The sequence below is a fragment of the Fundulus heteroclitus genome, unplaced genomic scaffold, assembly GCF_011125445.2.
Source record: "Fundulus heteroclitus isolate FHET01 unplaced genomic scaffold, MU-UCD_Fhet_4.1 scaffold_80, whole genome shotgun sequence".
NCBI lineage: Eukaryota > Metazoa > Chordata > Actinopteri > Cyprinodontiformes > Fundulidae > Fundulus > Fundulus heteroclitus.
Genome location: NW_023397252.1, coordinates 1,252,933 through 1,325,021, shown reverse-complemented (window position 1 = coordinate 1,325,021; position 72,089 = coordinate 1,252,933). Strand labels below are relative to the sequence as shown.

The 72,089-nt window shown below is 40.6% G+C and overlaps 1 protein-coding gene across 3 annotated transcripts; it reads right to left on the bottom strand.

Annotated features, from left to right (window-relative positions):
• Positions 1-12,708: 12,708 nt before the first annotated feature.
• LOC105922945 (major histocompatibility complex class I-related gene protein) lies at positions 12,709-71,248 on the bottom strand. Of its 3 annotated transcripts, none has more exons than XM_036134369.1 (6): positions 71,039-71,248; positions 70,613-70,882; positions 61,857-62,135; positions 60,924-61,220; positions 13,262-13,366; positions 12,709-13,151 (listed from the first exon to the last, which is right to left on the bottom strand). In XM_036134369.1, the coding sequence occupies exons 1-6, from the start codon at positions 71,085-71,087 to the stop codon at positions 13,114-13,116; spliced, it is 1,038 nt and encodes a 345-aa protein (XP_035990262.1). In that variant the 5' UTR covers positions 71,088-71,248; the 3' UTR covers positions 12,709-13,113. The 3 variants fall into 3 exon arrangements, with proteins under 3 accessions (XP_035990262.1, XP_012714324.2, XP_035990263.1); XM_012858870.3 differs by lacking the exons at positions 12,709-13,151; positions 13,262-13,366 and adding exons at positions 56,932-57,204; positions 57,315-57,419; XM_036134370.1 differs by lacking the exons at positions 12,709-13,151; positions 13,262-13,366 and adding exons at positions 56,932-57,204; positions 57,315-57,419 and having other exon boundaries at positions 62,079-62,135.
• Positions 71,249-72,089: the final 841 nt, after the last annotated feature.

The window sequence follows — 72,089 nt, the reverse complement described above, 5'->3', positions numbered from 1 at the left end:
AACTTCCGTTTGTGTGTGCCGTTTCAGCGCTTCCCTCGGCCAAATAACATTAGTTTGACTGAAATGATCAACTGTCGCGGCAACACTGTCAAATATTGCAGGGCAATCGAAGTGGTAGGTTAGGGCCACAGCTTCAAACTATTCATGACTGAGAGGATGACATGAAGAAGTGCCTCATATAACGTACGAAGACATTTTAACCTGTTTTGTGTCACTTGGTGCGGACGGCTCTGCTGTGCGACTTTACCGAAGTGAACCTCCGCAGTGGAAAAGTTGGATTGGTGTAAATAAATATCAACAATGATGACCTGGTATTCATGGAGGCTGATGTCCGTTCAAGCCAAAGCTAGTCCGACGTTCACGCTGCTGGATCCTGACTACATCAACCAGCACTACCGAGACGACCGGAGTTGTGAAAACTGAGATATGGAAAGTTTTTTTTTGTTGTTCGAGCACTGTGGGACACTGCAGTAGCAGTTTCTCTGTGATTGAGCCATGCTTGGTGAGAGATGGACACAAGGTGGACAAGGGGAGAAAAAATTTATTAATTATAATACTTTTTAAACCTTTATTTAACCAGATAAACTCCCATTGAGATTAAGATCTCTTTTTCAAAGGTTGATCTGACTAAGAGGTCTGCAGCATATGTCATTACTAATACAGTATAATAAAACAATTTCAGGCTTCTACTTAAAATACACAGTATTTTGCACAAAAACTAATAAAAAAGTGCATTAATATAAAGTTCAAATATTATGAAGAAAATTCATAATAATACACAGAAAATTCACAATTCAGAAACAGAAGTACTTTCCAATAGACCCACGGTCGTTATTTTTTAGGAATGAACAAAAAGATTCAAATGTAATAAGATATTTTGGATTCAGTGACTGCAATTATATACAACACGTCACCATAATCAAGTAAGGGGAACAATGTAGCAGGTAAATGTTTATTTTCACTCACTGAAAAACAATAATATAATAACAAACGAGCTACAGTAATAATTTTATAACATCTACATCAGATTAATAATAGGTACAGTAAGCTAACCAGCTGCTGCATGTTAGCTTTGATCTTCATGTTACTGTCCTGATCAAAGCATCTATATAAGAGCAATGATCGCTACAAATACTAAGGAAAATAAAGATAGTCAATATGACACGTTTAATGTTGTGGTCTCAGTCTTGCCTTATGAAATCGGGCTGATTATCAGTGAAACACGTCTTGACCTCCCGAATTTTCTATATAAAAGCATGAAGCCGGATGTAGCGATAACTTCCGTTTTGAAACTTCCGCTTCAAAACGGAAGTTGAGTGACGTCATGTGAAAAGGGTCTATGAGTCACCATCTAACCAGCCTTTCAGTTGGTGGCACTCACCTCTCCTCTCACATTCCTTCAGTCTATAACCAGATTCTTTCTAGCAGGCCAGATCAGATCCATCTCCATTACCCCTTCCATCTTTTGTAATAAAATAAATCCATGAAAAAATGACGCTGTTCAAAATAGTATTTGTAAAAATGTAATTGTTCATATTTTACAGCAACAAATATTTCAATGGAATGTGTTAGTAAATTGGATATTACAATAGTTCAATTTCAAATGGAATGCAGTTATAATTATCTAAAGTTAGAGTTAAAGCTATGCAGCTTTTTGTTTTTTTAAAGGGTAGTCAAGAGAAATTGAGAAAGAGCCAAGAGGAAGAGCCGCACATTTTGAAAATGGCTTATAGCAACCTGAAGTACAAAAACCACTAAGTTACCAAGCCGGTTGAACAACTCAGAAATAAAGATTGTGTTACATGATGTACTAATGTAAGAAAATCAGACAAACAAAATACAGAACCTACAATCAATTCTCAATGCATTAACAAGAAGTCTAATATCTGGTTGCCCTTTTTACTTGTTTTGCTGTATTATGTAAAATCTATGTTTGTTTTCTGGGAAAAAAAAAACATACACACAACTATACATCCATCCATCCATCCATTTTCTATCACTCTTATCCCTGTTGGGGCCGTGAGGGGTACTTGTGCCTGTCTCCAGCTGTAAATGGACGAGATGCAGGGTACACCCTGGACAGGTCGCCAGTCTATCGCAGTTTACACACAGCTATTTCTATCTATTTTTTTTTTCAATCTTTCCCCTGGTGTGTAAGTCATATTACATATAAGACTAAAACTATAACTGAAATTAATAAAACAAACTGTAGTTGTGTTGACTTGGTGATAACACTAATGTTACCTGGGAAGCCAATAGCGCTATACTAGTTGACATTGCAATTTAAAAAGACCTTAAGTTCTATTTAGTCGTAATGAGCGGATCGGAAAACAAACAATATTCCATTTTTGTACAAAACCCTTATGGAATTAAAGTTTGTTAGAACCGGAAATCAGCCAGCTTGGTTTCCAGAATGCTGGCAGAAGTGTTGTGCTATGGAGCCAGAAGGGTCTCAATATTCACAAATGCACAGGACAAATGCACAGCTCGATTCACACAAGCACAAAAAATCCACTACGCACAGGACAAGAGTATTTCTGGTTCATAAACAATTATAAATTAAATTACAAAGTACCAGTGGTCTTTAAACTTCAATGTATTTGTGTGTGGATTTTTGAGACTCCCCTGCAATGCCTCGATTCACAAATGCATTTTTTTAAAGAGGGAACAGTTTGCAACCAATCATAAAGCTCCCTTGTATAAACCAATCACAGGAAATTACTCTACGTGGGGTGACTTATTCTTAAGCCAATCACCTTCAACCAGTTCAGAAAGCGCGTTTTACAGCACAAGGGCAGATTTCAGACCTTCTCATGGATTCTGGCAACATCAGTGGTGCGGTAAGTAAAACATATAACTTGATATGCTTAACTTGTTGTCTGCTTGATATGATACTTTGTTTTATTATTCATTTAAATTGGTTTATTAGTGCAACTGCAGCATAGTTCCTAAGGGATACAGAGAAAGCGATTCATTTAATGTCTGGGTTCTGCGGGCTGCAGCCGTTTTTCTCCCTCTTTCTCTGCAGGTGGTTGCTGCTAACCCACATTTCTTGTGCTGCAGGTACAAGACGCTCCGGATCCAGCTCTGCAGTGCTCCTTGGTCTCTGAGCTCCCAACGTCTAACTCTGCTGGGCTTCCTCTGTGTGAACTCCAGCCGGCAGCCGGCCAGCAGTGATTCCCCCCCCCCCCTCCAAGCTCTCATTGGCCTCACCGTTACCTTCTTCCCCTGTGCCCTGACGATTTGCCTCTGGTGCTCCTGTCCCGCAAGCCTCCATCCCTCTGGCGGATACCGCGGTGAAGCTGGATATTGGATATTCAAGCTCCGCGGAATCAGCAGGATCTAGCTCACGGTTGATCCGGCTGAGGGACTCTGATTTCGGCCAACGTCTCTCAGCTGCTCCCTCCTCCCACACGCAGTGGTGCAGTTAGGGACCATCAAAAAAACTGGGGCAGCACACATTGCTCAACATGTCTAGCCATCAAACACTAAACAAAGGAAAACAAACAAATATTAACAATGATTATATATATATATATATATATATATATATATATATATATATATATATATATATATATATATATATATATATCATTAGACTATTAACGGCAATATTTTCTTTAACGCTCGTTAACGCATGTTGCTCACATGCTTTTATTTTGTGAAGGTCTGTTGCTGCGGTGTAGGGATTTGAATCAGAACAGTAGGTGGCGATAATGCGCCAATAACCTCGCTGTCAGCCAAACCTCGGATTCAGAGGAAAAAAGGTGCTGGCCGGAAAAAAACTAAGCCGACATGCGGAAGGCGGTGTTTCCCGCAGGAATTTGCTTAGGCGAGGCGGTGAGTTGGCGAACGGAACAAGTTTTGTGCGGAGCGGAGCGGGGGGGGGGTCTGCATCGACGCCGTCGGTGAAGTTGCTTCTCGCTTCAAAGTATCCATGTGTTTTTGCCTGTTTTTCCCCTGCCATTCACTATATGCACGCGAGAAAGCAACAACAAAAAACCGTGTGTCAACGTCAAATAAACGCAAGCAACGCAAGCATATCGAGTTAGCAAGCATTTCAGTTTAAAGTTCTTCCAGCAACAAATATGACAGAAACAAGTTAGTTGTAACCACTGCCAAGTTAAACTTTGGTATTGAACATAAAATGGTAATGCTGCTCCCTGCTGTTACCTCATGGTTTTTGGTAGATTTTTTCCCCATAAAGAGAATTCCCTGTCAGTGGCAATAAGCTTTAATTTATTATTATTGCTATTTTTTGTTTTACATGTTTAAGTTGAGCTTTACACTAAATATGTGTTACTGATAAGTGCTACAAATGTTACAACACTTTTGTTCATATGGCAGCAGAACATTAAAATAAAAGTGCTCTTTACACTACTTTTGAATTCATTCTTGGAGTTTGTAAATACAATGCGATTAATCGCGATTAATCAGGCAAATTATGCGATTAATCGCGATTAAATATTTTAATCGTTGCCCAGCCCTAATATATATATATATATATATATATATATATATATATATATATATATATATATATATATGAGAGAGAGAGAGAGAGAGAGCAGTGACGTGCAGTCACTGGAGGCAAGTGAGGCCAGGCCATCATAGAAAAAAAGAAAATATATAATAATGATAACATAATATAATTTGTGATTCGCTCAGTCATTTGTAATAAGTTCTTTTTTTAATCTAATTACCTCATTTTTTATCATATTCTCTATAAAATCGCAGACTTTTCACTATTTTTCATGTAAATCCTTGGTGGCGCTTGATAGTGAAGCCGGTGAGGCCGCAGCCAGCTTGGCCTCCCCTGGGATTGCGCAATCCCATGTTAACTGTGCTGGCTTCCATTCCGTGAATGCATCTTCCTTTCTCTAGGTCATAAATTCAATTGTTCAAACACTTATGAACTGATTTTCCACAATTTAATCTATGTGGATTACGAATTGTGTTTTGGTCATCAAACTGTGTGCAGGTAACATGTTTTTCGTGCTGCTGGGCGATCATCAACGGCAAAGAACGAGTTGTAGGTGAAGCCGGCAGTTCCTTGGCCTCTAGGCAGGGGGCGCTCAAGGGGCACTGCTCATGATGCCAAAACTGTAGAGTCACAGCAAGTTATGAATGTATTATTAGTGAATTTTGCTAAACAAGTAAAGCACTAAAAAGACTTGAAACATACAGCTGGAACAGGACTGATCAAGGAAGGCTTTCCACCCTGGCAGTGAGCTCCACTGAGAGTGAGAGAGTGAGATAAAGAGAACTTTTACCAGGAAGTGACCGATATTTTTGTGCAGGAAGAGCTACTGTGGCCTGCACAGTGGCGCAGTGGGTAGCACTGTTGCCTTGCAGCAAGAACGTCCTGGGTTCAAATACAACCCTTGGTCTTTCTGCATGGAGTTTGCATGTTCTCCCTGTGCATGCGTGGGTTCTCTCTGGGTACTCCGGCTTCCTCCCACAGTCCAAAAACATGACTGTTTTTAATTGGCTTCTCTAAATTGTCCCTGGGGTGTGAGTGTGTGCGTGAGTGGTGGTTTGTCCTGTCTGTCTATGCGTTGCCCTGCGACAGACCAGCAACCTGTCCAGGGTGTACCCAGCCTCTTGCCCAATGAATGCTGGAGATAGGCACCAGCAACCCCTGTGACCCAATGAGGGATTAAGCGGGTCAGAAAATGGATGGATGGTAAGACAGTGATAATTATTCATGTTTTGTTTTCGTAATGCAATGTGCATAATGTGGGTTATATTTTTAGAATGTGTTATAAATGCTGAAATCCATCATAACTGATAAACTGTTACTAATGAAATGACAAATATATTAGTATTATTTTTTTTCATCAAAGAATCAATATTTTTTCCATGTCTCTTGGTGAATTTATTTGGCTCAATCAGTCTCTATCAAGACTTTGCAATGTGTCTACTCTGTAAAGTATATATATTTGTAAATCTGACTCTGATGACGTCAGTGCCTCACCAGCTATGAACCCTACCGCACGTCACTGATAGAGAGTGAGAGAGGAGCATGTACTGTATTACTATAAATCTGAACTGGTATATTTTCATCTGGTGCCATCAAAGCCATGTGGAAAAATCAGGATGGGAATTCCAGACTCTTACAGGCACCAGGACTGTTGCTCACAGCAGGGTGCCTTGCTATAAAACCAAACTTCCCACAGGCAGTCGTCCTCATTTCCCGTCACTTCAGAGGAGTGACAAATGGGAGAATTCTCGTCGTCCCCTGCTGAGCGGAGGATCTGACTGGGCTCGGAAAACTGCTGGCTGGATCGAAGCTAAGTCTGCAGTCTCACTTCTGACCCCATTTGCCATTACTGATGTAATTCAAGTATGTTTTATGGTTATAACAAACATTATCTCCACAACAGTTTTATGTGTTTGTGTTTATTGTGTCCGCTCATTACGACCAGAATAAAGCCAAAGCTTTTTACAATTAGTGCCGAATGTCCACTTGCCTAAATGCAATAAGCTTCCGGTAACTTCCGCTCTCCCCGGATACGCAACTACAGTTTGTTTCAAACATAAAGTTTGTTTTGTTTAGTCCACCATTGTTAGATAGTGCTATGAGCATTATTAGCACATTAATATGGAGTATTAATGTTCATTTAATGGTGTTCTAACTCAAGCTGATCAGAGGAAGGGAAGTTGCTAGAGGTGGAACTGAACTGATTGAATAACTGGCATGTGACAACAGGTTAAACTAAAACAGTTCAAGAACCAATCTGGAACACAAAATTAATGACAAGACCCAACCTATAATGGAACTCAAACTAAGACTGAAACAGGACACAAGCTAAAATAGAAATCAAACAAGAACCCAAAACAGAAACTAAACTAAGGCAGGAACTCAAACTATGACAATAATGTATTGTTTAACTTAGGATTTGCATTGTGAATGATTTGAAACACATACCAAATGTTGTTATAAATTAGCTAAGCTAATTTAAGGTCATTGCATAATTTTTAAAATGAACTTTGGTTCTTTAACTCAGATCTGCATATTTTTAAGAGAAAATAAATCCACAAAACAATGATGCAGTTTAAAATAATATTTGTAAAAATGTAATTGTTCATATTTTATAGCAACAAATATTTCAATGGAATGTGTTAAGAAATTGGTTATTACAATTTCAAATGGAAAGTAATTACAATGATCTAAAGCTAGAGTTAAAGCTATGCAGCTTTTGTTTTTTTAAAAGGCCATTCAAGAGAAACTGAGATTGAAGCCAAAAGGAAGAGCAACACATTTTTAAAATGAAATACAAAAACAACTAAAGTTACCAAGCCAGTTGGACAACTATGATAAAAGGTCGTGTTACATGATGTAGTTTAGAGAATCAACCAAAAAAAAAAAAATACAGAGCCTACAATCCTCAGTTTTTGTAACACCATGACAGAAAACTGTTACATATGCTCATAATAGTGACAAATATTTTTGCTCTTAACAAGGTTGTTAACTAAACCTACCGAAATTATAAAAACTGGAACAAAATACATTTTAGTTAACTAAAATAAAAATAAAAACCTTGTCAAAAACCTGAATCTACACACACTGCACACAGTGCACACATATTGAATACATTCACAGAAACTAATGCACATCCAGGGAACACAGTTATAGAATGTGGTTAGTCAGAGTTGACGCTATATTTCAATCAGCAAATCCTCTCTACTAGCTTTAACTAAAACTACTTAACAAAATTAAGATTAAAGCAACTAAGGAACTATGTACACATAAAAGAACATAGTTGAAAACCATCATCATAAGAATGATTCAGTGAATCTTGGGTTCACTGCAGATCTAAGATAGAAAACCAAAGTTCATCTGAAGGAATATAGAATAAGGTTAAATTCGGTTGACTACTTTAGACCAACATTTGGTATATGTTCAACCCATTCACAATGCCAGGCCAGGTTAGTTAAAAAAATATTTAAAGAAATAAGATTTTGAAGGATTAATTCCTCAAAAATATCAAGTTCAGCATTTCCATTTGTCAAAATCACATTGGCACCTGTCCTCCACCAGCAATTATGAAAGTCTAACTTTATTATTCATTAAAACATTTTATTATAATTGTATTTGTGTAAACATTTTTGTAAATATTACTTCAACTTGTAATTTACTTCAATTTATAACATGGTCTGGGTGAATACTCGAGTCTGATTGGCTGTTGGGTGTCTGTTATAAAGTGATATAGGACACCTATTAAATAAATTCCGGTGAAATAGCCTGATTGTTCTAAATTATTGTGCTGGCTCAAACAGCAATACATTTGACAGTTGAAATTATAATTTCAAGTTTCTGTGTTTCATAAGTGACCAAGGTATAAGTGGGAAGTCCAGTAATTTCTGATAATGGACACCTTGTCGGACATTATCCCTTACATATATTAAATGCAAAAATAATATAATTTTATTAATCCTGATAATTATATTGTTATCCACCTCAATATTGGGAGAGACGATGTACATACAATTATGCACAGAACTTCTGGCTGAACAATGGTTTGTGGCAGAAGTTCCCGCCATAATTCGCACAAGGCATTATGTGGGTTAGGAATGAAAAGCTGTCGGATCTTGTGGCGTTTGTGAAAAAGTCAGAATTTGCGGCGTTCAGCTCTGTCTCCATAATAACCGGCACGTGAGCTGTTGGTGGGTTAGTTGTTCGTGCTGGACTGAATTCATAAGTATTTCACATTTTGTTCTTTTATTGTTTCATGTATTATATATTAAAATCTTTATAGTTGATATAGCTGTGTTTTTAGTGAGGACCTGGAAGTCGTAAACTTTTATAGTTATAAATTTACATCTAATGAAAACCTTTTACAATGACGTCCATTACTTAGCACTGAAAAAAATGGTGTCCCATGGCTGTATCTGCTTTGGCGTAGCTGGCTGCCAGCAAAGCCCATTGGCTCATTCCTGTGGCTCCCAGGGGCTTCGGCTTTGTGGCTGTTAGGGGATTTCTCGGGACCCGTCTCTCCTCTTCCCTGGGATGGGGGAGTTTCCCTGTGTTGGTCCCTCTTGGGCACCCTCTGAGGGTCCCTTCGGACATCTGGGGTTCTGGTTCCCCTTGCGTCTGGTTCGGTGCTCTGGGGGTCGTGTATTTGGCTTTTCACAACCAATAGTGAGCATTTTTCTCCTTGATAAACCTTACACACAGAAGTGCACTCTCACAAACACCTACAGGTGCTTGGATCCAGGTACTTATAGATTCACTTCAGTATAGAAAACTCCTATTATTATCTTCAACTGTCACGTTATACACTTTGTATTAAATAATACTCTATATTCCTCAATGATGGTATCAGGGTGTTGCTTTTTTGTACCTGTACTTTATCAGCTGTTTTTGCTGTTCTTTTTATATCTCTCTTTGTGAAGAACCAGACTCAGAGTATGCTGCATTGCTCTCTCGCTTTTCTCTCCTCTTTCTCTTTCACCTTTTCTACCTTTTGGCATTTTGTCTCATCTGTTATTCTCCTTTTTTCCCCCTTTTCTACCTTCCTGTTTCAGTGTCCATTAAACATGGACTAGTCCAAGCATAAATTCTATCAAAGCTTCTTGCAAATAAAAATAAAGCATAGCACTATGGCAAATGCGGTACGGCTCCACTTGTGAAAGAAAAATCTGTTAAGCTCTTTATGGCATTAAGACAACAATTCCATTTGCCACATTGCCAGAGAGGATAAACAAAAAAGAAGCTTGCTGTTCTCAAAGTACTGTATCCACATATGTTAATGGAAAGTTGAGTGGAAGGAAAAACAATGGTAAGCAACATGGAAAACTGCAACCTAGGCAAGATTGTGAATCAAAGCCCAAAGATGAATTTTAATATGTTTTACATGATATGGATTGCAGCGGCATGCTTCCCTCTGCTGACATGTTTTATAGTATTACTGATATCAGGATGTTTTAGGTGCCCACACTGTCAAAGTTCCAATACATGCTTTAATGACCATGTTCCTGAAGCAGGTATCATTGTGATTGATTGGTCAGCACCTGGCGTGACCTAAACCCCACAGAGAGTATTGTCAAGAAGAAGATCAGAGACAGAACAGGTTCAGTGAAGGCAAGCCAGCAATCTGGGCTTCCTTGAAACCATTGTTTGCAATATATTACATTGTCTTAATTTCCTAATTCACAGGATCAATACTGAAGGCAGCTTCTGCATGTCTTGTTCTGATTCCTGGAACAGTGAGTAGGTTTGATTCATATGAGCAAGGGTCACATGGTTTAACATTGCAGAAGATCCGAGATGTAGTTAGGGTTCTGACCAGAAAGTGCTTAGACCATTAATGAGATTTTAACTCTACTTTCAGAACTTGAGTAATATTATGATGTACCTTTGTAAGGACTTTAGGATCTAAAGGAGATACAACTGCCATTACACCCTTACTTTTCTCTTACACAAAACATACTTCTGGATCAGTGCTTCTGTGTTCTTTTTGTCTCTGCTCCTTCTTCTAAAAACCCATTCGGTTTAGGCAGATGGCTGTCCACACTGGTTCTGGTTCTGCTGGAGGCTTTTCTCCCTGTTAAAGGGGAGTTTTCCTCTCCACTGTCGCTTCATGCATGCTCAGTATGAGGGATTGCTGCAAAGCCATCAACAATGCAGACGACTGTCCACTGTGGTTCTACGCTTGAATGCTGCTTGTATATAATACATAATTGTATAAAATAAACCTGTAATATTTGTGCTTAAATTACTTTTGTCTGCAGACAAACAGCAGTTTCCTATTAGGCTTGCATCAAGAAATGAGTACACACACCAAAGTAAAAAGCCATTGTAATACAAACTCTTTGTCTTCTTATTATGCACGGCTTAATTTTGATACTGTTGGGTCACCACATAAAAGGTGTGTTTAGCTTATGAGAGCACATCTGGGTCCTGTTTCAGGAAGAATAGCCGGTCTACCCTGAGTAGAAAGCAGCTACTCTGAGTAGTTCTACTACTCGCTGCCATAATCAGCATTTTCCGTTTGTAGAACAGTTGATATCAATCAGGTAACTAAACTCAAAGTCCAATCAACCGAGTTAGGTGTGAGCACGACCATGAAAGAAGCCAGATGGAATGCAGATAATGTGATTCACCAATGCAATAGCAGGAAATAAGACTAAACTCATGGTTAGCCCAACAACTCTACTTGGTAGCAGCACTCTTTGGATTGTTTCACAGTGTAATTTGTTGTCATAATTTGACTCAGATTAATGGCTTCTGAGGTTTCTGAAACAGAAAAGGCAGGGTATGCAGTAATTTACCACAGAAATTACTCTAAATATCTACTAACCCAGCTTTGTGAAACGGTAACCTGACTCTTGCCAGATGGATTTTATTCCACCACCTGTCCGTCCTCTTTTCTGATATGCTTCTTCAACCACTCACATCGAATCCCACATCAAAACTGAAACCATCTTTTCACTAACAAGGGCCTCCAAAGCCATTCTCTGCTGTTTTTTACAGAATTAATATTTTGTAGTTTGGGCAACACTGATTAATTATTAGCATCAATGTGACAAGATTGCTCTAAAAAAAAACGGGGAACATCTCTGTTGGAGGGTTTGTTTTGTTTTGCCCTAACTGCAACGGCGACAGGGCAGGGAAGACGCATTCGGCTGAGCAATTCTACTACGGGACAGTGTCATGAATAGGTAAATACCATTAAACTTTTTCACTCCATCATGATACAGTGAAAATGGGGACATTTCCAGGATAGCTTTTGCCAGGGTCAGGTCATCCACAACAGGCACTCGGGGGCGTCTGATCACCCCTGCTTCCTCGCTGCGAGCCTCCATTGTTGTTTGAATCCAAACAGTTTCTTCTCTGATTCATATGTATGAAAATTTTGCCAGGCGATCCTGATTGGTTCGCCCATTTTATGTGGTATTGAAATCCTTCTCAATGGCAGTGATTCCTGATGGATCTGTGGAGCTCTGTGGAACTAAATCCATCTGACGAGTCAGTTTAGTGAAACGGGCCCCTGAGAAGCTGATAATGATGGGGAAAAATAAAAGCAGCCCTGAGGAAACCTACTAAAACATCAAAGAAATCTATGTTACTCTGAATAGGGTAAAAAATTATAATATATGAAGCAAACAACTCTTAGGAAGAAAATATTTATTTCAACAAATGATAATATTATGTATAAAAAATAAGAACAAAACCTTTGACAGACCAAAAGATCAGCTCAACTTTAGCTGCTAAAAAAGATTCCAGGTACTAAATGAGAAAAGCTAACGGTATATCTGTCCACAAATTTAACCCGAGCGAGAATGTAGAACCTTGCATTAAAAATACATTTTCCAAAGACAAAGTAGGGCTAGACGATAATTCAATAACAATATATATTGATCGATAGACGTATATCAATGATAGAACAAAAAAGGTCAATAAGAGTTTTCCTTCCTTTTGCATTTTAAACATGTATGTTAATATTACAGTCATTACATCCTCCTTTCAACCAATCACAACGCAGACCCTGGAAAGCCCTGTCACTAAGCTCCGCCCCCTTTAAAGGATTCAGAGTGCATGCGTTCTTTTTTCTTTTTTAAAAACTTGCAATTTTGGTAAAAAGTTGGTTGAATAAAGGGTTGAGTTTGAATTCAGTGTTTGTGTGTTTTATATCTATAAATAGGTTGCTAAGCAACAGCATAAAATGGCCAGGGCTGCACTTAAAACATATGTTTGAATTTGTTGATAATAATCGATATCGATCAATATGAGTTTTATTTTATCAATACGTTTTTTTTTTCTATATCACCAAGCCCTAAGACAAAGGCTTTTGTTTTCTCCCTTCAACAGCAACTCTACGGTGTTTTAGTTTATGAAAAGTGATTTAACTCTGCATAAATTCTTTAACAGTCACCTTCATGTGATTAGTTTCATCTGCTCTGAACTGAAACCGTCAGTAGATTAAACAAGTTTGACTTGAACTGGATCTATGGTTCGATAAACAGCTTTTGGCAAAGATAGAAATTTGGTTTCACTTAATACAAGGTGGGTTAATTCCTTCTAATGTGATGTAGTATTAAAAAAATCAACATTTCATAGAAAGAATTTATAATTAATTCAAACACCAGGCAATGGATTGTTCATCAGGTCTCTGAAATCAGTTCAAAGCGAGTCTCGTCAGCTGAAAGGTCAGAGAGAGTGGTGGTAAATTCCCTTATCAAATACAACATTCAAAAATGGATGAAGGCATCAATAATATATTATCTCAAACACAAAATCCAAGTCACTTACCTCTGTTCCTTTTATAGAGCACATATCCAGCAGCAGCAATGATGGAAACCAGAACAAAAGCAATCACAGCAGCTATGATTGGGATGGTAATGTTACTATGCCTCTCTGGTAAACAAAAACAGAACAAAATAAAAGCTTGTTATTACATCTTTGCAAATCTTTTGCATTTATCTAATTCTATCTAATAAATTCTGATGATAAAATCTGAGCTTTTGTAAAACTTAAACAAGTTTTTAATTTCTGTGAGCTAACACTATGGAACACCCTTCCTCAGGTATTATGAGAATCTTAAAATAGTATACATCTTTTAAAAGTAATGATGTGACTTTGTAACAGTATGTAGGCAATTGTAAGCCCACCTGTTTTATTTGTGTATATGTGTGCATATAAATATGTGTGGATATATGCAGGGGTGGTGCCAGCCATATGGGTGCCCTAAGCGCATTTATTAATATTCAATATATTATCACTATTCAATTCAATTTTATGTATATATATGTTTACAAATGTCATCTCAAGGCACTTTACAAAGTCAGACTCCATCAGATCCTCCAGGTTGGTCAGAAAGTTTCCTCTCTAAGGAAACCCAGCAGGTTGCATCAAGTCTCTCCAAGCAGCATTCACTCCTCCTGAAAGAGCGTAGAGCCACAGTGGACAGTCGTCTGCATTGTTGATGGCTTTGCAGCAATCCCTCATACTGAGCATGTATGAAGCGACAGTGGAGAGGAAAACTCCCCTTTAACAGGGAGGAAAACCTCCAGCAGAACCAGAACCAGGCTCAAAGTGAACGCTCATCAAAACAGAGTAGAGACACAGAAAGCACAGAAGCTCACATTGACCCAGGAGTACTTTCTATGTTAGATGGTAATAGCGGATGATCTGTCTCCCCTGATGATGTCACAGCTACCAGAACGCCAGACCAGGTGTACCTACTATGAAGAGAAAAATGAGAGTGAACCAAAAGTTAAAAGTTGAAATAACAACAAACAATACAAATACAATACAACAATACAATACAAACAGTAGGAAAACAGTGGGAAAAATCTCAAAAAGGAAAGTTTTAAGCCTGGTCTTAAAAGTAGACGGGTGTCTGCCTCACAAACCAAAACGAGTAGTGTTCCACAGGAGGAGAGTCTGAAAACTAAAAGAGTGGCCTCCCATTCTACTTTTATAGACTCTAGGAACCACCAGTACACCTGCAGTCTGAGAGAAGGATAAGGATTACTTTATTAATCCCCAAAGGGGAAATTGAGTTGCCATTGACATATAAAAAACACTTATTATACAGGCAAAAATTACTCACAATGGACTCCGCTATAGACCACAACAAAAGAGCCACATGATTTAAATCTAATGAAGTACTCTGTTAGAAACATATGGGGTAATCAGATCTCTGATGTATGAAGAAGTTTGATTATTAGGGGTTCCTATACTTTCAGCTCAGAGTCGCATGCATTCGTAGTTTGCATGCAGTTAAACCAGTGCCGGCCCAAGCCTCTTGAGGGCCCCAAGCAGAATTTTTTGGGAAGGCCCTCCTCCCAGCATGCAGAATCACCTATGCTAAAAGATTATTGACACAAATATCACGCTACAATGTTATAGCGAATATTATAAATGAATACAGTGATTATACAGTGATTTACAATTATGTATTAATATAAAATAAATAAATGATACTGAAAATACATTGCTCTTTTATTAAAACATATTAAATAAATTGTTTTCTCTTGATTCATTCATTGATTTATATCACTTGTTTAAGTTATTAAAATTAAAAGTAGTTAAAATTGGGGTGCCTCCCGGTGGCCCCAAGTGGCTGCTTAGTTCGCTTTGCCTCGGGCCAGCCCTGAGTGAAACTCAAACTTCCTCCAGTGCGCAGAGTCAAGACATATTTTTACCTGCTTTGGTAAAAATATCTGTTTTGTAAAAGCATGGAGTTTCTAAAGATGGCTGCACTAAAGGCTGCCACAGAGTCAGGAACACTGAGCCTCTAATAGCCATATAGATGCCGGGTGGAGTCTGTCCTGTTGGGGGAACATGGGCCGTGGAATAAAGCAATAAATGCCTAAATGACCAAGTGAACTTTTTTAGTACTCCAAAATGCTAACAACCCAGGGTCTAGACCAGGAAAGGCATTTTCCAACTATTAGGTGCACTTAAAATCTTTCATGTAAAGGCCCTCATATGATGGGTAAAACGTCTGTGGAGAGTCAGTGCAGAGTCCGCAACATTTAGTTTTCATGCTCCATTTATCTGGAACAAACTCCCAGAGGACTGTAAACGTGCTGAAACCCTGAGTTCATGTAAATCAAGTTTAAAAACATTTGTTTAGAATTGCCTTTAACTGTTGATGTTGAAATTTGGAGTCCAACTTGTTTTATACTGTATCAGACCTGCTGCTACTATTCCAGTGCAACGTGCTTTCTTCTGTAATGTTTTCCCTCTGTCACTGTAATGCTTTTCTTTCCACTTTCTTTTTTTTGTTGTTGTTCATATACAGCACTTTGAATCCTCTTGTTATTGAAAAGTGCTTTATACAAATGCAGTAAAGTTTGTCAAACTTTACTGCAGGTGAACACGATTTTCAGCCAGACACAAAATTACATTTTAAAAGGGTTTATTGAAGGGGTAAATAATGGCAGATGAAGCAGGCAAACAGTCACAGTCTTAGCAGAAGAATCCTGGTAGAAAGTGCTGGTTTGCAGCGGTCAGCAGAGAACCGGGAGATGTAGGCGGTGACAGAACCAGCAGGCTACGTAGATCGGAGAACCACTAGAACAGTTAACCAAGCAGCTGAGACTCACAGAGGAACAGGTAGCATGACAGCATGGAGACCCAGGCAATTTCAACTAGGAGAGGTTAGATGGCAGGGCACACAGGATCCAGTAGAGCAGGAAACAGGCTGAACTGCAGCATGCAGACACAGGCGACCCTAGCAGAAGTGTCCAGCTGGCAGAGCACACATGAGCAGGTGAAGCAAAGGCAAATCCCATGGGAGGAGCAGTGAAGAGAGTGAGATGTTCTGGCTGAGTTGAGTAGGCAGAGGCAGGTATTAGTAAGCTGGTGAACAGGTGAGCTGAGTGACTAATTAGTGGGAACAGGTGGAGATAATCCAGAGTGGGGTGGTGGCTGGACACAGACTGAGCTGGAAAGATAACTGCTGGTGGCTTAATAGTGAACAAATTAACAGAAAAATTCCTCATTAGTGTAAAGTCAAACTAAACAGAACCATAACTATGACAGCCTTGTTTTTTTATTTTTGTTTGTGTGTGTGTCTGTCTATAGCCCCAGTTGGTCATGGCCAATGGCCGAACACACTGAGCGTGGCTCCAGTGAATGTTTCTTTCTGTTAAATGGAAGTTTTCCTCTTCATTGCCTCTATATGCATCCAGGAGGAGTGAATGCTGCAAATCAATGACTCGATGCAGTCTTCCGAGTTTCCTTAGATGGAAAACTTTTTAACTAGTCTGTCTGTATGATTTGATTGAATTCACTTTGTAAACTGCCTTGAGATAACATATCATGTGAATTGGGGCCATATAAATACAAAGAATTAAATTGGATGGGCTACATAATGGCACAGTTGGTAGCACCCTCACTTTGCTGCAAGAAGGCCCTGGGAACTTTGCTTACAATCTTTCTGCATGGAGTTAAGATGTTCTTATGCATGTGTTGGTTTTCTCCAAGTACTCTCATTTCTTCCCAATTTCCAATAACATGACTTTTAGATTTAGAAGTAAAATACACAAAAAGTATCAGGCACATCATTTGGCTTACCTCTGTTGGTTCTTATAACTGTTTCATCCAGTTTAATAATTTCTTCTTTGTCATGAAGCTGAAACACACAGTCGTACCTCCTCCAGTCTTCAGGACTGATTGAGGAAATGTTCAGGTAAACCCTCATCTGGAAGGTCCCATCATCGTTTGGAAGGATCTCTCCATGATCCACATTCTCATGAATTTCCTCTCCATCTTTCCTCCAGAACATCAGAGCTCTGTTAGGATAGAAACCTGTAGCGTGGCAGCTGACAGGAGAGGAAGGAGACTTCTGCAGCAGAGACAAGGAGGGATGCTCTGGAAATGTAGAAATGAGAAAATCAGGGGGAAACAAAATAGGTCTATGGAGTCAGAAAGGGTTGATATAGAAACAGATTAGGGCCACCAGTTAATGGGAAATGATTGGGAATGAGGATGATTTAAAAATAAAATGACAAAAAATAAAACTTCCATTCACATACAGATCAAGCCAGGTAGTCACACTGTAAGAGATAAAAAATTGTTTCCTTCATGTCTGGCATTAAATCATACTAAATGTTTCATGTTTCAGGTCAGTTAGGATTAACAAACCTATTTTGTGTTGCTCCATGCCAGAATGACAGAGAGGACTTCCCAGATATTTTTTATTTCAAATTAAAAAAATTCCATAGAGTATAATCAAAGGATATCATTAGTAAAATGAGTAATATCGAATAATGATATCATGGATTTTGGAAGCCCCAATGGAAGAGAAATTTGACTCATGCTTTGAATCCTGTGTTGCTAAACTGATTTTATGAATTGCTACTAACTCTTAATAACTCAGTATGGATTCCCCAAATGATCTTAACATTAGTTTAAAGAAGCATGTCATATTAAACAGAGAGTAAAATCATAGATTTTAAACATCCCAACATCCCAGTCATAATAAAATCATTTTTATTTGATCTTCTCATATAATTACCTGTTCTCAGCAGAATGCTCTTCCCTTTGTTCAAAGATCTCTTAAGCCAATCAGGGCAAGCCTGGGTGAGAATCATTTTATTCTCCATCGATCTAACATTATTTACGTCCCATACAAGAATCATTGGGGTGGCTTGTGGTTGTAGAGCAATCCATTTCGGAGTCTCTAAATCCAGAGCAATAAAGTCTTCTCCATTATAACCGTACCGCATAGCACCATCACCTCTCTGAGTCTCCTCATCCCAGTAACAGGAAAACATCAGTTGAAAAACATGGACTCCTGAAACGGAACAGAGGGAAAAATCAAAACAGATAAACAACGCAGTTATTAACAATATTAAGGCAAGGCATATTCATTTGTACAGCACATTTTTGTACAAGAGTAACACAAAGTGCCTTATATGATTAAAACATAGGAAAATAAAGCAGAATAAAAGCAAGTAGGAATAAAATGTAGAAAAATGTAAATAATATAAAGCATAATATGGATGGATGGAGGGAGGAAGGGAGGGATGGATGGATGGATGGATGGATGGATGGATGGATGGATGGATGGATGGATGGATGGATGGATGGATGGATGGATGGATGGATGGATGGATAAAACATGAGAAATGAACTCGTACGTACTATCATACTGTCTCCCACTAGAGTTTGGTCACGTGATTATGCTCTGTGTTTACATCCCTCCGCGGACGCCACCGCTGCGTGTGAGCGGATCCACGGCGCGGTGACCAGGCTGCAGACACAGCACCCCCGCGCTCTCCTTCTCATGACCGGAGATTTCAACCAAACCTCCCCTTTGTTGCACCCTCCCCACACTCACCCAGTATGTCACGTGTACAACCAGAGACAAAAAAAACTCTATGCGCAGAAGAGCTCAGTGAAAGTTTGGTCAGATGAGGCCACTGAGAAACTGAGGGTTTGTTTCAGAACCACAGAATGGAGCATGTTCCAAAGCTTTCATGGTGATGACATCAACAGCCTGACTGAATGCATCACTGACTACATGAACTTCTGTGTGGAGAGCATTGTGCCTACACAACGGCTACGCTACGGTGCTTTGCAAACAACCCCCCCCCCCCCTGGGTGACCCCTGAGCTGAAAGTCCTCCTGAACCAGAAGAAAAAGGCTTTCAACTCAGGGGACAGAGAGGAGCAGCGTAGAGTGGAGAGGTCTCAAGAACTCTGCTTTGGGCAGAGGAGCAGCAGGGCTGCAGACGGTGACACCAGGTTTGCAGATGAGTTAAACAGGTTCTTCACACGGTTTGACTCCCCTCACACTGGCCTCCTCCATGCCTTCAACTCTCCACACGTCTCCAACCCCCAGCCCGCCTGTGCAGATGAGCTCTGTGAGGTCCTCAGCTACATCTGCAACCTGAGCCTCAGCCTGGGGGTGGTGCCCACCCTGTGGAAGACCTCCTGTGTGGTACCGGTTCCCAAAACGCCGCACGCCAGGGAACCAGCCCACTTTAGACCAGTAACTCTAACCTCCCATCTAATGAAGATGGTGGAGCGCCTCATCCTAGCACACCTACGCATCGTGGTGAGCCCCACCCTGGAGACGCTGCTGATGTACTCCCAACATCAGAGTAGAGGATGCCATCATCTACTTGCTGCAGCACAGACCCGGTGGAATGGGCGGGCATTGGGGGGCCGTGCCCGCCTTGGACTGGAAGCTGTCTTTTTTTTTTTTTTTACTTTGGAGTGGCCATCGTTCTATTACTACTTTCTTTGATGTGTCAATTATGCAATTCAACCAATCAAATCAACGACTGAAGGCAACATGCTAGCCGATTACAGCTGGAGAGGGCCGGGTCGGTGGGTAATACATTCATAGCCTTCAGAGACTGTGGTCACCGTCAGTGTCGGTGGTGTGGGATGGATATTCGGTCTGATTACCAAACAATTACAAGAAGTGACAACAAAGCAAGTGAGAGCGAGCTGGAAGGAGTGCCATTAATTTCTGTTTGAAATGTCAGCATGGAAGTCAACACTGGAATAAACATTCACGCTAGGAGGGTTAGCTATGAGAGCTAGGAGCACCAGGAGCAGAATCAAGCAGGAAAACTGCCAAACTGCAGAAACTTGGGTTACTTTTAGGCAGAAGGGAACTCTGCTTTGTTCTGATCCTTGTGCTCCCTAGCTGCTGTAAGTACAGAACCTCTTCTAGTATGAATTATTATTTCAGTCAGTGTTCAGCCTGACACCAGCACTCATGTTTATCAGCGTGTAACTTATGCTGGACTTTTGAGTCAAGACAAAGCGCTACAGTTTGCCTCACTGTTGATTTCCAACCCAAACCCAGCATAAAACCTGCCCAACTTAAAAGAAATAAAACAAGCCCAAATCTCAAACTCTCTCATGTTAAAAGCATAGAACTATTAAACACACAAGAACATGTAATTACCACACAACTGTGCTGAAGCAAAGAAAAAGCTTTGCACATACGGGCTCCACACAAAATTTACCAGTCAACCAAATAACACACAAGATCACTTTAACAAGCACAATATATCAACTGGGAAAAAAACTTTTATCAATAGCTTCCCAACGTGAGTTGTAAATCTACCTTAATATAGACTTAATTTCTCTTACAGAGCTCAACCAAACAATTCTCTTTCACAGCCATGAAATATTTTTAAGTTGATCAGTAGAACTCAACCCCTCTTGGGGCATTTACATTGACCAATACAATTTCATAGTGACACTTGATTTTTCTTTTCTTGCTTTATTATAACTATTGATCAATGTTATTCATTATAACTATTATTCATTGATGATGTCAGATTCAAAAGATTCAACTTATTTGAAAAATTAAATTGATCGGTAAAATTAGTTGAAGGAGATGGCATTTTAATAAAATGGTTTTAGTTTTCTTCCAGACATTGACAACTATTTTGAAATATTGTGCTAGTAATTCTTTCTAAAAGCTCAACAAATGTGGTGAAAAGTTTTCCAAATTTTTATAACCTGCCCATAAGCTGTTTTTGCTCCAGCTCAATGGGTTCAAAAGAAGCCTAATTGGGTGGAAACCTGCCTAATTTGGCAACACTGACTACACTATTGCTTTTTGTTTTTTGTTTTTTTTTTTAGATTTTGGGATTTTATTGAGAATTTCTTTCTCAGCACTGTAGAAGTAGTCACAGAGCAACTGTTCAGCCTGAAGCATATAAAAAAAAATTCTGAAAAAGTGTGACCCCCTAAAAAAATGGAATGCCTCACCTGTAATTTGTTTATGCAGCCGGGTCTGCTGCAGCGGGCGCTTTGACTTCTCCAGCGCTTTCAACGCCATCAGACTGGTGCTGCTGAGGGTGAAGCTGGAGGACGCTGGGGTGGACAAACATCTAGCTGACTAGACCATTGACTACCTCACTGACCGCCCTCAGCACGTGCGGCTGCACGGCTGTCAGTCAGAAGTGGCATTCTGACTGACACCGGGGCCCCCCAGGGCACAATTCTGTCTCCGTTTCTTTTCACCCTCTACACCTCGGACTTCACCTACAACACGGACAGCTGCCATGTTCAGAAGTTCTCTGACGACTCGGCCATTGTGGGCTGTGTGTCTGAGGGGAACGAGCAGGAGTACCGGTCGTTCATCAGGGACTTTGTGGACTGGTGTGAGAAAAACCATCTGTGCTTAAACACTAATAAGACCAAGGAGATGGTGATCGATTTCAGAAGAAGACCCCCTCCTCACTCACCTGTGAAAATTCCAGGGGCAGGACATAGAAACTGTGGAGAATTTCAAATACCTGGGTGTTCACATCAACAATAAACTGGACTGGACTCATAACACAGACGCTCTGTATAAGAAGGGCCAGAGCCGCCTCCACCTCCTGAGGAGGCTGAGGTCCTTTGGAGTGAGCAGGCCTCTGCTAAAGACCTTCTATGACTCTGTGGTGGCCTCAGCACTCCTCTACGCTGTCGTCTGCTGGGCCCCTGGCCGCACAGAGCGGAACAGAAAGAGGCTGAATAAGCTGGTGAGGAAGGCCACTTCTGTCCTGGGTTGCACTCTGGACTAGAGTGACCAGACGTCCCCGATTTCCGGGGACTGTCCCCGTTTTGGACCACCTGTCCCTGGCTAAAGCTGTCCCCGGAAATGTCCCCGATTTTACAGAGGGGGAAAAAGTGTTACGGTAGCTGGTTGCGCAGCTGATAATATAAAGACGAGGAACAGAGCGCACCACTAGATGGCGGTAATGATCCCTTTGGATGTCAGATGCCATTAAAACAGAAGAAGAAGAAGTGGAAATTCGTTGTCAACCGGTGACAACTGATGGGGAGCTGCTGTGTTATGGTAGGTGTATTAAGCGATTCATTTTATTTGGATCGGGCTGATCCTGTGAGAAATGTTTGGTTCGTGTCCAGGTTTAAAAGTAATCAATAAAACTTAGACAAGACCACGAGTTGCTGCTCACATGAGTGAAAGACACTCGGATAAAATGTAACAGAATGATTGAAAACTCTTTGTAAGGCGCTAATCTGGTACGCTGGTTCTCCAGGGATCAACAAGGGCTCGTCTAAAGAGGTTTTAGAACTGATTGGTGACCTTTAGTTTATATTTCAGAAAGTTAGTTATAAGTAGAGATATTATTACAAGTTGTTTTGCTGATTTATGGTTGTGATTTATGAGCATAGACTTCCAGACTTCCTGACATGATATACTCAGGTTTGAGTTGAGAAGCCTAATTGTCTGAGGATATAACCTCTTTCTGAGTCTCTGCACTGAACATGAGTTTCACTGCACTTCCTTTGCTGTGGTGGAATGAAGAGGCAGTTTAGTTGTAGTTTTTCTTGTGTTTTAAAAATTTCAGTTCTGCACATAATATATCCTCTTCTCCTCTTATTTTATCCAGACCTCTGACTACCATGGCTGATGGCTCTTCAGACACAGAAGGCCTTGAAGAAACCAGAGATGATCTCATGGTAGCTGATTCACTGACCGGAGTTAGCTCACCTTATAGGAGCAAACAATATACTGGCACATCAACTACAACCATACACATAATGTAGTTATACACACTTTATGTAAGTTTATACATGCTCATGCTGCACTATACACACAATCACTTGCATTCATGTCAAGGGGATTTTCAAGTCTGTGCTTTTTTTGAACATGTTTAACACTTTTTCACCTCACATCACCACAATCCATTTTCTTGTCCCAAACAGGCTCTAAGCACAGTTCCACTAACTCCTGAACTTCGGCAGCTCCTTTGTTTCCTGTCTTTCATTACTGGACAGACTGATTAATCCAGGTGTGTCTGACCTCAGTAACCAGCCACACACACCTGGATTAATCAGCTTGTCCAGTAATGAAAGACGGGACACAAAGGAGCTGCCGAAGTTCAGGAAGTAGTGGAACTGTGCTCACAGCCCATTAGTGGGAGAAATTAATCTGCTTCTTTGGGATGCACAGGCCTCTGATGTGGCCAGTTGACAGTAAGAAACATATATCATCCTTCTTTTTGATGTTAATGCAAAAAAAAAACTATTGTTCATAGGTATGTAGATGTGAACAGAATGATTATTTGTTGCACTTTTTGAAAAGGTGGGGGAACTCTGTCTCCACAGACAACCACAGGCCAAACGTTTGTATTTACTGGATTTTGTTTTCCTCATTTCACTCTCCCCTTAGGAGGCGGCAAAGCTCTTTGGGCCCCACAAAATTAGAAAGCTCTGCTAACAACCCTTGACCACTCCACTCCCACCCCCACTACTTTGCCCCAACCCAGAGACACAGTTCTAGTTTCTATTAATAACACTATTGATGTATTCATTTTATTAATCTTAGGATATACTAAAAGTGTGGAGAGGCATATTCCTGGCTTTTACACTTGATTTTTGTTGTTTAAATATTAATAAATATGCAAAAATAAATGAAACCATTATTGTCCCCGTTTCCTAATTTCATCTTGATGAGATGTATTGATTTTTATGTACGAGCAAGAAATGTCCCCAGATTTGATTTCAGAAATCTGGTCACCTTTCTCTGGACTCGGTGGAGGAAGTAGCTGAGAGGAGGATGTTGTCCAAGCTCACATCCATCATGGACAACACCTTCCACCACCTGCACCAGACTGTGGAGGAGCTGTGTAGCTCCTTTAGTGACAGACTTAGACATCGTTGTCTGTAAAAAGGAGCGCTACCGCAGATCATTCATCCCTGCTGCTATCAGATTCTATAATGCTGCACTATAACTGAAATAAAGTAAAAAATAACCACAGTGCAATTACTTTTTAATACCCTGTGCAATAATCCTGTTAAATAAAAGACTTCAGCTGTTATGGTTATCTCACTACCTCACTGTTGTTCTTACCTGGTACCACTTTAATGTACAATGTCAATCCATATGTATATAAGTCACCTTAAAAGTATATAAGTCATCTTAAATCTCTGCTTTCTTTTATTTTTTCCTTGATCCACCGTATATACCTCATGCACCATTTCCTCCTTTTGGCACCTTCTTTTGATTATTGAGCCGATGTGACACTAGTGGATTTCTCCACTGTGAGATCAATAAAGTCTATCTTATCTGAAAACTAAAAGCAGACAATGATTTGAAAAACAGTTGGATTACAAATTTAAACTCGTGATGTTTCAGTAAATTAGAACAGTCAAGGGTAATCATGTGTTTTTAATCTTGATTTAAAGGAAGTCAGGCTTTCAGCACTTTTACAGTGTTCTGGTTTTAGGTATGCAGAGTAGATTTGAGCCAGAAGACCTTAGTGGTCTGGAGGGTTGATACACTGATAACAAGTCTGTGATGTATTTAGGTGCTAAGCCATTCAGGGATTTATAGACTAACACAAGTATTTTAAAGTCTATTCTCTGAGATACAGGGAGCCATGGAAGGACTTCAGAACCGGGTCCATGTTCTCTACGTTCTTAGTCTTAGTGAGGACTTCAGAACCGGGTCCATGTTCTCTACATTCTTAGTCTTAGTGAGGACATGGGCAGCCGCGTTCTAGATCAGCTGTAGCTGTTTGATCCACGTTTCAGACAGACCTGTGGAAACACCGTTGCAGTAATCAATCAGACTAAATATAAACGCATGGATTAGTTTTTCCAGATCCTGCTGAGACATTATTCCTTTAATCCTGGAATTGTTCTTCAGGTGATAGAAAGCCGATCTTGTAATTGTCTTTAGATGCTTTTGGAGGTTCAGGTCTGAGTCTATCACTACACCTAGATTTCAGGCCTGATCAGTGGTTTCTAGCTGAAGTGACTGAAGCTGTGTGCTAACTTTTGATCACTCCTCTATTGGTCCAAAAGTTATTACTTCAGTTTTGTTTGTATTTAAGAAGAAAAAATTGGCACATCCATGCATTGATTTCTTTTAAGCATTTACTCAGTGCTTGAATGGCTTCACAGTCACCTGGTGACATGGTGAATTAGAGCTGTGTTTCTTCTGCATAGTTATGATAACTGCTGTTTTTTATGATCTGGGCCAGAGGGAGTGAACGCCGGCCACCTGAGGCTCTGGGGACCGGGGGAGAGGCTGGTGTTGGGGAGCAACGGCTGGAGGCAGGCCTCCTGGACCGCCTCACTGGATTCGGGTGCATTGGAGGCCGGCGGGTCCCCTTGGACCCAGGCCTCACGGGACTTAAGAATGGTGAAGGCTGGCGGGTCCTCCTGGATCACCTCCTCACGGGACTTGAGAGCAAAGAATGGAGGCGGGTCCCCTTGGACTTCCTTATGGGACTTCAGAGCGTTGGAGGCAGGTGGGTCCCTCTGGACCAAGCCCTCACGGGGTTTGAGAGCGGTGGGCAGAGGCGAAGCAGGTCCTTCAGCGGCCGGCGACGGCGAGGCTGTCCCTGTGAACAGGGACCAGATAGGCAGGGACAGACTAGCTAGGGAACAGGTCCTCTCTGTCTCCATAGAAAAAGTTCCACAGCTGAGACTCATTCATGTGTGGGACTCGGGCTAAAGGAGGCGCTTTGAAGCAGCAAGGTTCTGGCGCCGGAGGAGGCGGCTTGTAGCTCCGCGGAGGTATCAACGGAGGAAGATCATCGTACCCATCTCCCACCAACTGGAAGGACAGGGGTTGCTGCAGGGGCCTGGGCACCCTCCTCCGACCTCTTAGGTGCGCCTCAGCTTTCTCCACAGAGCGGCGTTTCTCAGTCACTGGCTGTTTGGCTGAGGGAGTAGGCTCAGCTTCAGAACGCCCATAACAGGGCTGACGGTCGAGAGCAGCAGCGGTGAGAGCAGCAGTGGCGGAGGAGGCGGACAGGCTGATGAGTAGAGGTTTGGGTGGTGGTGGCCTGTAGAAGATCTGGGCAACCGCAGCACAGTAATTGTCTTTAATTGTCGAGCTCTTCGCACAGTGTGGCAATGACGTCCAGGGACTCCCTAAGCTGCTTCTTGAAAAACTCCAGGTCTTTATCGAGCCCGGTCTCTGCTGGTCTGCTCACAGAGAGCGGGGTTGGGTCCATCTGGCTCAAACATGGGCTCAGTGTGGGCGATGGGTTCATGTGGCTGGAACGTACTGTCAGGATTTGTGGAGTTGAACCCAAATTCAGCCGCACACAGAGCCACGTTATCAGAGAGTTGTTTTTTTTTTTTGGTTTTTTTTTGGGGGGGGGGATTTTTTGCAGCTCTAGTGGCTCGCTTTTTCCGAAAGTAGGCTGACAGGAAGGGGGGTAGAAGAAGGGGAGAGACATTCGGCAAAGGACCGCGGGTTGGATTCGAACCCGGGTCGACCGCGTCGAGGACTAAGGCCTCTGTATATGGGTCGCACTACCTGCTGCGCCACATGCGCGCCCCGTTATCATGAGTAATGGAGGATGGACAGGGAACTGTACCAAACTGGAGCGCTGATGATGATGGCTGGAGCTGGAAATGGCAGGTGTAGGGAGCTCAGACGGGCGGACGTAGGAAACACAGCGAGTTGGATATCAGGAGCACAGGCATGTAGGCGTGAGGCAAGGCAAGGAAGAGGTATGACTGAAGGAATATTGAAAGATGTTCCGTGAGGATGAGCACTCTGAGGAGGGTTTAAGTAGGCTGTTAGGGGGACGTCACATAGGCAGAGTGGCAGGTGGAATCAGTTTGGCTTAATTGCCGGTGGCAGCTGGCGTTGATCAAGGGTGGAGTGGAGAACTGGGCTGAATGAGAGGTGGAAAGTGCTAGAAACGTCCAGGGTGAAGCAGGCAAAGCTGAGCCCTGACAGGGAGCATGTAGATATTGAATAGCAGAGGACCCAGGATGGACAATTGGGAAACCTCTCATCCACGGGCCTAGGTTTGCATAGGGACCATAGGGACATGTCCCTGCCAAAATTTTGGACTGACCTACTTGTCCCTACCAATAATACAACGTGAATAACATGTTTATAATTTACAATACAATGTTGTTGCTGCAGTCACTTCTTTTCCTCTCACAAATCCGCTTTCTGATGGCTGCTGCTGCCGCTTAATCCGTCTGCCTGCCTTTTCTTTCCTGTCCCTTTAAATCTGCAGCTTACATGGACTGCACTGTGAATGTTTGGAGCCCGAGATTTAAATTTCATTCATACTGGGATACTACGGTTACTATGATTAATACTAGGCTACGAGACTAATCCCAATTAAAAAACAAAATATTAGCTACTCTAAAATAGAAGAAAGCTGCTGAGTGCTGTTCTGTAAAGAAGCAGGAGAGACTGTTTTGATTTTTGGAACTTGAGAAATGTAAGTAACCAACGTTAACGTCTCAAAATAGTTTTAATTGTGAAGTATAATGCATTTCATCAACAAAAACCTAATCTCTTTTATAAATTATTCTGTATTAAGCAAGACCAAGTAAAAAATCTTGGTGTTGTTTTCGGCCAAGACATGTCATTTAAATCCCATATTAAACAGGTTTCCAGAGTTTCCTTTTTTCACCTCTGGAATATCGCCAAAATTAGAAACATTCTGTCCAGGGGTGATGCTGAAAAACTAGTCCATGCATTTGTTACTTCAAGGCTGGACTATTGTAATTCTTTACTATCAGGAAGTCTACAAATCGCAGTTCAAAGTCTTCAGCTGATCCAAAATGCTGCAGCAAGAGTTCTGATGAAAATCAACAAGAGGGATCATATTTCTCCGATTTTAGCTTCCCTTCATTGGCTTCCTGTTAACTCAAGAATAGAATTTAAAATTCTTTTTCTAACGTATAAAGCCCTTAATAATCAAGCTCCATCATATATCAGAGCTCTGATTACCCCGTATGTTCCTAACAGAGCACTTCGCTCTCAGACTGCAGGTCTGCTGGTGGTTCCTAGAGTCTAAAAGTAGAATGGGAGGCAGATCCTTTATACTTTTAAGACTAGGCTTAAAACTTTCCTTTGTGACAAAGCTTCTAGTTAGAGTAGCTCATGTTACCCTGAGCTACCTCTATAGTTATGCTGCTATAGGCTTAGGCTACTGGAGGACATCAGGGCCTATTTTTCTCACTCTACTGACTTCTACTGTTCCCCAGTTTTGCATTGCGTTGCATTGAAATGACTGTTGTCATTTCAGCTTTTAACTTTTTGCTCTCTCTCTCTTTTTTCTTCATAGTAGGTACATCTGGTCTGGCATTCTGTTAACTGTGACATCTTCCAGGGAAGACAAATCACCGGCTATTACCATCTAACATAGAACAGATTACTGGATCAATGTGTGCTTCTGTGTGTTTTTGTCTGTCTTGTTGTGTCTCTGCTCTGTCTTCTGTAACCCCCAGTCAGTCGAGGCAGATGACCGTTCATACTGAGCCCGGTTCTGCTGGAGTTTTTCCTTCCCGCTAATGGGTGGTTTTTCTTTCCACTATCGCTTCATGCTTGCTCAGTATGAAGGATTGCTGCAAAGCCATGGACAATGCAGACGACTCTCCCTGTGGCTCTACGCTTCTCCAGGAGTGAATGCTGCTTGTCGGGACTTTGATGCAATCAACTGGTTCCCTTATATAGGAAATATTTGACCAATCTGTTTAATATGATTGATTTTGACTTTGTAAAGTGCCTCGAGATGACATGTTTCATGAATTGGCACTATATAAATAAAATTTAAATTGAAATTTAGTTCTAAAGACTGCTGGAAAGATGGAAAAGCAAAGACTGTAGACTATTAAAAATTCAGATTCTTAGCCACAGCCGTTTGAAAAAGTAAAGGTATTTTACCAATATTTCGTTGATATTATTGCTTCCAAATTCTGTCGACCCTTTGAGGCAGTTTAGGTATAAATAGCAGGTATTTATTTTACATGATGTACAGTATAACAACACTAGATGCTGCCTACACAACTGCTATTTTTTAGTTTAGACTTTAGCTTAGTTGTAAAAGCATAATTAGGGTTCCACCTAATAATAGCGCTATTTAATTTGACTATTTCAACTTCTAGAATTAGGGTAAAGACAAATACAAACAGAGGAACACTGTTTGTATTGCTTTTGTTGTACATAGATTTCCATCAGCAAATTAATACAAACGAGGGGCGGAGTTAGACATTCTCATCATCAGGGCCTTAGCCTACAAAATATTTCATAATTACGAGGAGAATTTGGCACACCAAACAAGTAAGAAATTATTTAATCTGTTGATGCAGTGACAAAATTAATTTAAAATTGGCCTTTACATATCTTAAAATTTAATCTGCTGTTCTTTAATAGTTGTACTAGTCTATACCAATAGTATATTGATATGTTCTCATTTCATTGATGAAATGAACAACCACTCATGTAACAATTCAGTCTTGGTGTCACCAATCTTACTCAAAGTAAAATATTGGGTCTTCCATGTCACTTATGTATTTAAAATAATAAAGGGGGGGTGTTAAATCCTGCTTGGCATTGCTGCCTGTCGCACCTCCTCCGGTGCCCATGGGTCAGCTGCAGGGTTGTCAGCCAGGAACCACCATTCACCAACGTCTTGCCCCTTTAATCCTGGAACTTCTCCTGGTGGCGGGGCAGTGATAGGGACATCTCCCTGTCAACCCCTGCAGCTGAAAGATGTTATTCCCTGCAACTGTTGTCTGGGGGTTAGGTGTTATTCCCCCAGGTTCTGTCCTTCCTTTGCAGCCAGAGCCAAAAGCTCCCTTTCTCAGCCTCCTCAGCCAGTTCCTTTGTTGTCTTCCTCAGCCTTCCTCCCATGACTCCCACATCTTTCAGGAGGCGTATGGTCGACAACCCCGGCATCCGACCTCCACTGGGTAGATGGTAGTCTTCCAGCCCGCCTCCCGGCACTCAGCACCCAGCTCTGAGTACTTGGCCTTCTTTCGCTCAAAGGCAGCTTCGATCTCTTCCTCCATTAGCAAAGTGAGCTCAATAAGGGCTACCGCTCTTGCCTTTACGGACCACACCACAATGTCTGGTCGGAGAGATGTGGTGGTGATTTCTGTGGGAAACAGCAGCTTCCTGTCCAGGTCGACCCTTATGCTCCACTCCTGGCCAGTAGTGAAGGGCCTTACTGTTTCTCTTTGCTTGAAGCTTCTGATTCCTCCTTCGGCGACAAAGATGGTGGGGTCCTCTTCTGGCGGTGGTATCCTGCTACCCTGTCTGCACTCCTCCAGCACTTCGGCTAGCTTTTTCAAGACCTGGTCATGGCACCATCTATAGCGGCCCTGTGAGAGGGCCACTTTGCAGCCTGACAAAATGTACTGGAGGCTTGCGTAGGGAGCATTGCAGAATGCACAACATTCCTCATTTCCGAACCACTGGTGAAGGTTCCGAGGACAGGGAAGCATATCATATGTTGAGTGGATAAGGAAGCTGAGTCTTGCCTGTGGGAAGACTTCCACAAGTCTGACCAACTGATGTTCCTGGTTGAGTTTCCCTCCCAGGTTGTCCAGCTACCTTGCCGTCCCTGAGACACAGCTTTAATCTTGTAGCGGTCTTCCTCCATCCTCGTCACCTCCGCCACCACCATTTCCTTTCTTTCCTTGCAGTGGGCCTTGGATCAGAAGTATGGTGCTTCTCCCTATCCTAGGCCTGCTCTTCCTACCTGCACTCTGCCCACAATCTCCTTGTGCTGCAGCCGGCTTATAGCTTGGTCGACCTCGGTCTGGGCGTTCCACTTGCGGCCAGTCAAGACCCTGGCGTTAGCATTCCTAACCGACCCATCTGCAGACTCCCGGTGCTCGAGCACCAAGCTGGTCTTTTCTTGTCTGTTGCCCAGCTGTAGCGATCTTAGAGGTAGCTGGAGCATGTTCCTCCCAAATAGGCCGGCTTCAGAGATGCACCGTGGCAGCCCCAACCACTTTCGGATGAATGAGTTGGCTTTCCCATCCATCCTACTCACGGTTGATGAGGGGATCTCACTCATTTTCAGGGGCCACAGCAGTCTCTGGTAGAGTGTGAATTGGTAACACCAGACCTTGTATTTGCCCGGGAGTTGGCTTTGGTCAATTATCGTCAGGCCATCAGAGAGCTGCTTCATAACGGTTTTTCCCATTTGCTTGTCGGAAAGCTAGGCAGTGTACTGCCTCCCAAGGCTTTTGATGGGCTGCTTTGCAAGGAGTGGGATCTTTTCTCCCCCGACGACGAAGGTGGTGTTGTCGTTCCGGACTCCTCCGGACTCCTCCGGGACTTGGCGGGCTTGATCTACATCCTTGCCCATGACATCAGCTCATCAATCCTCCTCAACAGTCTTGCTGTGCATGCTGCTGTCTGAAGGAGGGTGGTGACGTCGTCCATGTAGCTTCTTAGCGGGGGAAGCCTTTATTGCACATTTAAACACTACTGACAACTCAATATTGTTAGGGAAATAATTAATTGTCTGAGAAGATGTAGGTAAGGAGAAGCTGTTACATCAGATGTATGATGTAAGAAATGTGTTTGGAATGTTAAGATAAATTACATTTAATGGGCTACACAGAGTAACTACAGCCCAGTTGTACATTTGTTGAAATATTGAAGTTAGCAGTTTAAATGCTGTCAGTGTAGTGTCAGTTCCACCTCTAGTTCCAGTGCCGATGTAAATGCAATACATTGATGTGCATACCCTTGAATGTATTATTTTGCTGTATTTTATGATACAGAGAGAGTATGTCAGATAAAATAAATAGGGTGGGGTTTACATCTGCTCATTTCTATTTCTTTGAAAGAAAATACAAGATAAACATACAGACAACAGACATATTTTGACCATATTTGGTTATAGGCATGTATTTACTGTCTGCTTCTGCTACTGGTAAGTTCAAATGCAAACCTTTTCAAAGTGGAAAAAAGTCCCAGTTTGACATTCATCAGAGCCAGTGATGCTTTAAACACTGACAAACAGCATCTAGTGTGGTAATTTGTATAAATGTAGAAGAAAATGCTGCTTTTCTCTTTAGAGCAGATAAAAAAGCGCCTTGACGCTCAAGTTAAGCATAAAAAAAAATAGGAGCATGCATATTGCGTAGGACCAATGACATCAGACCAATGAAGCTTTGGACCAGTAGTGTCCCTAGCAAAGTTGAAATCAAACCTACGCCCTTGCCCACATGTGATTTTCTTTCACAAAAGTTTTTCACAAAAAACTTTTGTGAAAAAGTATTTTAAATGGGATTTAAACCAGCAAGGAAACCTGACTGGAAAACGTCAAAGCGGCTGGTCATAATTAAGATGAGAATTAATGTTGAAACACAGCTTTTTCAATAATCTTACTGATAAAGGGGAGGTTTGAGATGGGCCTGTAGTTCTGCAAAAGTAGTTTGTTCAATTTATTCTCTTTCTACAGTTTGATAATTGTTGTTTTTAGAGACTGGGGGAATACACCTGACAGAAGGGCCATGTTAATTATCTGATTAATCAAATATAAATTTTACCCACCATGATATTACAATGATATTACATTACATTCAGTAAATGCACAGTTTACTGAATGTATATTACTTCTGTATACATATTGTTCGTCATGGTTGGCTTTATGTATTTTTCCCACATGCAGAAGCACACTCGGGAGAAACAGGTGAAGTTTTAAAGGTTTATTTAAGAACCAGGTAACGGGAGGATTCTGCCTCAGCGGAGGCAGCGTCAGCAGGTCGGGGAGCAGGAAACCGGGTCGATCACTGGGGAAGAACGAGACAGAGGTTAACTGGGGAAACGTGGTGGGGAACTGGTCTGACTGAGCTGGATCTGCTGCTGGACGCAAGCTTACCACTCGATGGACGGAAGGCCGACCGGGGAGGAAGCGGTGGGGACTCAGCGCTAGCCGTACGATGGTGGCCACAGGTGTCCGGGAGACCGGTGGGTCGAAGGTGGGGTCGGGTCCGAGCAGCACCGGGGAATCCAGATGTCCAGGACAGCGAGAGGAACCAGGTGGCTTTCCGGAGATGGCAGGGTTCCAGGGGAGGGGAACCGACTCAGGAGGAACCAGGAGGTTTGCAGGAGAGACCAACACCAGACGGAAGATGACGATGCTTGGAGCTCCTGCCACGAGAGGCTTCACAGGGTCACGAGAGGAAGAGAGCTGACACGAGGAGGTACCACGACGGTAACACTCTGGCATCCTCTCGCTGCCTGCGCGGTGTTTAAGTAGTGCTTCCCGATGCCGCTCAACCGCCCGCAGGTGTGTGGGCTCCGCCCACCAGTCAACCCAGAACACCTGTGGAAAAAGTCTGAGGCAGCAGAGCCGGCAGCAAGCTGCTGTCCTGAGTCCTGACATTGTTTTTATTAAATTTTATTTTATTGTATTCTTATTTTTGTCTGCACCATCAACACTAAGTCAAATTCTTTGTATGTGCCAACCTACTTGGCGATTAAACTTGATTCTGATTCTGATTCTGATTTAACTCTGAGCATTCATATTAGCAGTTGTAAAAATCTGCCTCGTTATTTGTTGATTTCTACGGAGTTTAGTATGATACTGATTGGCCAATCAAGTGATGAAAATTATGCTGCCATCCTAGCTAGATTTCAGTAGTCTGTATTACTATTTGTAACAGATTGCCACTTTGAGTTTAATTGGGTACAGTCACCATTTATTACATCTCTAGAAATAATTTTGATAGATATTAAATTTGAGAATTATAGTCTACATCAATATGATAATTTCTTTATTTCTAGGGATCCATTGGTAACATTTAGGGATAGTCTACTTGAATACAAAAATGGCCTAAAATCACTGTCATTTTAATTTCAATTAAGAAATCTAACCACTTTATTCATATAACCACTTTCATTAATAAGTAATTTAATAATTGGAGTTTAATAGGGAACAAATAAACAAATAAACAAAATGAGATATACCTTCTGGTTGTTTAAAAATATCCTTTAAAATGGAGAGCCTGACTTTATTTCCGTTCAGCTGACGTTCAAAGCACTCCCCTTCAAACCACTTTGACAGCTCAGGGTCGTCATGAAGAAGTTTCTTCAACCAGTCATAGTTGATTTTCAGTGTCTTGTTGCTGCCGTTGCAAAATGCGATTGAATTATCATCAATCATAACAGAAATTTCCAACTTCGGAAAGTCTGAGAGTCCCGAAGATGTGGTGGTCATAAACCGCAGAGAGTGTTTCTCTATGGAGAGATGAAATGCCACAGAATCACTCAACTATATCCAAAATTCCTGATAAACTAAAACATCGCTATTCGAAGACGTTGTGAGGCAATATGACTCTCACACAGAAGCTTGTAATATGACATGTAAAGATGAGAGCTGAAGTTGGATGTTACCTGCTGATGAAGCCTTACAGAAGAGATAAAACAACAATAACTTGATCATCTTTCTCTGTCGTTCAAAACAGCCGATGAGTAACTTGTCTGTGTCAGGAGTGCAGCCACGTCTTGTTCCTGTGGGCGTGTGTGACTCAAGACGCGACTTGTGCATTTTAGTTCCTCTTATTTTCTCTGATTATCGCACATCTGCTGCAACCAAAACACCACCTTCCTGAGTCCGTAAATGAAAATAGTTGTTCGCTCTTTTGTAAAATACTTTTTTCAGACTTCACGTCAGGTATGCAGTTCTCTGCTGTGGAGGTGTGGCGTTATTCTTACCTTTCCTCTCCAGCAGTGTGTGACAGATGAACGATCCAATAGTATGTGTCCACAGACTCGGAGACCGCTGTTTCACACCCGCAGTTCTAGACCTCACGCGGAACCTTACGCGGAACCTTTTAAAGTTAATTAAAACACTAATTTTAATTGTTGAGAGATCTCATGCACCCCCATACCAAATAGTTTGAAAGTTTATTACATAAATCACTAAATAGTGATAATGGATTAAAAGATTGCCAAACAATAATTCTTTATGCTTACACTAACATAGATTTTATGAGTGTGTTTGTGTATGTGTATGTGTGTGTGTGTGAACATTAAACACTTCAGCAGGAAAGTCTGGTAGCTTTGAGTTCTCCAGCCTTTGTTTCTCCTTCTGCTATCAATCATCATGAGAAGTGTCAATCTGTGCCCAAAACCGATAATATATAGGTGAAGACAGTCTACGTAACCATAATTCAAATTCAGCAAACGATTTTAATAAAACATGCATACACATCATTTACATGTAGTCTCATTTAAAGCTATTTGAAGTTCTCTATGATGTGATTGCCAGGATACACATCAAAAATCCTGATGTACTTTGTATCATAGTAACATCACTTCATCAAATAAAACATGACTTCAGAAGTATTCCTGATGGATTCAGGGGGACTTGGTGGAGATACACTAATCTCAGGTCATCTGCTTCGTGGCAACTTGCTGGATCAGAACATGGTGGACGGCTCCTCTGTTCAATGCAGGACGGAGAGATTTTGAAGATCCTTCATACCTGCAGCAATCAGGCTTCCTTTTTATCCTTATCCAATTGTATAATTTTTAAAATCAAAATGTAAAATCCAAATGAAGTTTGTTGGGTGCCTTAAAACCTGAATACACTGGCTGAAATCCATCCATCCATCCATCCATCCATCCTCTTCTGCTTATCCGGAGTCGGGTCGCGGGGGTAGCAGCTTCAGTAGGGAGGCCCAGACGTCCCTCTCCCCAGCCACTTGGGCCAGCTCCTCAGGAGGAACCCCAAGGCGTTCCCAGGCCAGCAGAGAGACATAGTCCCTCCAGCGTGTCCTGGGTCTTCCCCTGGGCCTCCTCCCGGTGGGACGTGCCCGGAACACCTCACCAGGGAGGCGTCCAGGAGGCATCCTAACCAGATGCCCGAGCCACCTCAACTGGCTCCTCTCGACGTGGAGGAGCAGCGGCTCTACTCTGACTCCTCCCCTAGATGACTGAGCTCCTCACCCTATCTCTAAGGGAGAGCCCAGACACACTACGGAGAAAACTCATTTCAGCCGCTTGTATCCGGGATCTCGTTCTTTCGGTCACGACCCAAAGCTCGTGACCATAGATGAGGGTAGGAACGTAGATCGACCGGTAAATCGAGAGCTTCGCCTTTTGGCTCAGCTCTCTCTTCACCATAACGGATCAGACGGTCGGTTGTGGCTGAAATCTAAACTTTGATAATTTGTAGTTTGCTTAATTGTTTGTGCCCAGCTGTTTTTCTGCAAGATAATTGTTTTTCCTTTATGATTTTATCCAGTTATAAATTGTTTTCTCAATATTTGTCAGACCAAACTCTGGTACATCAAAAATTCACACTACACACAACTCATTAAGAAATATATGAATATCTGCTCTGTGGTGTCCAGCTTTCAGTTTAGTTCTGTGAGTTTGAGACAAAATCTGTGAAACACTGAAGAAGTTTTAAACGTTTTATTAAAGGCCAAGATTCCAGAGCAGGTACATCTGCAGAGAGAGACAGAAAACATATCCATCACAAAACTGAAAACAGAAACTGTCATGGTGTGTAGGTGAGGACCCAAATGCAGTGTAAAGTTCCTGTGAGATTTTAATTGAAAAACAAGTTTTGTTAAACTTACAGATAGTATCCAAAACAACAAATGATGCAAAAGCAGGCAGGAGGATCAAGGAACATAATTCAGCACCAAAATCTGAGCTTGAAACACCTGTCCATATTCACAAAGAATCCTAAGGCTAAAAGTAGCTCTTAGTTACATAATTTTAGCAAAAAAAAATGTATTTCCCCAATTCTAAGGTTTTTCTTGGAATTTTACCTTGGTAAGATAACAGTTATTTACACAGCACCTTAGGCCTTAAGAGAGCTCCTAAAGTGACTAAATGTTAGTAGTGTGGAGGACTTTTAGCGAGCGTAAGAGTGTCTGAAGCAGGAAGTTGGTGGAAACAGAGAGAGAGCTGATTCGCTGATCCACCACCTAAAAAGGGGAGGAAATGAGCACATAAACTTCTAAAACAACCAGATAATTATTAATATCTATATAAGCTTTCTCATCCCCTAAGGGGTAAGCTTCATGGGCCCACCCGGTTAACTGTGCGACTCTAGTGACATACTTTTATTGAGGATGAATAAATATTAAAAATGTTGGATAATTATGAATAAAAAGTGGAGACAATTACAAATAATATGAACTTGTAGGGAAGTTGTCACTCCTTGTTCTATATGTTCGCAGAGTTTGCTGTTAAAAGATTGGCAGTGCTCGAATCCTTCCTTTGAACTATTGTCCTGATATCAGCTCATATTGAGAGTTATTTATTAAACATGAAATAACTTGAGTGGAATAATTTAGATAGTTTCAACTTTGCTACATACAATGAATAGACTAAGGAACTTAAGGAACTAATGAATTTCATTGAAAACCCAACTAAAGATGCTCTGATTACAGATGTTCTTTGCCAGATCCCCCTGCTGCTTTAGCAAAGATCCCAACTGAAAGCTAAACAGTTTCTTCAGTTACAGGTTAAGTATCAGATTGTTTTGGACAGAGTGAGTGCTGCCAGACTGGAGCTCTCAAAGGCCGAGGTGAGGATAGAGGAAGCTGAAGTTGAGACAGAGAAGCTCGAAGCTCACAAGGTCAGCAGACCTGCGTCTCACCAGAGAAGTGAGTTCTCCATCCTTCAGGTGAAATTCTCACATGATCAACCCCACCAAATTGACTTTTTGCAGAAACTAGAATCACAGAACAGCTCTGCAGTTTCTAATGTAGCACCTAGAACAGAACCAGTCTCGCCAAAGTTTAGAACAGAACCTCTAAATTTTGAGTTTACAGGAAGTACTTCCACAGACTCAATGGGAGATGCTGAAAGTCAAACTGTCCACAGTGAAGCATTGCTTCATCCTGCTGCAGTGGACAGCCCCAAAGAGTACCAGGTAACCAACTCTGCAGACACAGGTGGTTCAGATTGGAGGGATGAGCAGACATCACGTCTGACTCATACCACCACCTGTCTTGACTCTGTGCTGCCCCCTAAGGGCCAGAAGAGTCACACAGGTGGTCCACACTAACCTAAACCCCCACCACATGTCAGAGTTCACACCTTGGAAAACTCTCAGGAACATTCTTCCATAAATCATCAAAGGTTAGTTCAAAGATCCCCTTCAGTCCATAACCATAACCAATTTGACTTCCCAAGTGGTCCAGGTCCACCTCATAGTTACAGTATCCGTATTCGCCAACTCCAGTCCCTTGCTCGAGACATAGAACATTTTGACCCAGATAATCATGATTCAGACATTCATAATTATCTGCAGGAAGACGAACGCTGTCTCTTTTACCTGCCATTTCCCTCATCTCGTGAGAATTAAAGTTTATTTGGAAAGCAACAGCTAGAAGCATTTATGTTTTCATTAAAGCTCTTCCTCCAGAGATTCACAACAGTTATTCAGGTCTTTGCAAAGCTTTAAGAGAAGAATAGTCTGTGTACAGGGATCAGGCTTCAATAACTCTTGACGCTTTCGCTGTTAGAAAATAAAACACCCAGAGATTATTACTATCGTTTAAAGGAACATTTATTCTCAATGATGTAATTCTCAAGGTCCTGAAGAGGACCCACTTTTCAAGTCTTTGTTCCTTCTTCATATTCTACATGAAAGTGGACAATATGATGTGACCATGCATTGCAGGGAAAATAACTTTTCCATGCATGAGATCTGCAGATATGCCCAGTTTCTTTGGAATTCTCCCTTTGATTTCGATAGGAAACAAAGAAAGCTTAGAGTCTTAAACCTTCAAAAAGGAAGAAAAGGCACAAATTCAGTTGTCCAGTGATCCAGCAGACCGAAAGGGGTGGAGACAGGCTGCCACGAAAGCAGTCAGATAAAAATCAACACTTTTCAATGAAAACCCAAAATATAACATTGGTAAAAGGTGGAGTCATTCCCGAGGAATGATCACAAATGAAAACTTAAAAGTATCGGCAGAGATTTTCTCACTGAGTTTGTTGCGTGTTCAACAGAATTAAAGCAATTCCGAAACTTATCATACACCAGCTTATGATAAGGTTCAAAATTATTTCTAACACAGTTTATTCTGTTTTAACCCATTCTTTTTGATTTAGGACTTTAAAAAACAGTGAAGGTTAAACAACAGTTTTATGATGGTGTTTAGAAATTTTGGGTTTGAGATTTTAGTGTGTATGTCAAAATATTTTGATTAGGGTCAGTCATTTGCCAGACCTGCCTCAATCCTGCCAGAGAAACCTTTAAACTATAATGAATTCTTTATAGTTAGGGTAAGCTCTCTGCCAAACATGCTTCAATCCCTCCCAGAGACAAGCTTCTGGTGGAACTGAACGTTAACTGAAATGTCCTCTCATCCACAGGAGCCCAGTGACTCTTTATTGTTCCTGATCATGGATGATGAACCTTTGGCAAATCCAAAAACGAAGAATCAGATCTTCCTTGTCAGATTTGAGGCGGGATGTTGTGCCATCAGGCCATGAGCAAAAATCAGATTGAATTGGGAACATGTGCCCAAAGGAAGTTCAATCATCCATCAATCATTAGCGCCTTACTTTTAACTGTTTAAAAAAAAAGGGGAGCTATCATTATCAGTTTTTTAGAATATAGGTTTTGATAAATTTCCTCCAAGAAGGTTGAAATTTGTTGCGAGCATATGTATACATTTGAGTCTTTGATTTCTTTCATTTGAATACTTGTCTCTCCCTCGACACAGTATGGCCCCCTGTTTTTTGCCCCCCATCCCTTAACATGCTCTTTCTCAGTTCCTTTCACCCGCTCCTCCACCAAACTCTGTGCTTCAAGCGCTTAACTGACCTTAACTTTAGTGTCCCAGTTTAAGACAGAGACAGAGAGTGTCCCTGCAGAGGACAAGCAGTGTCATTTGAGAGCCAATGTCTCAAAGAGAGTCATAGTTCTCTTCATTGCTTTCCACAATCTTTTTAATGTTGTTTTGTAGGTAAAAAAAATAACTTACCCATAATGCACCGCGCAACCCAAAATCTGCAACTTGATTATTGGAGGAATGCAAAAATCCTAATATAAATTTTCTAATTTATCTGTGGAAAGCAGTATTTCTATTAAATTAATAATGTTTTGAGTAGCATAAATCAAATAGTGTTAATATCACCTGGAAAGTATTATTTGAACTTTGTCCATTTTCTCTTTCGACTGTTTTTGATTAACCAAAATTCAATTCAATTCAATTCAATTTTATTTATATAGCGCCAAATCATGAAACATGTCATCTCAAGGCACTTTACAAAGTCAAGTTCAATCATATTATACAGATTGGGTCAGATTATACAGATTGGTCAAAAATTTCCTATATAAGGAAACCAGTTGATTGCATCAAAGTCCCGACAAGCAGCATTCACTCCTGGGGAACCGTAGAGCCACAGGAAGAGTCATCTGCATTGTACATGGCTTTGCTGCAATCCCTCATACTGAGCAAGCATGAAGCGACAGTGGGAAGAAAAACCACCCATTAACGGGAAAAAAAAACCTCCGGCAGAACCGGGCTCAGTATGAACGGTCATCTGCCTCGACCGACTGGGGTTACAGAAGACAGAACAGAGACACAACAAGAGAAACAAAAAAGCACAGAAGCACACATTGATCTAGTAATCTGTTCTACATTAGATGGTAGTAGCAGGTGAGTCGTCTTCTCTGGATGATGTCAAAGTTAACAGAACGCCAGACCAGGTGTACCTACTATGAAGAGAAAAGAGAGAGAACAGAAAGTTAAAGCAGAAATGACAACACATAATGCATAATTGAAGAACAGTAGAACTCAATATAGTGAGAAAATTAGATCCTGATATACTCCAGTAACCTAAGCCTATAGCAGTAAAACTATAAAGGTAGCTGAGAGTAACATGAGTCACTAGTTATAATTCTTGTCAAAAAGAAAAGTTTTAAGCCTAGTCTTAAAAGTAGACGGGGTGTCTGCCTCACGGACCAAAACTGGGAGTTGGTTCCACAGGAGAGGAGCCTGATAGCTAAAGGATCTGCCTCCCATTCTACTTTTAGAGACTCTAGGAACCACCAGCAGACCTGCAGTCTGAGAGCGAAGTGCTCTGTTAGGAACATACGGGGTAATCAGAGCTCTGATATATGATGGAGCTTGATTATTAAGGGCTTTATACGTTAGAAGAAGAATTTTAAATTCTATTCTTGATTTAACAGGAAGCCAATGAAGGGAAGCTAAAATTGGAGAAATATGATCCCTCTTGTTGATTTTCATCAGAACTCTTGCTGCAGCATTTTGGATCAGCTGAAGGCTTTGAACTGCATTTTGTGGACTTCCTGATAGTAAAGAATTACAATAGTCCAGCCTTGAAGTAACAAATGCATGGACCAGTTTTTCAGCATCACTCCTGGACAGAATGTTTCTAATTTTGGCGATATTCCGGAGGTGAAAAAAGGAAACTCTGGAAACCTGTTTAATATGGGATTTAAATGACATGTCTTGGTCAAAAATAACACCAAGATTTTTTACTTTATTACCAGAGGCCAGGTTAATGCCACCCAGATTAAGTGATTGGTTAAGAAGTTTATTTTTTGAGGACTCTGGCCCAAAGATTAAAACTTCGGTCTTGTCAGAATTTAGATGCAGGAAATTTAAAGTCATCCAGCTTTTGATGTCATCAAGACATGACTGCAGTCGAAGTAATTGATTGGATTCATCAGGATTTATGGATAAATATAGCTGAGTATCATCAGCATAACAGTGGAAATTAATCCCATGCTGTCTGATAATTTTGCCAATCGGAAGCATATATATAGTAAAGAGAATTGGTCCAAGGACTGAACCCTGTGGTACTCCACAGGTGACCCTAGAGTTTGAGGAAGATTTATTATTAACATGAACAAATTGGAATCTGTCTGACAGATAAGATTTAAACCAGCCTAATGCTTTCCCCTTAATCCCTACAGTATGTTCAAGTCTTTGTAGGAGAATATTGTGATCAACTGTATCAAACGCAGCACTGAGATCTAACAGGACAAGTATAGACACAAGTCCATTATCTGAGGCCATGAGAATATCATTAGTGACCTTCACCAGAGCTGTTTCAGTGCTATGATGAGCTCTGAAGCCTGACTGAAACTCCTCAAGTAGGTCATTACTTTGTAAATGTTCACAAAGTTGATTAGCAACTACTTTCTCAAGAATTTTAGATAAGAAAAGAAGATTAGATATAGGTCTGTAATTTACTAACTCATCTTGATCAAGAGAAGGTTTCTTAAGTAAAGGTTTAATAACAGCTACTTTCAAAACCTGTGGTACATATCCATTTACTAAGGATAGATTAATCATGTCTAAAATAGTGCCACTGATCAAAGGGAATATCTCCTTAAACAACTTGGTTGGGATTGGGTCTAACATACAGGTAGAAGGTTTAGATGAAGCTAAAATTTTAGATAGCTCAGAAAGCTCTACTGCTTCTAAACAGTTCAAACACTGCGCAGATTCTAAAGATTCCTCCAATGCTGCCTCACTTACTGAAGACGAGGTAATCATGTTTGGGAGGATGCCAATTATTTTATTTTTAATGGCATCAATTTTATTTATGAAGAATCCCATAAAATCATTACTACTAAGAGCTAAGGGAATGGATGGATCAACAGAGCTGTGGCTCTGGGTAAGTTTGGCAACTGTACTAAAGAGAAATCTAGGATTATTTTTATTCTCTTCAATTAATGATGAAAAATATGCTACTCTAACTCTGCGGAGGGTCTTGTTATACAACAATAGTCTGTCCCTCCAGATTAAGTAGGATTCCTCTTGGTGTGTAGAGCGCCATTTTCTCTCCAATTTCCTAACATTGTGCTTCAAGGAACGCAGCTCTGAATTAAACCAAGGAGCCAGCTTCCTGTGAATAATCACCTTCTTTTTCAAGGGAGCTACATTGTCTAATGCAGAACGCAATGAGGAAGTCACATTGTTAGCAAAGGTATCGATTTGTGAATGGGAAGAAACAGCAATGCTGCCATCTACAGGGCATTTCTGCAATACTGAGGATATTAAGAAGGGGACAGACTCTTTAAGTTTTGATACAGCATTATCCGATAAAAATCTACTATAATGGAACCCTCTTTTGGGGGTGGAGAATTCAGTTAGATTAAACTCAAATGTTATTAAAAAATGATCAGACAGGACAGGGTTGTGAGAGAATACTGTTAATTCTTCACAATCAATGCCATATGTCAGAACAAGGTCTAAAGTATGGAGCCGAGAGTGCGTCGGTTTATGCACATTTTGAACAAAACCAATTGAATCTAGGATAGTTTTAAAGGCTACACTAAGGTTATCACATTCAGTGTCAACATGGATGTTAAAATCACCCACTATAATAACCTTATCAGTATTTAACACCAAATCAGATAAGAAATCTGACAACTCATCCAAAAACTGAGTGTAAGGGCCTGGTGGACGATACAAAACAACAAACAGAAGAGGTTTTATTGCTTTGCAGTTTGGATGAGGGAAACTGAGGGTTAAATGTTCAAAAGAACTGTAATTATTAGTTGGCCTGGGACTAATTAATAAATCAGACTGAAAGATAGTTGCCACTCCTCCTCCTCTTCCCACAGATCTGGGAATGTGGAAATTTGAATAACTGGAGGGGGTTGACTCATTTATACTAACGTAGTCCTCTTGTAGCCAGGTTTCTGTGAGACAAAACAAATCAATCTGATTATCAGAAATCAATTCATTAACTAACAAAGTCTTTGGAGGGAGAGACCTTATATTTAATAGACCACATTTTATTATTTTATTTTTAGGTTCAAGGTGAACCATATTGATTTTTATTAGGTTTTTATGATTTGTTCCTTTTAGATCAGTTTTTGATCTGTTAAGTTTTGGCCGTGGGAAAGACACCGTCTCAATAGGATAATGGGTGGGTAACAGTACAGAAGCTGCAGAGAGGTGTGTTAAACTACGGCTCTGCTTCCTGGTCTGGACCCTGGGTTGTCAGCATTTAGGAGAACTAATAAACCAGCTTTCATTACCTCTTTCATTTTATGTTGTAACCCTGAACAATGTTTCACATGCTGACAGACAGTGACGAGCAGCAGATCTAAGGTTGTTTACATGGATATGTTTAAAGCCTTGATACATAACAGTTCAAGGGTTATGCTTTATAAATCATTTCTGTATTCTTTTTTAACCTCAGAATTTAACTCCTTCCTGTGGGTAAAAACCTTCTACTGTCACGATCCCAGGGTGTTTGATTATTTTTAATTTTAGGGTCCTGGGGATTGTGCAGCCCGTCAATCTTTTATTTTGTAGTTTAATTTGTTAGTCTTTAGACTCTCTTCTTTCCTTCTTCTGTCCTGTTATTATTTATTTTGTTCATTATTGATTTAGTGAGTTGGTCTTTTTTCAATTGCATCCTTATTTTATTGCCTGTATTCAGTTCAGTTAGAAAGTTTATTTTGTTATTAAGTCTCCTTATTCATTATAGTTTTGTATTCTGCTCCCTCAGCTTAATCAGCATCATGTCTGTCATCTCTCGCTACTTACTCTCACCTGCCTTCCTCTTTGTTTTCTTCCCTAGTTATGCTGCTGTTTTAGTCTCCCTCCTTGTCGGATCCTCTGTTATGCTACCCATGTTCTGGTTTGCTGCTTGTATTTTCCTGGTCCTTTTCTTGACCTGCCCAGTTTGTAAGTTTTGCCAATTTGTTCCTAATTAATTTATGATTCACTTCTCCAAGAGCCGCCTGTGACTCTGGACACTGTCTCTCTCCCCCGTTCAGGACTTACAAGCTTCTGCGTTACATTAACGCACAGTCTACTGAATGTATATTATTTCTGTATATATATTAATTTTATTCAATTTTACTTTATTTTATTGTATTCTTATTTCTGTCTGCACCATCATCACCAAGTCAAATTCCTTGTATGTGCAAACCTACTTGGCGATTAAACTTGATTCTGATTCTGATTCTGAATTCTGATTCTCATGCAGCTCCCAGTCTCCTGTCTGCACTTTGATCTATCAAAAAACACCTGGCATACCTACACTTTTTGTATGGATTCTACACAAAGTTTTATAAATGTGACCCCTGGTCTCTACTGCTTGGGCTCTTCTGAGGTGCTTCACATTATGTTAAAGCATCAGTAGCTGGAAACTCACTTTGATAGCAACCTTTTTCTTTCCTTTTTTCTTCTTCTACTGGTTTCCACTTGCTATTATTTCTTCTTTAATAATAGTGGTTATCTTGTGGTAAATTTTAAATTATAACAGCCCTCTATGTTATGCAGTTAAAATGTTTTATGGTCATTGGCTTCTACGTCCTTTGAAACAGCAGAACTCCAACTGCAGGTTGATAAAGTGTAAGTCACCAGAACTGACAAACAGTCCTGGATAGGTGTCGTAACATTTTCAGAAAAACGGAGTGAAAGTCCGGTTGCCTCTAATTTGAGCCTGTTTGCTATTATGAGACATATATTCATATTTAACAATGGCTGTACTTATTAAGTTACAAAGTTACAGTCAAAAATGCAGTTTACATAAGAGCTACAAAAGTTCATGAAAGGTCGGTGTCTTGTTTCTGCTTCTTCATGCTTGAAATACTCTCTCTCATGGTCTAAAGCACTGTAGAGAATTTGGTGCAGTTGTTTGTTTTTGTTTTTTTAAATAAAAGTAGAATTGTTTTTTAAATCTTCAAGAGGTTCAAGACTCCAAAATGAGGTTAAACTCATAAGTATTTCCAGGGAATGTAAGGAGAAGTTTTGTTAAATCTCTTTGAAGACTTCTAATGCATTTATTTATTTATTTATTTTTGGACAAAAAAAGATTAAAGACATATGTATTTCTTTCTCATTTCTGCCTCTTTGTCCCTCACATTATCCAGCAGACTGCAGGCTGGGAGTGGGATGATGAGACCAGAGAGGTTGTGTGGAAGAAAAAGACGTTATATTTTTGCAGTATACAATTAAATAAGTTTCTGTGAAAAAAAAACACCAAACAGAACCTTTACCCAATGGAGGCTTGCATGTCATGTCAAGATGAATCTTTCCTCTGGTCAATTGACCTTGGAGATGACTCTTAAGATTACTGTTAAACATATCTGTAAAACTTTGCTGTAATGTTTTATGATGACAATAATTATTTACCAAGATATAAATAAGTGTTTAGAATCCTACATATAAATCCCTGTTCAGATCTCATTTTTAGAGAGACCAAGAATGTTCTGATGGGATGTGTAACTTGTATAGAAGTTTCATGAATAAAACAATGAGCTGGTCAAAATTTGAAGTTGAGCTGAGTCCTTTTTGGTGATATAATAAGAGGAAGAGATTCTCATTGTGGTCAGTTTCCTCTCTCTTTCTCGCAGTTGAAGGTTTTTAACAGTATTCTTATAATGGGGAAGTCGTGGCTAAATTCAAACCAGCATGCTGGAAAAACCAAACAAGCGTGGCATAAAGATTAAATCAACAACAGTCACTGGAAGAACCAGTTAACAACTGATAACTTTTCATGGTTGAAAATATGGTTGCATTACAGAATGACTTTTCTGGAAAGGAAAGTGTTTTTTGTTTTTTCTATCTGTTATATGCATTCTCTGTTTATGTTGTTGCCACCTTGTATGGCTGCCTTCTTTCCTTTTTCTGCTGCCTGTATTTATCCTTCTCTCAGTTAAAAACAAGCCCAATGAATCAATTATTAGCTTTTTGGTTTCTTTTAAAGTAAGAAAAGTTGGGATGTTGGAAACTTAACCAAATATTTTAAAGCAAAAGTGTTACATAAGTCATTCTCCAATTAATGGCTGAATTTTCAACCCTTTCACTTAAAGTTTTTAGCCACTGAGAAGAGTTTTGGCGCCCTCTGGTGGAGGAAATATTCATCACATTGTGGCTCAGGTTTACTTACACTTCATAAGTTACTACATTCTATTTATGCTACAGAACATTCAAACCTTAAAGTTACACTACATTTCTCCTCACAGCTTCCCTCAGTGTCTCTCTCTTCCAGAAGACCCCCTCCTCTCCATTCTTCTGCCCCGCTGCAGGTTTCCACCCCAACAGAGCTGTGATGTTCTGGAGGAAGGATGGAGAGGAGCTTCATGAAGGTGTGACTGTTAAGATACAAATTATAAAGTACATATTGGGTGTAAGTATTGTTCTAAAACCATTATTAAAAACAGAGAAAGTTTCTACTAAATACCTAGTAGAGACTTTGAATATACACCACTGTAAATGTACAGAACGTTTTTGAGATCAGCCTAACATGGAAATAAAAAAGTAGATCTAAGCTTGTTATACATTAAATAAATTACATTTAAGTTTCAGATGTTAAGAGGTTGTCAGCTTTAATTTTCTGAAACAGGCCAAAATATTTAACTGTTTTAAGCGAGCTAATGCATATTGATATAATTGTTTTTGAAAAGTTTATATTGTACGTAGTAGATAAATTGTTTTCAGCTCGTTGTTATCATTGGTTGTTGCTGTTATTAAAACATAACTTTATTGCTGTTTCAGGACTTCAAACATGGCGTTGTTACACAGCTGTTCAACATTTAAAGATGTGATTTTTATTAATTTTTATTTAGGATAAGTTCTGAAAATTCCTACTTAAAATAAAAAAATAAACGCTAAAAAGCTTTTCAGGATTTTTATTACAATATCACAAACTATCCTGTTTGCGGTAAGGCGTATCCACCTTATTTTCAAACGCGGAAGTAACTATGTGTCCAACTTCCGTTTTTTTGTGCGGCACTTCCGTTTCAGTGCTTCCCTCGGCCAAATAACATTAGATTGACTGAAATGATAACCTGTCGCGGCAACATTGTCAAAAATTGCAGAGTGATCGAAGTGGCAGGTCAGTGCTACAGTCTCCAACTATTCATGACTGAGAGGATGACATTGAGAAGTGGCCTCATGTAACGAACGAGGACATTTTAACTTGTGTCGTCACTTGGTGCGGATGGCTCTACAGTGCAACTTTACCCAGGTTAGATCTCTATGTGAATTACGTGAGATAGTGAGTGCTCTCACCTTAAAAAAAGATCTTTGACGTATTTTGCTCTGGTAACCATAGACATAAGCTGTCAGGTGAGGAAGCTTGCTGACGTCAGTCTGGCCAGCTGCCTCCACTTCCAATCAGCACCAATTAGAAGCTCCACACAGAGACTCAGAGTAAACAATCTATATCTATATATGTATATATATATTAGTGACGGGTCCGGCAACACCGATGCGTCGGCGCATGTGTCGGTCTCATAGAGCGAAACCCGTGTCGATGTGTGTATTGCTACGGAAAAGTCACGTGACCGATACAGGAACTGTTTCGGTATATATATATATATATATATATATATATATATATATATATATATATATATCTATGTATATATATATATATATATATATATATATATATATATGAGAGAGAGAGAGAGAGAGAGAGAGAGAGAGAGAGAGAGAGAGAGAGAGAGAGAGAGAGAGAGAGAGAGAGAAGTGACGTGCAGTCACTGGAGGCAAGTGAGGCCAGGCCATCATAGAAAAAAAGAAAATATATAATAATGATAACATAATATAAATTGTGATTCGCTCAGTCATTTGTAATAAGTTCTTTTTTTAATCTAATTTCCTCATTTTTTATCATATTCTCTATAAAATCGCAGACTTTTCACTATTTTTCATGTAAATCCTTGGTGGCGCTTGATAGTGAAGCCGGTGAGGCCGCAGCCAGCTTGGCCTCCCCTGGGATTGCGCAATCCCATGTTAACTGTGCTGGCTTCCATTCCGTGAATGCATCTTCCTTTCTCTAGATCATAAATTCAATTGTTCAAACACTTATGAACTGATTTTCCACAATTTAATCTATGTGGATTACGAATTGTGTTTTGGTCATCAAACTGTGTGCAGGTAACATGTTTTTCGTGCTGCTGGGCGATCATCAACGGCAAAGAACGAGTTGTAGGTGAAGCCGGCAGTTCCTTGGCCTCTAGGCAGGGGGCGCTCAAGGGGCACTGCTCATGATGCCAAAACTGTAGAGTCACAGCAAGTTATGAATGTATTATTAGTGAATTTTGCTAAACAAGTAAAGCACTAAAAAGACTTAAAACATACAGCTGGAACAGGACTGATCAAGGAAGGCTTTCCACCCTGGCAGTGATCTCCATTGAGAGTGAGAGAGTGAGATAAAGAGAACTTTTACCAGAAAGTGACCGATATTTTTGTGCAGGAAGAGCTACTGTGGCCTGCACAGTGGCGCAGTGGGTAGCACTGTTGCCTTGCAGCAAGAACGTCCTGGGTTCAAATACAACCCTTGGTCTTTCTGCATGGAGTTTGCATGTTCTCCCTGTGCATGCGTGGGTTCTCTCTGGGTACTCCGGCTTCCTCCCACAGTCCAAAAACATGACTGTTTTTAATTGGCTTCTCTAAATTGTCCCTGGGGTGTGAGTGTGTGCGTGAGTGGTGGTTTGTCCTGTCTGTCTATGCGTTGCCCTGCGACAGACCAGCAACCTGTCCAGGGTGTACCCAGCCTCTTGCCCAATGAATGCTGGAGATAGGCACCAGCAACCCCTGTGACCCAATGAGGGATTAAGCGGGTCAGAAAATGGATGGATGGTAAGACAGTGATAATTATTCATGTTTTGTTTTCGTAATGCAATGTGCATAATGTGGGTTATATTTTTAGAATGTGTTATAAATGCTGAAATCCATCATAACTGATAAACTGTTACTAATGAAATGACAAATAATTTAGTATTATTTTTTTTCATCAAAGAATCAATATTTTTTCCATGTCTCTTGGTGAATTTATTTGGCTCAATCAGTCTCTATCAAGACTTTGCAATGTGTCTACTCTGTAAAGTATATATATTTGTAAATCTGACTCTGATGACGTCAGTGCCTCACCAGCTATGAACCCTACCGCACGTCACTGATAGAGAGTGAGAGAGGAGCATGTACTGTATTACTATAAATCTGAACTGGTATATTTTCATCTGGTGCCATCAAAGCCATGTGGAAAAATCAGGATGGGAATTCCAGACTCTTACAGGCACCAGGACTGTTGCTCACAGCAGGGTGCCTTGCTATAAAACCAAACTTCCCACAGGCAGTCGTCCTCATTTCCCGTCACTTCAGAGGAGTGACAAATGGGAGAATTCTCGTCGTCCCCTGCTGAGCGGAGGATCTGACTGGGCTCGGAAAACTGCTGGCTGGATCGAAGCTAAGTCTGCAGTCTCACTTCTGACCCCATTTGCCATTACTGATGTAATTCAAGTATGTTTTATGGTTATAACAAACATTATCTCCACAACAGTTTTATGTGTTTGTGTTTATTGTGTCCGCTCATTACGACCAGAATAAAGCCAAAGCTTTTTACAATTAGTGCCGAATGTCCACTTGCCTAAATGCAATAAGCTTCCGGTAACTTCCGCTCTCCCCGGATACGCAACTACAGTTTGTTTCAAACATAAAGTTTGTTTTGTTTAGTCCACCATTGTTAGATAGTGCTATGAGCATTATTAGCACATTAATATGGAGTATTAATGTTCATTTAATGGTGTTCTAACTCAAGCTGATCAGAGGAAGGGAAGTTGCTAGAGGTGGAACTGAACTGATTGAATAACTGGCATGTGACAACAGGTTAAACTAAAACAGTTCAAGAACCAATCTGGAACACAAAATTAATGACAAGACCCAACCTATAATGGAACTCAAACTAAGAAGGACACAAGCTAAAATAGAAATCAAACAAGAACCCAAAACAGAAACTAAACTAAGGCAGGAACTCAAACTATGACAATAATGTATTGTTTAACTTAGGATTTGCATTGTGAATGGTTTGAAACACATACCAAATGTTGTTATAAATTAGCTAAGCTAATTTAAGGTCATTGCATAATTTTTAAAATGAACTTTGGTTCTTTAACTCAGATCTGCATATTTTTAAGAGAAAATAAATCCACAAAACAATGATGCAGTTTAAAATAATATTTGTAAAAATGTAATTGTTCATATTTTATAGCAACAAATATTTCAATGGAATGTGTTAAGAAATTGGTTATTACAATTTCAAATGGAAAGTAGTTACAATGATCTAAAGCTAGAGTTAAAGCTATGCAGCTTTTGTTTTTTAAAAGGCCATTCAAGAGAAACTGAGATTGAAGCCAAAAGGAAGAGCAACACATTTTTAAAATGAAATACAAAAACAACTAAAGTTACCAAGCCAGTTGGACAACTATGATAAAAGGTCGTGTTACATGATGTAGTTTAGAGAATCAACCAAAAAAAAAAATACAGAGCCTACAATCCTCAGTTTTTGTAACACCATGACAGAAAACTGTTACATATGCTCATAATAGTGACAAATATTTTTGCTCTTAACAAGGTTGTTAACTAAACCTACCGAAATTATGAAAGCTGCAATAAAATACATTTTAGTTAACTGAAATAAAAATAAAAACCTTGTCAAAAACCTGAATCTACACACACTGCACACAGTCGACACATATTGAATACATTCACAGAAACTAATGCACATCCAGGGAACACTGTTACAGAATGTGGTTAGTCAGAGTTGATGCTATATTTCAATCAGTAAATCCTCTCTACTAGCTTTAACTAAAACTACTTAACAAAATTAAGATTAAAGCAACTAAGGAACTATGTACACATAAAAGAACATAGTTGAAAACCATCATCATAAGAATGATTCAGTGAATCTTGGGTTCACTGCAGATCTAAGATAGAGAACCAAAGTCCATCTGAAGGAATATAGAATAAGGTTAAATTCGGTTGACTACTTTAGACCAACATTTGGTATATGTTCAACCCATTCACAATGCAAGGCCAGGTTAGTTAAAAAAATATTTAAAGAAATAAGATTTTGAAGGATTAATTCCTCAAAAATATCAAGTTCAGCATTTCCATTTGTTAAAATCACATTGGCACCTGTCCTCCACCAGCAATTATGAAAGTCTAACTTTATTATTCATTAAAACATTTTATTATAATTGTATTTGTGTAAACATTTTTGTAAATATTACTTCAACTTGTAATTTACTTCAATTTATAACATGGTCTGGGTGAATACTCGAGTCTGATTGGCTGTTGGGTGTCTGTTATAAAGTGATATAGGACACCTATTAAATAAATTCCGGTGAAATAGCCTGATTGTTCTAAATTATTGTGCTGGCTCAAACAGCAATACATTTGACAGTTGAAATTATAATTTCAAGTTTCTGTGTTTCATAAGTGACCAAGGTATAAGTGGGAAGTCCTGTAATTTCTGATAATGGACACCTTGTCGGACATTATCCCTTACATATATTAAATGCAAAAATAATATAATTTTATTAATCCTGATAATTATATTGTTATCCACCTCAATATTGGGAGAGACGATGTACATACAATTATGCACAGAACTTCTGGCTGAACAATGGTTTGTGGCAGAAGTTCCCGCCATAATTCGCACACGGCATTATGTGGGTTAGGAATGAAAAGCTGTCGGATCTTGTGGCGTTTGTGAAAAAGTCAGAATTTGCGGCGTTCAGCTCCGTCTCCATAATAACCGGCACGTGAGCTGTTGGTGGGTTAGTTGTTCGTGCTGGACTGAATTCATAAGTATTTCACATTTTGTTCTTTTATTGTTTCATGTATTATATATTAAAATCTTTATAGTTGATATAGCTGTGTTTTTAGTGAGGACCTGGAAGTCGTAAACTTTTATAGTTATAAATTTACATCTAATGAAAACCTTTTACAATGACGTCTATTACTTAGCACTGAAAAAAATGGTGTCCCATGGCTGTATCTGCTTTGGCGTAGCTGGCTGCCAGCAAAGCCCATTGGCTCATTCCTGTGGCTCCCAGGGGCTTCGGCTTTGTGGCTGTTAGGGGATTTCTCGGGACCCGTCTCTCCTCTTCCCTGGGATGGGGGAGTTTCCTTGTGTTGGTCCCTCTTGGGCACCCTCTGAGGGTCCCTTCGGACATCTGGGGTTCTGGTTCCCCTGGCGTCTGGTTCGGTGCTCTGGGGGTCGGGTCTTTGGCTTTTCACAACCAATAGTGAGCATTTTTCTCCTTGATAAACCTTACACACAGAAGTGCACTCTCACAAACACCTACAGGTGCTTGGATCCAGGTACTTATAGATTCACTTCTGTATAGAAAACTCCTATTATTATCTTCAACTGTCACGTTATACACTTTGTATTAAATAATACTCTATATTCCTCAATGATGGTATCAGGGCGTTGCTTGTTTGTACCTGTACTTTATCAGCTGTTTTTGCTGTTCTTTTTATATCTCTCTTTGTGAAGAACCAGACTCAGAGCATACTGTATTGCTCTCTCGCTTTTCTCTCCTCTTTCTCTTTCACCTTTTCTACCTTTTGGAATTTTGTCTCATCTGTTATTCTCCTTTTTTCCCCCTTTTCTACCTTCCTGTTTCAGTGTCCATTAAACATGGACTAGTCCCAGCATAAATTCTATCAAAGCTTCTTGCAAATAAAAATAAAGCATAGCACTATGGCAAATGCAGTACGGCTCCACTTGTGAAAGAAAAATCTGTTAAGCTCTTTATGGCATTAAGACAACAATTCTTTGCCACATTGCCAGAGAGGATAAACAAAAAAGAAGCTTGCTGTTCTCAAAGTACTGTATCCACATATGTTAATGGAAAGTTGAGTGGAAGGAAAAACAATGGTAAGCAACACGGAAAACTGCAACCTAGGCAAGATTGTGAATCAAAGCCCAAAGATGAATTTTAATATGTTTTACATGATATGGATTGCAGCGGCATGCTTCCCTCTGCTGACATGTTTTATAGCATTACTGATATCAGGATGTTTTAGGTGCCCACACTGTCAAAGTTCCAATACATGCTTTAATGACCATGTTCCTGAAGCAGGTATCATTGTGATTGATTGGTCAGCATCTGGCCTGACCTAAACCCCACAGAGAGTATTGTCAAGAAGAAGATCAGAGACAGAACAGGTTCAGTGAAGGCAAGCCAGCAATCTGGGCTTCCTTGAAACCATTGTTTGCAATATATTACATTGTCTTAATTTCCTAATTCACAGGATCAATACTGAAGGCTGCTTCTGCATGTCTTGTTCTGATTCCTGGAACAGTGAGTAGGTTTGATTCATATGAGCAAGGGTCACATGGTTTAACATTGCAGAAGATCCGAGATGTAGTTAGGGTTCTGACCAGAAAGTGCTTAGACCATTAATGAGATTTTAACTCTACTTTCAGAACTTGAGTAATATTATGATGTACCTTTGTAAGGACTTTAGGATCTAAAGGAGATACAACTGCCATTACACCCTTACTTTTCTCTTACACAAAACATACTTCTGGATCAGTGCTTCTGTGTTCTTTTTGTCTCTGCTCCTTCTTCTAAAAACCCATTCGGTTTAGGCAGATGGCTGTCCACACTGGTTCTGGTTCTGCTGGAGGTTCTCCTCCCTGTTAAAGGGGAGTTTTCCTCTCCACTGTCGCTTCATCCATGCTCAGTATGAGGGATTGCTGCAAAGCCATCAACAATGCAGACGGCTGTCCACTGTGGCTCTACGCTTGAATGCTGCTTGTATATAATACATAATTGTATAAAATAAACCTGTAATATTTGTGCTTAAATTACTTTTGTCTGCAGACAAACAGCAGTTTCCTATTAGGCTTGCGTCAAGAAATGAGTACACACATCAAAGTAAAAAGCCATTGTAATACAAACTCTTTGTCTTCTTATTATGCACGGCTTAATTTTGATACTGTTGGGTCACCACATAAAAAGTGTTTAGCTTATGAGAGAACATCTGGGCCCTGTTTCAGGAAGAATAGCCGGTCTACCCTGAGTAGAAAGCAGCTACTCTGAGTAGTTCTACTACTCGCTGCCATAATCAGCATTTTCCATTTGTAGAACAGTTGATATCAATCAGGTAACTAAACTCAAAGTCCAATCAACCGAGTTAGGTGTGAGCACGACCATGAAAGAAGCCAGATGGAATGCAGATAATGTGATTCACCAATGCAATAGCAGGAAATAAGACTAAACTCATGGTTAGCCCAACAACTCTGCTTGGTAGCAGCACTCTTTGGGTTGTTTCACAGTGTAATTTGTTGTCATAATTTGACTCAGAGTAATGGCTTCTGAGGTTTCTGAAACAGAAAAGGCAGGGTATGCAGTAATTTACCACAGAAATTACTCTAAATATCTACTAACCCAGCTTTGTGAAACGGTAACCTGACTCTTGCCAGATGGATTTTGTTCCACCACCTGTCCGTCCTCTTTTCTGATATGCTTCTTCAACCACTCACATCGAATCCCACATCAAAACTGAAACCGTGTTTTCCACTAACAAGGGCCTTCAAAGCCATTCTCTGCTGTTTTTTACAGAGTTAATATTTTGTAGTTTGGGCAACACTGATTAATTAGCAGCATCAATGTGACAAGATTGCTCTAATAAAAACGGGGAACATCTCTGTTGGAGGGTTTGGTTTGTTTTGCCCTAACTGCAACGGCGACAGGGCAGGGAAGGCGCATTCGGCTGAGCAATTCTACTACGGGACAGTGTCAGGAATAGGTAAATACCATTAAACTTTTTCACTCCATCATGATACAGTGAAAACGGGGACATTTCCAGGATAGCTTTTGCCAGGGTCAGGTCATCCACAACAGGCACTCGGGGGCGTCTGATCACCCCTGCTTCCTCACTGCGAGCCTCCATTGTTGTTTGAATCCAAACAGTTTCTTCTCTGATTCATATGTATGAAAATTTTGCCAGGCGATCCTGATTGGTTCGCCCATTTTATGTGGTATTGAAATCCTTCTCAATGGCAGTGATTCCTGATGGATCTGTGGAGCTCTGTGGAACTAAATCCATCTGACGAGTCAGTTTAGTGAAACGGGCCCCTGAGAAGCTGATAATGATGGGGAAAAAAAAAAGCAGCCCTGAGGAAACCTACTAAAACATCAAAGAAATCTATGTTACTCTGAATAGGGTAAAAAATTATAATATATGAAGCAAACAACTCTTAGGAAGAAAATATTTATTTCAACAAATGATAATATTATGTATAAAAAATAAGAACAAAACCTTTGACAGACCAAAAGATCAGCTCAACTTTAGCTGCTAAAAAAGATTCCAGGTACTAAATGAGAAAAGCTAACGGTATATCTGTCCACAAATTTAACCCGAGCGAGAATGTAGAACCTTGCATTAAAAATACATTTTCCAAAGACAAAGTAGGGCTAGACGATAATTCAATAACAATATATATTGATCGATAGACGTATATCAATGATAGAACAAAAAAGGTCAATAAGAGTTTTCCTTCCTTTTGCATTTTAAACATGTATGTTAATATTACAGTCATTACATCCTCCTTTCAACCAATCACAACGCAGACCCTGGAAAGCCCTGTCACTAAGCTCCGCCCCCTTTAAAGGATTCAGAGTGCATGCGTTCTTTTTTCTTTTTTAAAAACTTGCAATTTTGGTAAAAAGTTGGTTGAATAAAGGGTTGAGTTTGAATTCAGTGTTTGTGTGTTTTATATCTATAAATAGGTTGCTAAGCAACAGCATAAAATGGCCAGGGCTGCACTTAAAACATATGTTTTGAATTTGTTGATAATAATCGATATCGATCAATATGAGTTTTATTTTATCAATACGTTTTTTTTTTCTATATCACCAAGCCCTAAGACAAAGGCTTTTGTTTTCTCCCTTCAACAGCAACTCTACGGTGTTTTAGTTTATGAAAAGTGATTTAACTCTGCATACATTCTTTAACAGTCACCTTCATGTGATTAGTTTCATCTGCTCTGAACTGAAACCGTCAGTAGATTAAACAAGTTTGACTTGAACTGGATCTATGGTTCGATAAACAGCTTTTGGCAAAGATAGAAATTTGGTTTCACTTAATACAAGGTGGGTTAATTCCTTCTAATGTGATGTAGTATTAAAAAAATCAACATTTCATAGAAAGAATTTATAATTAATTCAAACACCAGGCAATGGATTGTTCATCAGGTCTCTGAAATCAGTTCAAAGCGAGTCTCGTCAGCTGAAAGGTCAGAGAGAGTGGTGGTAAATTCCCTTATCAAATACAACATTCAAAAATGGATGAAGGCATCAATAATATATTATCTCAAACACAAAATCCAAGTCACTTACCTCTGTTCCTTTTATAGACCACATATCCAGCAGCAGCAATGATGGAAACCAGAACAAAAGTAATCACAGCAGCTATGATTGGGATGGTAATGTTACTATGCCTCTCTGGTAAACAAAAACAGAACAAAATAAAAGTTTGTTATTACATCTTTGCAAATCTTTTGCATTTATCTAATTCTATCTAATAAATTCTGATGATAAAATCTGAGCTTTCGCAAAACTTAAGCAAGTTTTTAATTTCTGTGAGCTAACACTATGGAACACCCTTCCACAGGTATTATGAGAATCTTAAAATATTATACATCTTTTAAAAGTAATGATGTGACTTTGTCACAGTATGTAGGCAAGTGTAATCCCATTTGTATTATTTGTGTATATGTGTGCATATAAATATGTGTGGATATATGCAGGGGTGGTGCCAGCTATTTGGGTGCCCTAAGCACATTTATTAATATTCAATATATTATCACTATTCAATTCAATTCAATTTTATGTATATATATGTTTACAACACGTCATCTCAAGGCACTTTACAAAGTCAAATTCAACCAAATCATACAGGCAGATTGGTCATAAAGTTTCCTCTCTAAGGAAACCCAGCAGGTTGCATCAAGTCTCTCCAAGCAGCATTCACTCCTCCTGAAAGAGCGTAGAGCCACAGTGGACAGTCGTCTGCATTGCTGATGGCTTTGCAGCAATCCCTCATACTGAGCATGCATGAAGCGACAGTGGAGAGGAAAACTCCCCTTTAACAGGGAGGAAAACCTCCATCAGAACCAGAACCAGGCTCAGTGTGAACGCTTATCTGCCTCGACCCACTGGGGCTTAGAGAAAACAGAGCAGAGACACAGAAAGCACAGAAGCACACATTGATCCAGGAGTACTTCCTATGGTAGATGGTAATAGAGGATGATCTGTCTCCCCTGATGATGTCACAGCTAACAGAACGCCAGACCAGGTGTACCTACTATGAAGAGAAAAATGAGAGTGAACCAAAAGTTAAAAGTTGAAATTACAAGAAACAATACAAATACAATGCAATACAACAATACAATACAAACAGTAGGAAAACTCAGCAGAGAGGGAAAAATCTCAAAAAGGAAAGTTTTAAGCCTGGTCTTAAAAGTAGACGGGTGTCTGCCTCACGGACCAAAACTGGGAGTTTGTTCCACAGGAGAGGAGCCTGATACCTAAAGGATCTGCCTCCCATTCTACTTTTAGAGACTCTAGGAACCACCAGCAGACCTGCAGTCTGAGAGTAAGGATAAGGATTACTTTATTAATCCCCAAGAGGGAAATTGAGTTGCCATTGACATATAAAAAACACTTATTATACAGACAAAAATTACTCACAATGGACTCCGCTATAGACCACAACAAAAGAGCCACATCATTTTAATATAATGAAGTACTCTGTTAGAAACATATGGGGTAATCAGATCTCTGATGTATGAAGAAGTTTGATTGTTAGGGGTTCCTATACTTTCAGCTCAGAGTTGCATGCATTCCTAGTTTGCATGCAGTTAAACCAGTGCCGGCCCAAGCCTCTTGAGGGCCCGATGCAGAATTTTTTGGGGAGGCCCTCCTCCCACCATGCAGAATCACCTATGCTAGAAGATTATTGACACAAATATCACGCTACAATGTTATAGCGAATATTTTAAATGAATACAGTGATTATACAGTGATTTACAATTATGTATTAATATAAAATAAATAAATGATACTTAAAATACTTTGCTCTTTTATTAAAACATATTAAATAAATTGTTTTCTCTTGATTCATTCATTGATTTATATCACTTGTTTAAGTTATTAAAATTAAGAGTAGTTAAAATTGGGGTGCCTCCCGATGGCCCCAAGTGGCTGCTTAGTTCGCTTTGCCTCGGGCCAGCCCTGAGTGAAACTCAAACTTCCTCCAGGAGAGAGAGTGCGCAGAGTCAAGACATATTTTTACCTGCTTTGGTAAAAATATCTGTTTTGTAAAAGCATAAAGTTTCTGAGGATGGCTACACTAAAGGCTGCCACAGAGTCAGGAGCACTGAGCCCCTAATAGCCATGTAGATGCCGGGTGGAGTCTATCCTGTTGGGGGAACATGGGCCGTGGATTAAAGCAATAAATGCTTAAATGACCAAGTAAACGTTTTTAGTACTCCAAAATACTAACAATCCAGAGTCTAGACCAGAAAAGGCATTTTTCCAACTATAAGGCGCACTTAAAATCTTTAGATTTTCTAAAAGATTGATGGTGCGATTTATAATCCTGTGCCTCTTGTATATGATTACTGTCTGTTAAAATGTGTAAGTATGACTTCACAAGTGTAAAGTCAAACTAAACAGAACCATAACTATGACAGCCTTGCTTCTTTTGATTTTTGTTTGTGTGTGTGTGTGTGTGTGTGTGTGTGTGTGTGTGTGTGTGTGTGTGTGTGTGTGTGTGTGTGTGTGTGTGTCTGTGTCTGTCTGTCTGTCTGTCTGTCTGTCTGTCTGTCTGTCTGTCTGTCTGTCTGTCTGTCGGTCATGGCCAATGGCCGAACACACTGAGAGTGGCTCCAGTGAATGTTTCTTCCTGATGGTATGATAGAATTGACTTTGTAAACTGCCTTGAGATAACATATCATGTGAATTGGTGCCATATAAATACAATTAATTAAATTGGATGGGCTACATAATAGCGTGATCTACAGCTCTCACTGGAGCGGTTCGCAGCCGAGTGCGAAGCGGCCGGGATGAAAATCAGTGCCTCCAAATCCGAGACCATGGTCTTGAACCGGAAAAGGGTAGAGTGCCTTCTCCGGGTTGGGGAGGATGTGCTGCCCCTAGTGGAGGAGTTCAAGTATCTTGGGGTCTTGTTCACGAATGAGGGGAAGATGGAGCGGGAGATCGACAGGCGGATTGGTGCAGCGTCTGCTGTGAAGCGGACGCTGTACCGATCCGTTGTGGTGAAGAGAGAGCTGAGCCAAAAGGCGAAGCTCTCGATTTACCGGTCGATCTACGTTCCTACCCTCATCTATGGTCACGAGCTTTGGGTCGTGACCGAAAGAACGAGATCCCGGATACAAGCGGCTGAAATGAGTTTTCTCCGTAGTGTGTCTGGGCTCTCCCTTAGAGATAGGGTGAGGAGCTCAGTCATCCGGGGAGGACTCAGAGTAGAGCCGCTGCTCCTCCACGTCGAGAGGAGCCAGTTGAGGTGGCTCGGGCATCTGGTCAGGATGCCTCCTGGACGCCTCCCTGGTGAGGTGTTCCAGGCACGTCCCACCGGGAGGAGGCCCAGGGGAAGACCCAGGACACGCTGGAGGGACTATGTCTCTCTGCTGGCCTGGGAACGCCTTGGGATTCCTCCTGAGGAGCGGAAGAAGACGGACGGACGGACGGACGGACGGACGGACGGACGGACGGACGGGCTGCATAATGGCACAGTTGGTAGCACCATGCTGCAAGAAGGCCCTGGGAACTTTGCTTACAATCTTTCTGCATGGAGTTAAGATGTTCTTATGCATGTGTTGGTTTTCTCCAAGTACTCTCATTTCCTCCCAATTTCCAATAACATGACTTTTAGATTTAGAAGTAAAAATACACAAAAAGTATCAGGCACATCATTTGGCTTACCTCTGTTGGTTCTTATAACTGCTTTATCCAGTTTAACAATTTCTTCTTTGTCATGAAGCTGAAACACACAGTCGTACCTCCTCCAGTCTTCAGGACTGATTGAGGAAATGTTCAGGTAAACCCTCATCTGGAAGGTCCCATCATCGTTTGGAAGGATCTCTCCATGATCCACATTCTCATGAATTTCCTCTCCATCTTTCCTCCAGAACATCAGGGCTCTCCTGGGATAGAAACCTGTAGCGTGGCAGCTGACAGGAGAGGGAGGAGACTTCTGCAGCAGAGACAAGGAAGGATGCTCTGTGTAGAAATGAGAAAATCAGGGGGAAACAAATAGGTCAATGGAGTCAGAAAGGGTTGATATAAAAACAGATTAGGGCCACCAGTTAATGGGAAATGATTGGATGAGGATGATTTAAAAATAAAATGACAAAAAATAAAACTTCCATTCACATACAGATCAAGCCAGGTAGTCACACTGTAAGAGATAAAAAATTGTTTCCTACATGTTTGCCATTAAATCATACTAAATGTTTCATGTTTCAGGTCAGTTAGGATTAACAAACCTATTTTGTGTTGCTCCATGCCAGAATGACAAAGAGGACTTCCCAGATTGTTTTTATTTCAAATTTAAAAATTTCCATAGAATATAAACAAAGGATATCATTGAGTAATATCAAATGATTTTAGAGGCCCCAATGGAAGAGAAATTTGACTCATGCTCTGAATCCTGTAAACCTAAGAGGAATATGTTGCTAAACTGATTTTATGAATTGCTACTAACTCTTAATAACTCAGTATGGATTCCCCACATGATCTTAACATTAGTTTAAAGAAGCATGTCACATTAAACAGAGAGTAAATTCTTGGAATTTTAACATCCCAACCTCCCAGCCATAATAAAATCACTTTAATTTTATCTTATAATATAATTACCTGTTCTCAGCAGAATGCTCTTCCCTTTTATCAAAGATCTCTTAAGCCAATCAGGGCAAGCCTGGGTAATAAACATTTTGTTCTTCATCAATCTAACTTTATTCAGGTCCCATGCAAGAATCATTGGGGTGGCTTGTGGTTGTAGAGCAATCCATTTCGGAGTCTCTAAATCCAGAGCAATAAAGTCTTCTCCATTATAACCGAACCGCATAGCACCATCACCTCTCTGAGTCTCCTCATCCCAGTAACAGGAGGACATCAGCTGAAAAACATGGACTCCTGACACAGAATAGAGGGAAAAATGAAACAGATAAACAACACAGTTATTAACAATATTAAGGCAAGGCATATTCATTTGTACAGCACATTTTAGTTCAAGGTCAACGCAAAGTGCTTTATATGATTCAAACATAGGAAAATAAAAACTGAATAAAAGCAATACGGAATAAAATGTAGAAATGAAATTAAAGCAAATAATGATTTGAAAAACAGTTGGATTACAAATTTAAACTAATGATGTTTCAGTAAACACTTTAACTAGGACAGTCAAAGGTAATCCTAAACAAATGTGTTTTTAATCTTGATTTAAATGAACTCAGGCTTTCCGGACTTTTACAGTTTTCTGGGAGTTTGTTCCAGATTAGTGGAGCGTGTTTGGTTCTGGTTCTAGGTATGTGCCGTAGGCTGGAGTGTGAATAACATGTTTATAATTTACAATACAATGTTGTTGCTGCAATCACTTATTTTCCTCTCGCAGCTCCGCTTTCTGACGGCTGCTGCTGCCGCTCTGTCTGGCGTCTGGAGTGTGAGATTTCAATTTCATTCATACTGGGATACTGCGGTTATTACGATTAATACTAGGCTACGAAACTAATCCCAATTAAAAAAACAAAATATTATCGGCACTAAAATAGGTGAAAGCTGAGTGCTGTTCTGTAAAGAAGCAGGAGAGACTGTTTTTATTTGTGGAACTTGAGAAATGTAAGTAACCAACGTTAGCATCTCAAAATAGTTTTAATTCTGAAGTGTATTGCATTTTATCAACAAAACCCTAATCTCTTTTATAGACCTAAATATTCTGTGCCAGGCAGGAGTTCTGAAGACTGCTGGAAAGATGGAAAAGCAAAGACTGTAGGCTATTAAAAATTCAGATTCTTAGCCACAGCTGTCTGAAAGAGAAAAGGTGAGGGGTTCCCTTTTACCAATATTTCATTGCTATTATTGATTCAATTTTTGTCGACCCTTTTAGGCAGTTCTGGTATAGATAGCGGGTATTTCTTTTACATCATGTACAGTAAAACACTAGATGGCGCCTAAATAACTGCTTAATTTTAGTTCAGACTTTTGCTTAGATGTAAAAGCATAATTAGGGTTCCACATTATAATAGTGCTATTTATTTGACTATTTCTACTTCTAGAATTTGGGTAAAGACAATTACAAACAGAAGAACATTATTTGCATTGGTTTTGTTGTACATAAATTTCCACTCTGTCCATTAGTAAATTAGTACAAACCAAGGGCGGACCTACACATTTCTCATTATCAGGGGCTTAGTCCATTAAATATTTCATCATTACTGTCATGATATTTTTCTAGGACCAGGACGGAACATCTGAGCTGAGGACTTGAGACCAGAACGTCTGAGCCGTGGACTTGAGACCAGAACGTCTGAGCCGTGGACTTGATACCAGAACAGCTCACCAGGAGAAGAGAACAGGAGTGGGAACAGAGCTGAGCTGGATCTAGGCTGAGACTGGAACAAAAACAAAGGTGACGGAAAGTCTATTGGCTGTCTGTAACAAAAACTGAGCTGACAAGGATTCTGGCAGAGACGGAGCGGGAGTGAACACTATGGACCGGCGACGAAAACAGAATGAGGTGAGTCTTATAAAGAGGTGAACACAGGTGGCAACAGATCAGGGGTAATTGCAGCCTGACAAGTGACGGGAATGAAAACTAATTAGTGTCCAGAGGTGTGACTAAAGCTGAGCGAGGGAGAGCTAAGTGAACTACAAAATAACAAAGAAGCCAGACAAAACTTAAACCATGACAATTACGAGGGTAATTTGGTACACCAAAAAATAAGAAGTTATTTAATTTGTTGATGTGATCACAACATTTATTTAATATAGGCCTTTACATATCTTAAAGTTTAATCTGCTGTTCTTTAATAGTTTTACTGGTATATACCAATAGTATATTAAAATGTTCTCATTTCAATGATGAAATGAACAACCACTCATGTACAATTCAATCTTGGTGTGACCAATCTTACTCATAGTACAGTATTGGGTCCTCCATGCCACTTATGTATTAACATTTATTTCACATTTAAACATTGACAAGTCACTATTGTTAAGAAAATAATTAGTTGTCTGAGAGGATGTAGGTAAGAAGAAGCTGTTATCTACACTTCAGATGTATAATGTAAGAAATGTGTTTGGAATGCTAAGATAAATTACATGAAATGGGCTAAAGAGAGTAACTACAGCCCAGTTGCACATTTTTTTAATCCATCCATCCGTTTTCCAAACCGCTTTATCCCTCATGGGGTCACGGGGGTTGCTGGTGCCTATCTCCAGCGTTCACTGGGCGAGAGGCGGGGTTCACCCTGGACAGGTCGCCAGTCTGTCGCAGGGCAACACAGAGACAAACAGGACAAACAACCATTCTCACACACACACGCACACCTAAGGACAATTTGGAGAAGCCAATTAACCTAACAGTCATGTTTTTGGTCTGTGGGAGGAAGCCGGAGTACCCGGAGAAAACCCACACATGCACAGGGAGAACATGCAAACTCCATGCAGAAAGATCCAGGGGTGTACTTGAACCCAGGACCTTCTTGCTGCAAGACAACAGCGCTACCCACTGCGCCACTGTGCAGCCCATTTTTTTTTAATATTGAAGTTAATACTTTAAATACTGTCAATGTCAGTTACACCTCTAGTTCCAGTGCAGATGTAAATACAATAAATGTATTTGCCGTCCCGTAAACTTACTTCCGGCGGCGCCCCTGGCGGCAGCAGCCGAACACAGCTCTGCACCAACTCGCGGACTTTTTGCATAAAAATGCATAAAAATGCCGCCAAACTCGCTGGAAACCACTCATCTACCCAGCCGATCAGTACTTGACCGCGAGCGCCTGTTGGAGTTACGATCAAGTTGTGTTTTTGGACTTTTAAATACCACGCTCGACTGCTTACGTGACTGTGGCGTCCTACGGAGACCAGCCCCGGAGGCCTGTGAAGCGGCGGCCTCGACGAGCAGCTCACGCCGGAGGAGAGCGACGCGGAAGCGGTGTAGCCGGCCGAAGAAGCGCGGGTGCCGAGAAGGCTTAGCAGCGAGGCTAAAGGCTAACCCATTCAGACCGCCGCTACCATCCATCTGGCTTTCCAACGTTCGCTCACTGGACAACAAAATGGACCATTTACAACTCGAGCTCTCTACAAAGAGGGAGTTCAGGGACTGCTGCGCTCTCATTCTGACCGAAACATGGCTTTCATCATCAATCCCAGACAACGCCGTTAGCCTGGAGGGGCTAGCTACTTTCCGCGCCGACAGACAGACAGAACTCTGCGGTAAGTCCCGAGGAGGCGGACTCTGCGTTTACACCAATAACACCTGGTGTAAAAATGCTAGATTAGTCACAAGTCTCTGCTCTCCGGACATTGAGCTTATGATTATTAGCTGCAGACCTTTTTATCTGCCTAGAGAGTTCACTGTTGTTATCATCGCAGCGGTTTACGTCCCTCCCAGCGCAAACACAACAGAGGCTATGACTGTTCTCTATCGGACTATCTCTGAGCTGCAATCTGCACACACAGAGGGTGTTTTCATCATTGCTGGGGATTTTAACCAGGCAAATATGAAAACTGTTCTCCCTCATTTTTACCAACATGTGGATTTTGCAACTCGGGGAGAGAACACTCTAGACTTAGTCTACACAAACATTAAAGGAGCATTCAGAGCAGCCCCCCGCCCACACCTGGGCTCTTCAGACCACCTTTCTGTGATGCTATTCCCAGCATACAGGGCCCTGCTGATCAGAGCAAAACCAACAGCGAGGCAGGTGAGGGTGTGGACTGAGGGAGCAATGGAGGCGCTCCAGGACTGTTTTGAGTGCTCTGACTGGAACATGTTCAAAGCTGCAGCAACTTATGAGGACAAGATCAACATTGATGAGTACGCCATGACTGTGTCAGCCTACATCAACAAATGCATTGAGGACGTCAGCACCACCAAGACCATCATCACCCGAGCCAACCAACGACCCTGGATTACTGCGGAGGTCCGTCAAGCGCTAAAAGCACGGAACTCAGCCTTCAAGTCTGGTGACAAGGAGGCACTGAGGACAGCGAGAGCCAACCTGAACCGTGCCATCAGGCTAGCAAAGCGGAACCACAGTCAGAAAATCCAGGAGCTTTTCCATGACGCCAGCAACACCAGGAACATGTGGAAAGGCATCCGGGCGATCACTGAATACAACACGCCCTCCCCCCCGGTGGGTGAAGTTGATGCTGACTTCCTCAATGGACTAAATAACTTCTTTGGGAGGTTCGAGGCACTAAACAGCACTCCAGCAGTGAAAGCTGTTCCCCATCAGGAAGAGGAGGTCCTCTGCCTTGACACCGCCGACGTGTGGAAGACTCTGAGGAGAGTCAACCCGCGTAAGGCCCCAGGCCCCGACAACATACCTGGGCGGGTGCTCAAGGAGTGTGCAGGTCAGCTGGCTGGTGTCCTCACAGACATTTTTAACACCTCGCTGGACCAAGCCATAGTGCCAGCATGCTTCAAGTCTGCCTCCATCATTCCGGTGCCAAAGAAACCTCAAGTCACCTGTTTCAACGACTACCGGCCTGTTGCACTGACTCCCATCATGATGAAGTGCTTTGAAAGGCTGATAAAGGAACACATCGTCTCCAGTCTCCCATCAACACTCGACCCGTTCCAGTTTGCCTACCGACGGAACCGCTCCACTGAGGACGCCATCTCCTCTGCTCTTCACCTGAGCCTGGCACACCTGGAGGAGAAGAACACGCACGTGCGGATGCTGTTCCTGGACTTCAGTTCAGCGTTCAACACCATCATCCCACAACATCTGGTGGGAAAACTGGAGCATCTGGGCTTCAGCACACCCCTTCGCCACTGGCTGCTAGACTTCCTCACCAACAGACCTCAGTCAGTCCGTGTCGGACAGAACACCTCTGATGTCGTCACCCTCAGCACGGGCTCCCCTCAGGGCTGCGTCCTGAGCCCCCTGCTGTTCACCCTGATGACACACGACTGCGTCCCCAGGTTCACCACCAATCACATCGTGAAGTTTGCAGACGACACAACGGTGGTGGGCCTGATCAGAGACGACAACGACCAGGACTACAGAGAGGAGGTGGAGCAGCTGGTGGGTTGGTGCAGAGACAACAGCCTGATCCTGAACGTGGAGAAGACGAAGGAGATCATCGTCGACTTCAGGAAAAACCGGCCTCACCATGCTCCACTGCTCATCAACAGCTCAGCTGTGGAGGTGGTCAGCAGCACCAAGTTCCTGGGGGTGCACATCACGAACAACCTCACCTGGACTGTGAACACCACGTCACTGGTGAAGAAGGCACAGAAAAGACTGTACTTCCTGCGAAGGATGAGGAGAGCCCGCCTGCCCCCGCCCATCCTCACGACCTTCTACAGAAGCACCATAGAGAGCATTCTGACCAGCTGTCTCTCTGTGTGGTGTGGAGGCTGCAGTGCCTCCGACTGGAAGAACGTGAGGAGAGTGGTGAGGACAGCAGAAGGGATCATCGGGGCTCCTCTTCCCTCCATTAAAGACATTTCATCGCAGCGCTGTGTGTCTCGAGCCCGTAACATCATCAGGGACCCCTCACACCCCCACCATGGACTATTCTCCCTGCTGCCCTCTGGAAAGAGGTTCCGCAGCATCCGCTGCAGGTCCACTAGGTTCAGCAAAAGCTTCTTCCCTGCTGCCATCAGACTGTTGAACTGCTGAAGTACAAAAGTGTACCACACTAGATTCGCTGATTTGCACATTTGAACATTTGCACATTGTATCGTATCCTGAAAAATTGAGGCTGCACCTTAACCGGAAACGCACTGCAAAACTGTGTACAATGCAACTGTCTACTTTTAAATCACTGCTGCACCCTACTGCATATTTGTCTACATTTGGTTTACATTGTTTACATTTCAACTGCCTACTGTTCACTGCTGCACTTTATCCGGAAGCAAATTGAAATTTATCCTGTAAGTGACTGCGATTGATCACTGCACTTTATCCTGTACTGTAATTCACTGCAAGGTATCCTGTAGAGTTACTGCAATATTTCTGAGCTGTGTGAAAACGAAATTTCGTTCTTTATGCACTCTGTGTATACAAAATGACAATAAAGAAAGTCTAAGTCTAAGTCTAAGTCTAAGTCTAAATGTATAATTTTGCTGTGTTTTATGATACAGAGAGAGTATGTTGGATAAAACAATAAGGGTGGGGTTTACCTCTGTGCATTTCTATAGCTTCAAAAGAAAATACAGGATAAATCTACAGACAACAGACAGATTTTGACTATATTTGGTTAAATGGGTATGTATTTACTGTCTGTCTCTGTTGGTGGTAAGTTCAAATGCAAACTTTTTCAAAGTGGAAAAAAGTCCCAGTTCGACATTTATCAGAGCCAGTGATGCTTTAAATATTGATAAAAAGCATCTAGTGTGGTAAATTTGTATGAATGTAGCAAAAAGTGCTGCTTTTCTCTTTAGAACAGGTGAAAGGCGCCCTGACCGTCCTGTTAAGCATCAATAAAATAGGAGCATGCATATTGCATAGGACCAATGACATCAGACCAATGAAGCTTTGGACCAATAGTGTCTCTAGCAAAGTTCAAATCAAACCTATACCCTTGCCCACATGTGATTTTTGTCGTCTCTGATGTAAAGTTACATGAACGTTCCTGTCCTTTAAATAGGATTTAAACCAGCACGGAAACCTGACTGGAAAACATCAAAACAGCTGGTCATATTTAAGATGGGAATTAATATTGAAACACAGCTTTTTCAATAATCTTACTGATAAAGGGGAGGTTTGAGATGGGCCTGTAGTTCTGCAATAGTAACTTGTTCAAATTGTTATTTTCCAACAGTTGTTTGATAGTTGCTGTTTTTAGAGACTGGGGGAATAAACCTGACAGAAGGGACGTGCTAATTATCTGATTAATCAAATAATAACATCTTAAAAGTCTTAAAAGTAGACACTCAGTCTACTTCTAAGACTAATCTTACACTGCAAAAACGGATCTAAAAATAAGTCAAATGTTCTTTAAGTTAGTATATTTATCCTTGATTTAAGCAAGTAAATATGATTATCTGTCAATGGAATGAGCATTTTCACCCCTAAAATAAGATAATTAGACATCCTGCACTTGAAATAAGATGATGGAGATGAATTGTTCCTATTTTAAGTGCAAAAATCTTATTCCATTGGCAAATCATCTTATTTACCTGCTCAAATCAAGGACAGATACTCTAATTTTAAGGACATTTTACTTATTTCTAGTTCTGTTTTTGCAGTGTAAAACTATCCTTTTTGACAAAGGACGACACCAGGGTCTATTTTTCTCACTCTACCGAGTTCTACTGTTCTCTAGTTTTGCATTGCTTGTCTTCATTTCAGCTTTTAACTTTTTTGTTCTCTCTTTTTTTTCTTAATAGTAGGTACACCTGGTCTGGCGTTCTATTAGCTATGACATCATCCAGGGAAGACAGATCACCTGCTACTACCATCTAATGTAGAACAGATTACTAGATCAATGTGTGCTTCTGTGTTTTTTTCTCTGTCTTGTTGTGTCTCTGCTCTGTCTTCTGTAACCCCCAGTCGGTCAAGGCAGATGACCGTTCATACTGAGCCCGGTTCTGCTTGAGGTTTTTTTCTTCCCGTTAATGGGGAGGTTTTTTTTCCACTGTCGCTCCATGCTTGCTCAGTATGAGGGATTGCTGCAAAGCCATGGACAATGCAGACGACTCTCCCTGTGGCTCTACGGTTCCCCAGGAGTGAATGCTGCTTGTCGGGACTTTGATGCAATCAACTGGGTTCCCTTATATAGGAAATATTTGACCAATCTGTTTAATATGATTGAACTTCACTTTGGAAAGTGCCTTGAGATGACATGTTTCATGAATTGGCGCTATATAAATACAATTGAATGGAATTGACTTGAATTGAATTGGATTGAATTGAATTTAATTTAATTTAATACAAATTTTACCCACCATAATATTTAACTCTGAGCATTCATATTAGCGGTTGTAGAAATTAGCCTAGTTATTTGTTGATCTCTCTGGAGTTTTGTCTGATATTGATTGGACCGTAAAGTGATGAAAATTATGCTGCCATCCTAGCTAGATTTCACTAGTCTGTATTACTATTTGTAGCAGATTGCTACTTTGGGTTTAATTGGGTACAGCCACTATTTATTGCATCTCTAAAAATAATTTTGATAAATAACAAATTTGAGAATTATAGTCTATTAAATAAATTCATTATGATAATTTCCTTATTTCTAAGGATCCATAGGTAACATTTAGGGATAGCCTACTTGAATAAAAAAAAAATGCCTAAAATCACTGTCATTTTAATTTAAATTAAGAAATCTAACCACTGTATTCATATAATCACTTTCATTAATAAATACTTAAATAATTTGAGTTTAATAGGGAACAAATAGACAAATAAACAAAATGAGATCAACTGTACCTTCTGTTTTTTTAAAAATATCCTTTAAAATGGAGAGCCTGACTTTATTTCCGTTCAGCTGACGTTCAAAGCACTCCCCTTCAAACCACTTTGACAGCTCAGGGTCGTCATGAAGAACTTTCTTCAACCAGTCATAGTTGATCTTTAGTGTCTTGTTGCTGCCGTCACAAAATCCGATTGAATTATCATCAATCGTAACAGAAACTTCCATCTCCGGAAAGTCTGAGAGTCCCGAAGATGCGGTGGTCATAAACCGCAGAGAGTGTTTCTCTATGGAGAGATGAAATGCCACCGAATCACTCAACTATATCCAAAATTCCTGATAAACTAAAACATCGCTATTCAAAGACTTTGTGAGGCAATATGACTCTCACGCAGAAGCTTGTAATATGACATGTAAAGATGAGAGCTGAAGTTGGATGTTACCTGCTGATGAAGCCTTACAGAAGAGATAAAACAACAATAACTTGATCATCTTTCTCTGTCATTCAAAACAGCCGATGAGTAACTTGTCTGTGTCAGGAGTGCAGCCACGTCTTGTTCCTGTGGGCGTGTGTGACTCAAGACGCGACTTGTGCATTTTAGTTCCTCTTATTTTCTCTGATTATCGCACATCTGCTGCAACCAAAACACCACCTTCCTGAGTCCGTAAATGAAAATAGTTGTTCGCTCTTTTCTAAAATACTTTTTTTAGATTCCATGTCAGGTATGCAGTTCTGTGCTGTGGAGGTGTGGCTCGTTCTTACCTTTCCTCTCCAGCAGTGTGTGTCAGGTGGACGATCCAATAGTATGTGTCTGCAGACCCGGAGACCGCTGTTTTAGAAGAGCAGTTCTAGACCTTATGATGCGGAACCTTTAAAAGTTTATTAAAACACTAATTTTAATTGTTGAGACATCTCCTGCACCCCCATACCAAATAGTTTGAAAGTGTATTACATAAATCACTAAATAGTGATAATGGATAAAAGATTGTTAAACATTCATTCTTTATCCTTACATACACAAACATAGATTTTGTGTGTTTGTGTGAACATTCAAACACTTCAGCTGATGGCAAGAAAGTCTGGTAGCTTTGAGTTTCCAGCCTTTGTGTCTCTTTCTGCTATCAATCATCATAAGAAGTGTCAATCTGTGCCACAGACCGATAATATATAGGTGAAGACAGTCTATGTAATCATAATTAAAATTCAGCAAACGTTTTTAATCAAACATGCATACACATCATTTACATGTAGTCTCATTTGCAGCTATTACTACAATTTGAAGTTCTCTATGATGTGATTGCCAGGATACACACCAAAAATCCTGACGTACTTTGTATTATAGTAACATCACTTCATCAAATAAAACATGACTTCAGACGTATCCCTGATGGCTTTAGAAGGATGTGGTGGAGACACAGCAATCTCAGGTCATCTGCTTCATGGCACCTTGCTGGATCAGAACATGGTGGACGGCTCCTCTGTTCATTGCAGGA

What these genes read in the sequence shown, in the direction of transcription:
- LOC105922945 (XM_036134369.1), bottom strand. Translation starts at nt 71,087, where the DNA reads ATGATCAAGTTATTGTTGTTTTATCTCTTCTGTAAGGCTTCATCAGCA. An exon ending in AGTTATAAGAACCAACAGAG is followed by an intron (nt 13,367 to 60,923) that starts GTAAGCCAAATG and finishes TTTGTTTACCAG; the next exon opens with AGAGGCATAGTAACATTACC. An exon ending in GCTCTATAAAAGGAACAGAG is followed by an intron (nt 13,152 to 13,261) that starts GTAAGTGACTTG and finishes CTGACCTTTCAG; the next exon opens with CTGACGAGACTCGCTTTGAA.